We start from the raw sequence: 68,385 nt of genomic DNA, 5'->3' as shown, positions 1-68,385 counted from the left end.
CATGTTAATAGTAGAGTGACAAAGATAACTTATAATGAGTGGATAACTGATGACGCCGACTGGAATCCAGATGTTTTAAAAGGTGTCATGGTGGAAGTGCGGAGCGCTGCAGTGAAGTTTGTTCTCGCAGAACGGACTTAAAAACAGGCCCGCCGCTTTCTTGGAACACAACTTCCTGATGCATCCGCACAGATGTGTGCATTAACACACACACTCACACACACACACACACACACAGCATGTTCAAAACCCTACACAGCGCCCACTGCCCCCACACGAGAGGGGGAAACGTCACCGGTGCACCAGGACAAATGATCCAAATGATTTAGGGAATGTTAACAAATAGTCATTTGACGTCATTTTTTAGTTGGTTGTGAAGAGAAGCACAGAGACGCTCCGTGCTGAGGAGCCGTCAGTGACCTTATACATGGTGGGGAGGGAGGACATAACACTGCATATATAAATAAACCAAATTAAATATGGGTAGAAGGATGAATACTGCAAAATACTCTATAACATTATAAATTATCTAAAATGGACTATGGCATAAAGGGATATTAAGTATGTACAAGTACAGAGATGAACATACGTACAAGTTGGACAACTAACAAAACTACTTTGAAAATCCCCTCTCCTGAAAAGGAAAACAAACAAATAATTTAAAAAGCACTCGAAAGATTTCTCAGTACACATTGTGAGGCACAGTTTTTCAAATGGAATCAAACTACAGTATCGGATGTTCTCAGTGGTTTTCCTGCGGGGCAGCGAAGCAGCTCTGCTGTCGACCAGGATCCCTTTAGAAGCATCTGTTCTCGCGCAGGCGGACGGCGGCGTCCACACCGTGAGCGTTCGTGTCAGTCCTGCACCGTCCCGGAAAAGACAGGTTCCTCTGTCCCCCGTTGTCCCGCCGTCGATACTCCAAAAGCAAGAGCAGAAATCGCCCGAGGAGAATCCGTCCGTCCGTCCAACGTCGTCCTCCACAGTTAAATATATCTCACGTGGGGAGATTCTGCCATTTTACGACTGACACACAATCACAGTAGAGACTCCAGATATCCAGTGAAGTAATTGTATACGATGAATTCACAAGAAGACTACATCTGCATCACAAGCCTGTTAGAAATGCAAAACCACGAGCTATTTTCCTTTTGTCAAATGATGGGTTTAGTTATTTGTGTTTGTAGCAGCATAACAATTCTGTACTCATTTTTTTCTTATATCATGGTCTATTTACACACAGATACACAGTGGGAGGAAACTTCAGTTCAGTCTCAGTGTTCTCTCTCACGACAGTCCGAGGGGAATGCTTTCCACAGAAAAGAAGAGCTTACGGTTCAAAGGTCAAAGTGCTGTGCTGTGAAATATCTCTAATATTCCTTCATCTTGTACATCTGGTGCTGCCACCTCGCTCATCTCCTCGGCTTGTCACATCTAAACACGAGGGAAAGAGCAGTTAGCTTTAAAAAGTCTTTTACTTCAGTGTCAATTCACCCTTGTTACATGCAAACTTACACAATCTAGATGGGCTCAGGCTGCAAAAATAGGAAACTTTCTTAAGTTTAGTTAGAAAAAGATTGTTGTTTCGGTTAAAATAACTCCAGAAGTTACTTAACTACGCAAAATATGTGAAGAACAAATAAACTTCTGGTTCTCACGGGGGGAACTCGGCGGCCCCCCCCGGCCCCCCGGCCCCCCGGCCCCCCCCCTGTGCTCCTATTCTTTCAGAAGCAGAACTCACTTGCAGGTCTTCTCGTTGAGCTCCAGCTGGCGTTCTTTACAGAAGGCGTCCGTGTGCTTGCAGGAGCACCGGCAGCTGGCTGGATCTTGCAGGAACAGGCGCCTCCTCCTCTCCGAGCAGTGATCGCAACACGGCGCGCAGACGCTGGACAGGAGAGGGGGAGGGAGGGAGGGAGGGAGGGAGGGGGGGGAGAGAGAGGGGACGGTTATCACACGGTGCTCCACCAGCGCCCGTAAAGGACGCTCGGCCCTTCGCTCGCTCCGGTTGGCTCTTCCACGGCCGCGGCCCGACAAGGTGGCGGTTGCGTATTATTGCACACGGGCTCCCACAGAGCAGGCAACCCCCCCCCCCCCCCCCCCCCCGCCATCCATCGGACCACTGGAACGAATGCCTCGGGTCCGACATGCAGCGAGCGAAGCTCTGGATTGGTCCGTGCAGCACAGAGCGTAGAACTCTGGGTAAAGAAGACTCAGGGGTCCTGCTCGGTGCTCCGTTAGCAAACATTTCACTTTATTGAATGAGAAGTGCAGACGGTTCTTAGAACATGTGCTGAGGATCCACAGGAGAAGATACACATCTCAAGGTACAAGTTACAAGTGAACACACAGGCGCACATCGTCTCACAGTGAGAGCGCAGAGGAAACATGAGATCGTGTGTAATATTATCCAGGAATAAAATACGGGTGAAAAAAAAAAAGCAGGCAAAGAAACAAAACAGTACAATTTGTTTACATGTCGCCCTGATTTAAAGAGGAAAGAGAAGACGGCGTTGATAGCCATCACTCAGATCCTTACACCACATAAAGAGCACCAGCATTCTTCACATGAGGACGAAAAGGAACAAAGGAGCAGGGGAGACGGGCGCGAGACACAGCAAAGCGCCACAGACTCAACAGCCAACGCGATGCCGATGCCGCCGCCGATAGCAGAGCGGCGTGGACCCGTCTGCTCGCCCGCCGCGGTGGAGCTGTGACCTTGTTTTCGGAGGCTCGAGTTACAGCCGAGCGGACCGCCTGTTTATTCGTCAGCGTATCTTTGAGCGTGCCGGTTATCAATCGGGGGGGAAGCTCGGCATCGGACAGAAGGTGATAGAAGGAACTCCAGTTTGTACAGTTTATTTTCCCGATACGCCGGCGTATCTCATTCCGACCAAGGTCCCAGTCTCACCCGGGCGATGCGCCTCAGACGGGCGCTGGTGGGGGACGGGGTGGAGGCGGGTCACGGGGTCACGGGTCATGGGGGGGTTACGGGCTGATGGGGTTTGGCGGTCGGTGTTGTGCGGAAGCTACGTTTTAACAAGGCGGCGTTAGCAACACGGACGTCCCGGGGAGGTGAAACACGAGCGGCCACACACAGTTAGGACGACACACAGAAGCGACATGCTAGTGGAGCTAAAAGGGGCAAAGGATCTCCTCCCAGATGAGCTTAGTGATGAGAAGCGCGACACTCAGGTGCAGGTAGGTGGAGAAGGCGGAGCTGACATACGCGCCGTGAATAGTTTTGCCGCGGTTTTTCTTTCGTTTTCTCTTTTGGCTTTTAGCTTTGCCTTTCCGGGACTTTCTGCAAGAGAAAAGGGGACAACAACGCAGAGATGCCTGAGAGACTGAAGAGAGACGGGTTGTGTTTTTAGAAGGTGCAACACTGATAAATGTTCATCTTCTTCAACGATCAGACACCCAAGACAGCGTATTCCTCCACACGATTACTTTGCGGTGATTGGCGGGTTCGGGACGATAACTCGTATCGCCGTGTTACGAACGAGGCCGTCAGGCCGTGTTCCCACGAGTGTTCGTGATACGCGGGAATGTTTTTCGCTGAGGGCTGATTTTGAATTGAAAGATTGCAGCACGAAAACAAACAAACAAAAGAAACCTTTTGTTTGAGCTCCTGAAATGAACCAAAATGTCCTTTTGGAATGAATGAGCGCGAGCCGAGCCGCGGGGTTAAAGACACAGCCGGCGTTCAGCCCTTTGAACGGGGTTTACCCGCATTCTGTAGCCACACAATGCGAAGAATATCAAATGTTCCCTGAAGGAAACGGCTTAATTGCCCAACTTGAATAAACTTGTAAAAGAGTCCAACGTCTCTGCAGTGTGTGCAAAAGATTAATAGCTTGGAGCTCGGTTGGCTGTTATGAAATCTCCCAGAGGGCGATGAACTCGGACGTCACCAAAAGTGCATCTGTGAAGCTTTTCTGGGTCAAATCTTTCTGGCGGATTCAACTGGTTTCTGAGCACAACGCGAGCGAGCCCTTCAAGCACCTGGAGGCCGGATTAATCAGGATGCAAGGTCAAAGGCCACCATGGTTCCAACCACACAGAAAGCCTTCGTAGTACTTTTGTAAAAATGTTTCTTACGTCTGTGGTATTGGAGGCAATTGTACATTAGCTCATCATGCTTGACTCTCAGGACGGGGGGGATAGTGGACTAAAAACCCGTTTTATCACCGTGATTAGTTTCCGGCCCAAACTGGGGATCAGTTACGGTGTGTTGAGGATTATGTGCTCAACGCATTGTAGAATCAGGCCTTGTACAGTAAGACCACCACGACTTTTCTCAGATTTCTGTGCGGTTTTCCAGCAGCGGGCTGCGTAGTTTAAAGTCTGCGGGAACATTGGATTTAGACGCCGTATACGATTTGAAACAGGCAAAAAGAAGCCGGCCACCAGACAAAAGGTAGAAGGAAAAGGAGAAATTCTGTACTTTGCCTCAGAGAAGCAGTTACACATTTACAAACGTTACATGATGAAGTTCAGCAGATATTCCTGTTCATCGTCTTAGCGTAGCGTGTTAGCATGATAACATTGGCTTAAAAGCATCAAACACAACGTGCAGCTGAGCGCCGACGCGAAGCGACAACATTTGACCAACCGATGGCGCCGTGTGTGAGGGGACCAGAACGCGTTTAACCAATCCGATGACAATCCGTCCGATGGCGCTCAGACCCAGCAGCAGATAAATACGACAACGTCCAATGAGGACACGGTGAAACTCCCTCTTTCCTGCTGTGTCCCTGTGGACGTGGACAGTTACACAACCACAGCAGGAACGCCCCCCCTCCCCCTCTCCCCTCCTAGCGACCCGGCGCTTCTGAGAGGTCAGAGGTCGGCGTTGAGATGAAACGTGGAAGCGGGAAAGCATCGGAAACGAGAGTTGAACGACCCGAGGGGCCGCACGCCGCTGACGTGGGACTCGTAAACAATGGAGACAAGGTTAAAGAGGAGGCCCCAAGACGAGTGCTTATCTATATGACGGACGACCTGACACGACCCCGAGCACAAGCAGCAGCGCCCCCGCGCAGCGGGGAGGTAGTAACGGCCGCGAGCAGGAGGAGGATTAAAGAGTTTTAGTGCCCCCCCTTGAACCCTGGACCATAAACAGAAAGCTTTAACCGGTCTTCAAAAAACCCTTATCTGTTTCCCAGCAACCCGTCACGGGAGTTAAGTGGGACGTAAAGACGAGGTGGGACGCCTGTGAGGACGGAGGACGGGTAGGAAGTCAGGTGTCGGTCATTGACCCGGTTAGAGTCCGCAGGTATTCCCCGTCTGTCACCTGAGCGCTGCCCGCTAACCTCGTCCATACCTTTTAATGGCGCTTTGTCGCTGCGCCGCGAGGGAGAACGTGGCGAGGTCCAAATGGAGGGCGAGTGAGAAAACAACACAACGAGGGTCGGTTGGGCGGGAAGGAGCGCGGGGAGAAACAGAAAACCCAACGTCCGTGCACAGAGAGCTGTACTCACTTGTCTTTCTGTTCTGCCGCTTCTTTCTTTAACCTGAAAGGCAGAAACCAACAGGACGTTAGATCACAGCGCGGAAACAGACACTCATCAGGGTCACCAGAGGCCCGACGCTCGGACAGAACTTCCCCCTCGGGCGCTCAGTTAGGTTCGGGGGGGGGGGCAGCGTACGAAGCGGGACCGCTGGCAGCTTCGGTTCACTTCTCGTCCACGTGACGGCGGCTTGCGATAACAGAATGTGGAGCAACAAACCCGACAGCGCTCTCTGAGGACGCCCGATTGGCCCGAAAGTGTTGGGAAAGTGTGTTTGTGTCAAAGAGGCCAAGTTTCTATTTGAAATGAGGGCTGCAGCACAAAGTGTGCGCGCGTCCTGATGCTTGTACGTACACAGCTAAACTTTGAGAAACGCGTCGTGCCGAGGAGCTGAACCCGAGACGTGTCTGTGGATTGTGTCTCTTTATTTAATCTTTGAACGAGCCGCAGACCAGAGTCGCTCATCTCGCTGGCGTTTTAAACAAAGGTTATCGGAAGTTTGAATCACAAAGTGTTCTTGCCACCACGCACAACAATGTGGTTGTTTCCGTTTTGTCGTTATGTATCGTACGCTATCTGTGTGTGTTGAACCTCCTCAGTGGACCCGGGGACCCGAGTGTTTGCAGCGCCGGCTCTTGTTTTGTCTCTGCTTGGCTGTTTGTACGAAGCTGACGTGCACTTGACATTTGACTTCGTTGCCTCCTCGGCCGTGACGCCGACGCGCTTCTATCTCAACGGATTTGATCTGTTTAAATAAAGGTCGAATAAAAATAAATGATTTCCGTTGTTAGTGGGAGAGTCTGCCGTTCCCAAGCTGGGACGGCCTCGCTGCGCCCGGGGGACTCCGGGGACATTTTGTGGGGGACTTGGTCTGTTTATGGTGTCCAGTAACTACACGTTTCCGGAAAAATAGAGCAAAGAAAACCATCTTAAACTGAAAAATTCACCGCAGCCTCTAAAACTGTGTGAAGGAGCCCTGGAGGTTTACTGCTGCGTCTGAATTAAATCACTGCACCGCGTCATGGCAGACGGCAGCGAGTTCGCAGTGACTTTCCTTTATGGCCGCGGGCTCCGCAGCGCGACGCACCGATTCACACGTAACAGCTGTGGAAAGAGAAAGTTTGGTGCTCGGCCAACAGGCCTCCAACGCTTGTTTGCTTTGGACATTTCCCTTAAGCGCGGGAGGACGATGATGCACGTCCTGCGCCCGTGCTGCTGTGTCTCAGCTCTCAGAGGCCTCGGGCCCCACGGCGAGGGAACGTGACGCGTCTGCTAATGTTTGACCTGATTAGTGACGCGATCCTGCAGGGAAAATTACACGAAAAAATGAAATAATTACTTTGTTTCTCCACATGTATCACTTGTGGGAAACCAGCTGATTCTGCCGCCACGCCAGCATATTGTACGAGAACAAAACGCCGCTAACTCCACTGAGGGCGTTTGATTAGCTGCCGATCGCGCCTACGCAGATCCGGGAGCGACCTCGACGTGCCAAATAGGAAACGATCACACTAACGTAGCTCCTTTGCTGGAGAAATCCGACGGAATGAGGATAAAGTGAAGCGGCACGGGATGCGCTCCGACACGCTCTTATCGTTTGCGGATCAGGGAAGTCAAAGGAGCAAAGATGTGAATCCGCCCGTTGAACGTGTCAGGGGCCAAAAGACGAGACGGTGTCTCTCCGCTCTGCCACGTGGACGTACGGCGATTAGAACTGCATGCGCTGTGTGCGTGTCTCTGTTTGAGTCGGTGGGTTTCTTACCTACACTCACATGCGCTGTGCTCTGTGAAACTCATGAGAAAATCGTTTTGTTGCCTTTGGGGTTTTATTCTTTTAATCTGTAAAAGGAAAAAGAAGAGAAATTGTTAAAGTTTGGAGTGAAATATGCAGCGATGTACAGTGTTAAACGTCTCGGGGGTCAGATCTGATCAGACGGTTCTACATTCTCCTTCACCTGGTAATTTGGTGGGAAAATGTCTTAATGCACTTGAGTTCACAAGACAGGTGAGAGTTTAAGGGTTGGGGTCAGCAGGGGGTTTCACATAAAGAGAGACTCCGGCGCTCCCCATGTGAAAAGGTAACAAACAACAACAACAACATGGACCCACAAAGCATCGCACTGGTAGCAAACACGGCCTCTGACCTCCATCGTCACGTTGTAGCTGGACGTCGGCACGCACTGCATCATCTCATCGCTGCAGCAGCCGGCGCAGCGCGTCAACACCACGCAGGACGGGATGAAGATGTGCTCCACCTCCTCCGGGTACTCCTGCAGAATCTCCACCAGCAGCTCTCGGGGCTGACACAGGCTCTTGTTGTACACCTCCATCAATGGGATCGCTGGGGAGAGTCACAGAGTTATCAAACGGCAGCTTCGACAGCGCAGCGCCGTCACAATAACACGCGTCTAAAAGCAGCCGTGAATCACAAAACACTCACAGTGGGGGGGTGAAACACACACAGACATGCACACGCACGTTTCACTTTCCATTCTTTCATTGAGGAAACAGCTGCTTAATGGAGATGCATCTGCTTTTACACACAAACTCTATTTCAATCTGCGTTCCCGTCTACTAAACTGCTTTTACAGCTCTGATCCGATTCGCAATACCAGCAGCGGGCTGCTGACCCCCTCCAGCCTCCCAGAAGTCTTTGCAGGAGTTCTGCTCTTGACAAAGATATGAGCACCGCTCCAAAACCTAAAACCACGCCAGCCCCCCCCCCCCCCCCCCCCCCCCCCCTCCTCCCTACGGGACGCCAAACCAAATATACTGCGCCTGAACAATTTCATGAAGTTCAGCTTCTGATTGTCCAAATCCGATTGGGCAACGCTGGGATTGTGCAAAAAGACGCTGTGGGCCAAGAGGGTAAAATTCCGTTCTATAAAGGGTTTGGTCACCGTAACATTTCCCCAGTTTAACCTCAAACAACAAGGAGAACGTCCAACAGTTGGGGTTTAAGGGTGGAACTGAAGTGATTTACTAAAAAGGGGGAGGAGGGGGAGGGGGGGGGGGGGGTCTGGACAGGGTCAGGCTACACAGATGCCCGCTAGGAGGCGATCATTTCCCTTTAATGTAAGATGGATTCTATGTGGCTGCGTGCCAGGCGGGGGGGCCGTTTTCCCACAGTGCCCCGTGGGACACCTACCGTCATGTGGACCTCGTTCTGTTCCCCTCGGTATGTGGGCGCTCTGCAAGCAGGGGACAAGAGAGAAATGCTGTTAGTTGCGCAACGCCTCGTGCCCTTCGCTTATCCACAGTTGCGCAAAAAAACCAATGTATTTGCGTTGTGACAATTCTATCGAGCGTCGTCATCATGTGGAAACCACGTCCCGCGTTGGAACTCACTACACGCGATAGAGGTGACATCAGAATGGTCACGCGGATGAAATCAATATTAACGGAGCAGGACTCTGGTCCTTCGCCACATCTGGATTGAAACTAATAAATAGGTTTGAACATTCTGAAATATTCTGCGTGAGAACCTTTGTTTCATCAAAGACAAAGCTGGTTCTCTCACAACCTGCTGTGCTGCTACATTCGTGCTTCTGCGACGCAAACTTTGAATAACTGGTGGTTTTTGTTACCAAACCTCCGCCGCCTCTTGGCAACTGTCACCATTAAAGCCGGTGAGGATTCAGCCTGCTGCTCCCCGCGGGGGGGCGCGTGGGGGGGGGGGGGGGGGCACTTTCCCCACACCAGCCGACCGCAGAGCAGCATTTTGCGAACTCTCGCTCACTCGTACGTGCGCGCGCACACACACACACACACACACACACACACACACACACACACACACACACACACACACACACACACACACACACACACACACACACACACGGCCGCGCAACGATCGCAATATCGCGCCAATATTGCGTAAGACGCGATCCTGTAGCGCCGACGCGCATTCAGCCAAACTTTCTTTGGCCATTCTATAGGAGAGGCTTTATTTGGGGGCTGAATGGTCGGGCTGTGTGGGTGCCGCAGGCTCCACCTCTTTTTGGTGGCGTGAGCCGGTTCAATGTAGGCTGGGGGACCCCATCCTGAACCCCCCCCCCCCCCCCCCTCCTACATACTGTAGAATTAATGGCGTCAAGCTGCGGACACCGGCCCCTAAACCGATGATAGGCGACTCTCCGAGGGGCCATTCGGCCTCGATTGTGGGTCCAACTTTTAGTAAAATCTCCCAGTCGGATAAATAAACACTTCATTGGACTTTGATGAAATAGATGTTTGAGGGAGGAACTGAAACACCTTCGTTACGTGGTTCTAAAGAAAATCATCTTTTAAACTGAAAAAAACTAAACTAGAATAAAAAACTACGACCTCCTATTGAGGTGGTGTATACTGCCCCACCCCCCCTTCTCCCTCCACACACACACACACACACACACACACACACACACACACACACACACACACACACACACACACACACACACACACACACACACAGGAAACCTTTGCTCAAAGCCTCCGTGGACGCGCTGCGCTTGATCAATGATTACGGGTAACGATTTACAGCCGTTACAATTGTCCCGTGGAGCGGGTGCGTCCGTGAAGCAGCTGCGCGTCCTGTCGCGTCCACCGCCCGGGTCACAAGTAGGGTTCGTGCCGCTTGACGCGCAGGCGATCGGCGCCCCGGTGCCAGGAATGAACCTGCTCACATGTCCTAATTCAGCCCGGAGCCGCTGCGCCTTTAACGCGTAATAATATCTCCAAGGTGGCTTCGGAGGAGGCCCGCGACCCCCCAGCGCCAAACGGCACGAAATCATTTAAAGAATCAACACATATGCCGCATCTACACGGGGGGGGGGGGGGGGGGGGGGGCCACCACCTGGCAGCGTGTGTGTCCGGGTTATATATTATACGTTTATATATATAAATATATATTTGCGCACCGGTTCCGCGAATCCCGTTTCCACATTTCAGTTTGTTCAAACGCGTCCGGTGACCTACCGGGGAGGCAAGGACGAGCTACACGCGAACGACCGGCGGCCGCTACGCGCAAACGAATAGAGGTCAAATAATGTTCTCTCCGGCTCGCTCTCGTGACTCACCTTGACAGCTGACAGCGTCAAAAATAATAGTGTCAAACTGTCAATAAAGTTCATGTTTGAAATCCAATCCACAGGCAGGCGACGTTTTAAAATCCAAGGGGCCGAAGTGGCGATTTGTTCTGTAAGTTTATGACAACAAGTACAAGAGCAACACAAGCGGACCGGCTACAACTTCTCTAAATAAGGGGCAGGGGGTTGTAATGGCAGATCCATGGTGGTCCCGGGGTCGGAGCATACAATCCTTTGCGCATAACGTCTTCCTTCTCAACTGTTGCCGATGATTTTCAAGATATCCAGAAAAAAGAGAATCCAAGACGAAAAGCGTGCCACATTGTTCCGCAGCGGACTTTTATTTTCTTGCAGGGGAAAAACGATCCACATTACAAAAATAATTCCATGCTTGTTGCGCCAGCCTTCTCCGAGCGTCTGTCCATTGGGAGCTGGTGAGCTTCTCCTATGTGCAACTTGAGCATTGGCCGCTGTGACGCTCTGCGCGGGGGGAGAAAAAAAGAGAAAAGAGGAGAACACGGCGTTGATACTCGTCAATCAGCAAAGTTGTCACTTCGCCTCCCCCCCCCCCCCCGCCCCCCACCTCCTCCTTTTAAGCCTCTGTCACTGCGCACTTAGACCCACCGCGTCCACCTCTGTGCCGCGCGCTCTGTGGCGCGATGCCTGCTGGTTGGCTGCTGGACACGGCGGGGGCGTGTCCTTCTCGCTCCGTTCGGCGTGGTTTGACTTGTTATAATAACGCGGGGATCATAGAAAGTCCGCTGTTTTAGTGTGTATTTATTCTTTATTTACGTCTCCACGCGTCGCTTCACAAGCTCAACGGGAAGAGACGCGACCTGGTGTGTTGGTTTATTGTCATAGTTAAACACTCGTATACAAACCTCGTGGTGAGGAGAAGGGACGCGCGCGCTGCCGACTGCGTGACCTTGGACGAGCAAAAAAAATAAAAGAGAAATAAAATAAAAATAAATAAAAATCCCCCCGCGAGGATCGCTGTGAACTTGTAACGCAGGCGCGCGGGACGCGGTGTGGCCGGACACGTAGCCCGAACGTCCCTGTGCGTGCGCCGATCAACGTCTCGCCGGATCACGTGGACGGAAAGTAAGATTCGGATGTGCGCGCGTGTGTTCCTCCCCCCCTCCGTCGCGCGGTGACACGCCGGTGACGCGGAAGGAGCCACCTGCCTTCTGGCCCGGAATGTGCGCGCGGCGACAGCTGGAGACACGGTGACGACCGACGCGGGAGGGTCTCCGCCGCCGCGCGCTGCCCACGCGGCTGATGAAGACGATGATGAAGGCGGTGATGCTGATGGAGACGGTGACGGAGATTGTGGTACCAAGCAGCTCACGGGGAGGGATGGGGGGTGTTTATGCACAAAGTACCGGGACGTGTATGTAGTTACCACGCGGCCCGTCGGGGCTTTATTATTGATTCTTTAACACGTAGCAGCTGGTTGACGCGGGGCTAATTTTAACTGCCAGCTGGTTCAAAACCTTCCTCCCCAATTCCTGCAGGGTCTTCAGGGTTCAGACTCATGCAGACCACCGTGTCCCACATGCATGAGGCTGCAGGATCCATTATACCACAAACACTGAACCAAAATGTGTCCCTATGCAATAAATAGTAATATTCTAAATCTGATTGAACTCAAGATTGATGCCTGACATTGAGTCAATACATTCTATGGTATAACGTTAAAATCAGAAAGGTTGACAGCAACATTCGATAAATACATGTAGTGGAATTAAATATATTGTAGCATTAAGAAGCAAACAATTTGTTTGAGGACATCAAAAGTGGACTTGGAATAATCTCCACTTTCCACCACATCAACATCTTTAGTTGATTTGGCTCCGAAGGGGAAAGTGGTTCTTCCCATCGGCTTGTTGTCGGTTCAAAGCCTGAAGCTGTTTTTGGTTTCAGTTCTCTCCCACGGCCAAAGGTTTACCAAAGTAAAACAACGGCACGTTGGTTCAAGGGCTGATCTAGATTACGCTTCAACCAACAACTGGTTATGTAACATTAACTCCACCAGTGATGTTCAACATCTTTACACCGTGTTCATTGTCGCTCTTTCCCAACCACGCGAATGCGATTCTCTTTGTGTTGTTGTTGTTTCTTTCCCATTTCTAGATAATATAATGTGTACTTCTGACTGGGACCCCACACAGCAGTGACGCCCTCTGCTGGTCCAACGGGCCCCTGCAGGACCGCAGCTACGTTCCTCCGGCTCGCTGACAGATTGATGGACACCGAGGAAATGGAAGGAGCCGAGGAGTAACGTAAGGACGCGGGTCGGCAGCTACGTGGCCACGACTCGCACCCACAGGAGGGAACGACGGAGGAGGAAGAAAAGAGACAATGGGACTTCAGAGGGGAGCGAATGGAGGCATGATGGAGCAGGAAAGCAGAGAGGCGACACACAAGGAGGAAGAGATGGAATCGCCCGCCGTGTAACCGGAGCAGCGCTGAGGGGAGTCCCTCGCCGCCGTACCCGTCCGGCGTTTAATTGAAGAATAACACTTGGGTTCATTACCGGTATCGCCGAGCTCCCGTTTCTGCTGACTCAGACTGTGTGTGTGTGTGTGTGTGTGTGTGTGGTGACAGTGGATACGGTGCACGGCTCAGCGCGTGCATCCCAGTTTGTGCTGACTATGCACACACACACACACACACACCGGCTCTTAATGAAGCGCTCCTTCCTTAAATCTACGACAAACAGCCTCCCTGCGGGATTCCTGCCTGTCCAACAGCAGAGCAGCAGCCGTTTCAGAGGACGCCGTCTCCGCCGTAACCATCTGAGACAAGCGCATTGTTGTCGTCTTCGGACTCCTTCACAATAAAAGCCACAGCGGTTCCACCTGTTGAAGGCTTTTAATGTGAACTTAACACAGTGCAGCGAGGCCTGCAGAGGGACGGCGGACCTCACGCGTTATAACCAGCTATAACAAAGTATTATTATTTAAAGGGGCATTCTAGCTATTTAAAACTTTTACTTCTGAGCTTTTGTTATAACTGCTGTACATTCCGAATAATTCTATTCCGTTCTTTGGCTTTGACAGCGGACCACATGTTTGGATTCCTTACACACAGATAACAACTATTACAAACACTTTTTTGGCGTCCAAAAGGGACCGATAAACTATTCTGTAAATATTCCAAACGTTTATCTAACATATAAACGCCACATATAAAGATTCTTTCTAACTTCTTTTATATAATCACAGCTTTGTTACACTCAAAGAAACACAGAGTACCTCAACTTTTGACTTCTTCATCATGCAGAACCGGCGCTCATGTGAGTGAGAGTTTGCTCGGATGAAAGTCACATTGTTTGAATGTATAAAGTAGCAGAATCATTCCATGAAAGGCCGACTGCCTCACTCCTTTATCACCTGGCACCAAATCACACATTCTTCCCTTTGCTCCTTTCCGCCTACGCCCTCTCTGCAAGAAGTGAGTCTTTGCTTCTTGCCACCTGTTTCTGAGAAGCGTGAGCTGAGCCCGTGTGTGTGTGTGTGTGTGTGTGTGTGTGTGTGTGTGTGTGATGAAGGGAGTGGTTTGCACAGCAAGGTGCTTCTGACCGGCTTATCTGAGTTGGCTTCATCAGCAATCTTACATATATTATCCAGTAATCAACCTTCAACTGAGTGCCCAGATAATGTTATGATAACATTCACTTTTTACCACCGCGTGACCGCGCTGCACACGCGTGTGTGTGCATTTACACATCCTAAGGAGGAGCTCGTGTTTTGGACCCCGTTGCACACGAGCAACACGTGTGCGTCTCTCAGACGAAGCGCTGAAGCAGAAGTCGTTCCATCGGCGTCCGACGCGGCGCAGACGACTTCCCTCGCCCCTGATAGCGGAGGAATGAATCATGAGCCAATCGGCGCTGCGACCGTTGACCCTGCCCAGCTGTGAGGCGCGTGCCGTGCGGAGGCAGCACACGTCCAGCCGACCTTCGTTGCCCTTCCCGCCTCCCTCCTCCTCCGTGTCGCCTCCTCGACGGGCAGATAAGTGCAACGCTTTCACGCGGGGGGCAAGATCACGCTGGACGTTCTTTAACGAGCACGAAAGATGGTTCTTTTCTCAGGAAGGGGGATGTTCCGCCCTTCATCACTTCTCTCCCTCCCTCCTCTTTATCTCCTTTGACCAGTTCCAGTAAGCGAGCTGGTTTTTTGTGCGGTTCAAAGAGTTCATAAGCCTCTTTGGTCAGCGGAGAAGAAAAATGAAAGGGAAATCGCCAGAGTGAGAGAGAAGCATTCATTGTACTTTAACCCGACCAAAGGCTAGTCCCGTCAACATCGATCACTCTAATACGCAGGGACCGTCCACGAGGGACCGCATGTCCACCAAGTATAGATCTCAGAGGCGAGAAGAAGAAGATTAGCAGGTCCGTCTTCACGAGGGATAAAAGGCATCTGTGACTACTTACATACATGTTGATCTCATTTTATTTAACAGTCTGTGGATGATTTCAGACCATTTTACAATTATTTCTGTTCATGCAGCACAAGAAAAGCACTGAGGCGGAATAGAAAACACAGATACTATGTTGTTACCACATAATACGCCCACTTTAAATAAAATACATTGTGTGTCTGACCACCAGAGTTCTTTTGCAAAGCCACATCACTGCAGCCGGTACGAGGGAGCAAAGCTCTGCCTTTACCTGCCCGACTTCTGACCCGAGGCGCCGATAACCTGCGTCTTTACAACGGGATCCGTATTATAAAGTGACTGCTTCATACGTGTAGAGGTTCCTCACAGTGACCTTAAGGAGGGAAGGCGCTTGGGCCGGTAGGAGATAGGACACCAAGTCTCCGCTGAGTTTACAGCCTAATCTCATTGTTTAACATCTTCCATGATGTTTGTCTCACTCTGTCTAAATAGTCCCACGGGATGGAAAATTCCTAATCCGGAATACAAAGTGAGACCTCTTCCAATCCTAAATGTTCGAGCCGCTGAATGAATGGAATTTGACCTGAAGATTTCAGAACTTTCATCTCCTGTGGGAACATCTCCCAGGTGTGTTTGGGAACTCTGTTAATTTAATTTTCCTTGAGCACACAGCGTCCTTATCTGTGAGGGCTTTTCACCGCGAGCCTGTCACAACTCTCCCGTCCCGACCACACAGGAATCCTCACAAACACAAGCACAAACGCAAACACCAGCAAACAAACAAATCGTAAACCACCACCACTGACCCGTGAGCTCAGGTTCTGACCTCAGGTTAATGCATTGTGCAGCTGAGATGGATGCAACCTGAATACACCCGGGCCACAAATCTCTACATTTTGCGGATTACAGACAACAAAGTGTTACCGGATACTTGTCACAATGGTTAAAGGAAGAAGGGGATACTTTTGATTTGTTGTCTTTGTGTCTCTGAGGAGGACAGGTGTGGACAAAAGTCCTCTATCAAATGCCTCGTCCTGAAAGGTCTCAGAGGATGAATTGTTGTAACTTCTGGCTCCATCATTAGTTCAACTTCTCCTTCAAAACTATTGACATTCCCATCAGCCTCAGCTTTGCTTTAGGAAGCGTTAGCATGCTAACGTGCTAAGTTTAAATGGGGAACATTGAACCCGCTTAGCATTGTTGGCACCGTCAGTGAGAACACGTTAGCGCGCCGTCCTTGAGCTGAAAGCACAGAATAGCTGCAGGCGATTTGAATCTCGCTTTCTTCCTTCCTTCTATTTTATTTTTTTACGGCTACGGTTTTGCGACGCATCCATTACCTGCTGTCATTGTTTTTACCAGCAGCCACAGTCCTCAAACACAACCTGGCATCCGATGTGTCCATGACACAACAAAGGTGAGGACCAGCTGCCCGGAGGGAGGAAAACCACCACAACAGCAACAGTGTATTCGTCCTTATTTCAGCCGAACTTTAACTGGCTTTTGTTTGATCCGTTTCATTCAGGACTCGGCTACAAATCCCCGTTGTTGCCCTTCAGCGTGCCTCTTACATAATGATTGACATACAGAAAGAGGGAAGGAGCTGGTGTTTTTCCATGCAGTCACGGTCCTGTGCGCGGTTTGTGTATCACAACCTCAATCAGCTTGTAATGGCACCTTCAGTCGGATTCTGTGACTATAAAAAGTCTCTGTTCTGTGAGCCGTCGCACTCAATGAACCATAAGTGTTTACTCCTCTGGCATCAAAAAGAGCCGTACCCATAAAATGCAACACGGTCCACAATTGCATCATGAACCACGTGACACATGAACCGGCTCTGTAAACGTCGGTGTTGTGATGCTCCACCCAAAGCACTTGGAGACACTTTTGTTGCTTGTTAACCAGTTGTGGGTTTAATGTCGCATTAACGTGAGGGTGAAACGTGTTTACACTAGTGATTTAAACAGGCGTGTGTGTGTGTGTGTGTTTAAGCATGGAAATTACCACGCAAGGGAAAAGAGGCAGGTAGACTACACCCCCCCCCCCGCCCCCCCGCCGGGAGAAAAGCTATTCATTGCATTCCTGAGCACAAGAGTGTGAGATTAAATACACACACATCCAGCATAAGGACACACACACACACAGAAACACACTTACATACAGAAACACACACACACACAATGGGCCCCAATCCAACATCCCAGTTCAAAGGGCACGAACAGCATCGAGCCGCAGTCAGACAGCAGCTCTGCCGCCCAGCAGGAGGTCCGGTCCAATGGGCCCGTGTGTGTCGTTTGATGGGGAGAAACCTGCCCGTCAGTCAGCAACTCCGACGAGGACAACGGGAAACGATATTTCCCGAGAAGGAAAGAGGCCTCAGTGAGACTTCGCTCCCCTTTGGATCTGACTGCGGTGCGATCCGAGGGGGAGGCGCCGACAGGCACGGACTGGTGTGGTGGGTTTCTGGCCGTGGGAGGATTTACACACTCAAACTTGCACGCACACGCACACTTCCTCCTTAGTAAGCATGAACAAGCTTTATTGAGAAGTTAAGCAGAGCGAGATTTCCAGTCATGGTCATGCAGGAATGCTTCCTCGGATAGAAGCATCCGGATGTTATTAAAAAACTGTAAAAGAGATCATGCCTATTGTATGTAACAAATCTACATGGCTTTTATTGAAAGGCATTCAATGACAAAGTGCACGAGAAGATCGCTTTGACGTTTCTAACAACTTCCTGAGAGTCGGTCAAAAAGCAAAACGCTGCCAAAGAATTCCTTCTTTCTGCGTCAATCAAACGGCGGGAAACCCACAATTTAAGTTATTATTCAGAAAAGGAGCCTCGTCCAGCTTCTTTGAAACTGCAATTTTTTCCTGAAACATATGAGACGAACTCGGTTCAAAGGGACACAAACATGAAATGAAATAATTGTGAAATAGTTGTGAGTGTAAGTTTGTCTTCCCCAGAAGCTGGACGTCATGTCTGACGCGGAGGTGTGAGTAACTAACATACCGTAATGTGTGCGTCAGGGGTAACAACAAGTCAGAAAAACTCCAGAAAATATTAAATGACTGTAGTACAACTAAGGAAATCTGATTAGCCAAATATAAAAGCTTCTTTTAGTACAAAGTTTATACCGATTCTGCAAAATCCTTCCTCCAAAACAAATAGTAATTCCCCCCAAAGACACATCAGCAATATTGTGTTAGCTAATCTAATTAAAACTAATTTCATTTACCAACATCTGCAGATTCCCCCTGAGGGGAGTGAGTATGAAAGATGATTTAATGTCTAATTGCTGGAAAGGGACACGAGACACAGATCCTGGGAGAGGACAATAAACAGAACGTGAAACCTTTGGGCTGAAACGTCGAAGAGATCCTTGTCTTCCAGCTCACAAACAAAACAAAACCCTTTTCCATCACTGTGACCTCGCTAATCAACCTTCTGGACGTCTTTGACCTACTTGTGAGGTGCAGAGATGAAAGCTTGCAAACGTGGGCCCGACGTGTTTCAGCCCTCTTCGTGTCAGAGGTCGGGATCCCCTAAAGAAACGTGTTGAATGGGGCAAACGCCCGCTGAGTGGGGCGACTAAAGAAACATCACCCCTCACACCTCCCCGGTGCCCCGAGGGGGAAACGTCTTGTTTCGGGGTTTCAAAGAAGAAAAAACAAGTCAAAGTGAAGATTTATTTTTCTTTTTTCACGTCATAGTTTCATTGATGTACTTTGATGTGTACGTTGTTCTATGTTTAATTTGGCAAAGTTTCACAAATTCTATGCTGACCTCCAATGGAAAGATCAAGCTAAGACAAACACGCACTTAAATGCGTTTGATGAGGCAGATGTTTAAAATGAAGGGCTTCGGTTTAGTCTATCGAGGAGATAAAACGCCCACAATTTGAGGACGTGTGGTTGAGAACGGAGGAACTTTGCGCTGCGAGCGTGTGCGTATCCGCTTCCAGGTGGCTAAATCCTGCTTTGTTTGCGCGGCCTGTTTTGTGTGACTGTCCACGGGCTGGTTGTGAAACCCAACACTCACTGGGGGGGGCGGCGGGGGGCTTTTCCCTAAACTCTGGCTGGATTCCTTAACGAGGTGCAGAGTCCCACTAGGTGGGCTGGGCAGTCGGCAGAACCCGACACTGCCCAGCGCCACTCAGAATTTACTCGCAGGAATTAAGACGCCGTGTTTTTCCAGGGCAGGATGCTCGGGTTTTTTCTTTTAACGCGTAGATGTAAATCAAACGGGGAAAAGGTGGAGCGGATCAGACACAGTCGGCCCCTGTTCTTCAGGGAGCGTTATTTATGTGGACAAGGTGAGGGATCAAGTCGAGGTTATTTGGGGGCTGATTTTTGGTGTTGACAAGAAGCGTTGACACTCGGCGTAAATCTGGACCTCAGAATCACGGCATCTCAGGGTGCGGTTTGCGTGGTTCCCCGGCTGACGACGTGCTGACCGATTGACGAGGTGGAAGGTGTGTTTTCATCGGCGCAACGGTAGCGACGCGCTAACGTCACGCGCTCCTGACTTGTCTCCTAAACATTACATTTTCCCTAATTATAAATCTCCATTTGACATTTCTGCCTCTCCGCATCTCACGTCTCATCCACACTCCATTCACCGCCCCCCCCCCCACCGGCACCGCGTCACCTCTGGCCTTTCACTCCTCTCGCTCACCGTCTCCACAAATGAAATATATCACCGCTGTCTATCAGTCAAGCACACCTATTTTTCTCTCTCCGTGTCCCTGTTAAATCACAGAATGTCCCCCGTTTGTCCATCTGGCTGCCAGACATTAAAACGATATATGAACTCATGTCCCCCCCCCGAGGCTCGCGGCTGTAAATCTGAGCGAGCTGCTAACTGTCTTATCTGCTGTGTACGTTGGCCGTCTCTGGTTTGCCCAGGCGGAGATTTAACGAGGACACAGACACCGTCGCTTGCCCTGTGTGGTCCGCCGGCGGAACTTAACGATATAACACGGCGCTCAATAAACCTCGGGGGGCCACGCGATCAGCTAGCCGCGGCGCCCGGGAGACATGCTAACCGCACGCGCTAACTGGTTTGTGCTAACGCTGTGACGCACGAGTCAGAGAAAACTGGAGCGGAGGAAAATCTATTTACTCATTCTGCATGTGCTTGTGTTACAAGCTGCAACGTGCAATGAGGAAAGATTGGTTGAATATTTCAGGCGTGTTTGCTCATCACCTTTTCTCACCACAGCTATTTGATTAAAGCCAACAGGCTGAAAACACGAGACGAGAAAAAAGAAATGCAGAAATTTACAATCAATACCTCGGTTTTATTGAGAAAAAAGTGGGAAGCTTATTTGTTCATTTTGAGTTTCTGAAAGGAAGCTTCTTCACATTGTTGGGAAGTAACTATTTCCTTACAGGCTCATTTCAGCATTTTGGGGGTACGGGTGTACTGGAGCCTTGACCACGCACACCTCTATATTCCTCTAGCGATACGCGGGCGAAGACACATGATGGCAACCAACGGACCACAAGGCTAATAGACTTTTTTGGAGCGCAATTGCACCAAAGATGTGGGGCACAGTAAATATAAAGAGCAAACAAGGGTCCCGTTTGCTGACTGCGGTGGGTCACCGTCCACACCGGTACTAGTGTCAAAACCTTCACAGCCACGGGAAGCAAGAATTGGAAGTTTGTGCCTTTGGCTTCCGCAGCATGACGTGATCCCTGGTGAAATGGAACAGCTTTACACCATTACAAGAGGGATTTAAATCAAACCCTTTGCTTTTGATTTGAAGGCTAAAAGGAGGCCAGGCCACCAGAGGCAGTTTGGAAAGCAGGCGTCTCACAACCTGTTTCCCAGTTTCAGGCTCAAAGGATCACGGCCACTTAGGAGGCCGGACGGGACCATTTCAGACCATTGGCATGCTTGTGGTTAAGCTGAAACTTAATAATTGAGAATTAACAACCAATCAATCCACGGCACATGTAGCAACTCCCAGTGGCAAACAGCAGGCATCGCACAACCAACACAAGCGACTGCCTCACATCGAGCAGCGGTGTTGTATCAATCACACAAAGCCACACAGTCAAAATAGAAACTTAGTCACAGCAGCTCATCATGAAAGGCAGTCCAGTGACCTTTGTGGGCGACGGCCTTGAGCAATAAATATTCTTTGTAACCAAAACATGTTGGAAAAGTAAGGGAGTGAAAACACGTGCACACGATTCCCCACGCGGTAATACCTCATTTATTACCGCGTGAAATTAAACACACAGACAGGCCTCTATCGTTCTGCTTTAAGAGAAGTGGAGTGGACCGCTGACCCTCTTCGGCCTCGGCGTCCCGCGTTACTCCCCCCATTGAAAGCGGAGTTCAGCCGACCGCGGAAGTCGCCGACGCTTCGTGTCGAAGGCCAATCCTTCGTCTCCTTTGAAGACGACCCACATTCTACACATGGCCGAGGACACAGCGGGAGTAAGAAGTAGTTTCTGACCCCGCGCCACGCTGACCCCTGGACGACCTCTGCTGAAGTGAGGAAGGGATTCAGTGAGCACCGTCGACCAAAACACTGACCATTGTCCGACTTCGCCAATCAGAGAAGGTGTCCGGTGGACAAAGGCCGCGTCAAACACACGATATGTTTCAGTTTTGAGATGTTTTCTAATTAAGAGCCAGGGTCAAACAACATCATCTGACCTTGATTCGCTGATTCGAGCTGATAAACGAGTCTCTCGTAAAGCGTCTGTTGCCAAAACAATTTCCAGCAACTTTGGTAAAAAAAGAAAAGTGCTCCACTTATTTCTATGTTTGGATCGTTCTATTTGGAAACAGAAAACAACTCATGAGCAGGTAAACAACGTAGGCCGTAAACAGCGGCCGCCTCGCCCTCAGACCTCAAGTATTCCAGCAGACTATTAAGGCGGCCGGAGGAAGTGCTCACACGCAACCAATCCGACCGGCGGCGAGGTCGGTTTGATGGATGCGTGTTGTTTCCTCGCCTGAGGGAACTGAGCGGACGTCAACTTCCCCACCTACAGCTCACACACACACACACACACACACACACACACCGTCTCGTACCATCGTGGCAAACGCTCCTCCCCTCTTGACCTCGTTGAGAGCAGTCGGGCGAGCGCGTGTGAAATGCCGGGTTTCTACTGAGGAGGCGGTAACCGCCGCAGGGAGCGCCGACTCTCTCCGGGGTCCAGCTCGCCCAAAGGAGAAGGAACGGCAGATCTACCGGTTAGCCGACTTACGCCGAGCCGTGACGCAACTGTGATAAAAAACTGTGATATTACAAGAAAGCAGCAATTCAGTGATAAATATCTTCAGTTTAGTACACGTTTAGAGTTAAACCGGATCAAAATAAACGCTCAGACACTAAGTGGGTGTCGTTTTCCCTGAGCAGCGCCTGCTAGGTTTCACCAAACAAAGATGTTTCATCACGTTGAATTTGCCACTGCGCAGGTCTTCCGAACCGGCGATTGACGTAATGTGTGACATTATTAATCTTGAATACAGGAAAATGGAAAAAAAAAATCAAAGATGCAAATTGAATAATAATGTTTGGAGAGGAGCGAGCGTGTGCTGGCTCTGCCGCGGTGCTGCTGGCAGCCGTCGGAGCTCCGACACGTCGTTAAGTTACTTTAGTCTCAAGTTCATATAAAAGGGAGAATTGAGCAACTTCCACAGAAACGTCTCCCGGCACAGAGAGAATAATCAAATTAAGAAATAGCGTGAAAGGAGAGGAGGAGGTGCAGGGAGAAAACGTCAGGGGAAAAGCAGCAGGGGAGAGAGTGTGTGTGTGTGTGTGAGAGTGTGTGTGTGTGTGTGTGTGTGTGTGTGTGTGTGTGAGTGTGTGTGTGTGGTTCTGCTTGCCTGCACCTACACGGGCTGCTGGGTCCAGGTAGGAGGCTGAGGAATAGTTGTCGACACACAAAAGGTTGCGCTCTTTGTCACCCTGAGGAAGGCTGCGTGCCAAAACCCGTACGCGATGTAGACAGACGACATGCCTGACAACATCAAACGCACATGGGCCGAACGCGTGCGTGTGTGTGTGTGTGCGTGTCCGTCAGTGTGCGTTTTCATGTGTGTGACGTGTGCATGCACACGGCCCAGTGGGCCTCAGGAGACAGATTTCTCCGTTTGATTAGTTCCTTTCCCGGGCCTCACTCCCCCTGCAGCAGCTTAAAGGAGCCTCGGACGCTTTCTTGCTTTTCTTATCATCTTGTTTCTGCTTTGCTCGTTTTTTCCTTGTTTCTAAATATAAAAATCTTACAGGATCTGAATAAATAAAATAATATGATCGATGCCTCATCCGTCCTCGAGTAACCATGTTTTTCTGTAACGGATGATCAACTGTAGTCGGGGGCAGTTTTCAAATATTTGGAAGTATTTTCTTTTTCCTTATTGAGTCCACAAACAGACGTCAGCTCCTTTTGAAGGGAGGAAAACGTTTAACTGTGTTGACTTTGAGCACCGGCCAGTTTCAATAACGTAAAGACGAAGGGCCCTCGAACAAAAAGCCTGAGAGAACATGTGACATCTCCCTCTCTCCCCCTCTGGCTCTCTCTGTCTCTCCCCCACCCGGCTGCTTTTATAGAAAGTCAATATTGATCTCCCGTCAGAAAGCGGGGCGTCGGATCTGTGGCTGTAATTTACTGCGTACAGTGAGAAGCCTGAGATGTTTAGGAAGGACCCCTGCTGGGGCCGAACACATGCAACAGGCCTGAACCTTGGCTTCGTGTCACCGGGGAGGACGAGGAGAAGGTCGGGAGAGGACGAGAGGCCGGGAGGAGGTGAGCGGAGGGGACGGGACAAAGGAGAGGCGAGAGCTTGAGATAGGAACAGGAGGGCAGCGGAGGGGAAGAAAGAGGGGAGGCAGGAGGGGGGAGAGCCGTTTCAGGGTGGTAGTGAAGGCTACTGAAGCTCTGCAGGAGTTTGGGAACCAGTGAACCTTGGTCCCCCCCCCTCCTCTCCTCACCCCTCTCCATCAATGTGAGCAAAGCCTCCTGGCGTGCCGGCGATATGTTTCCCATGAGCTTTAGCATGCGCTCCGTCGACCCGCCATCACTCCGCTCGCTGTGTGAAACAAAATAACATCACGCAGAATAACATTTTCTTACAGGAAGGTGACTGAGATGCAGCGATGGACGGCCGGGGGGAGGACGGCGACGGCGTTTCACCACATTCCACCACTTTGCTGCGGAGGGAAACGCCTTGACTGTGTTCATGGTCCCCAGAGGATGAATCGTCTCATTAATCTCAAATACTCAACCGCCAGAAACTCCTCCAAATGCAAAAACCCATTTCTTTTGGTTACTTTTTGAAGAGTTTTTTAATCCGTTGCCAATTAAGTACAATAAAACCTTAAGTAGCTAAAGTGAAGATGACAACTGACACTTTCCTTATAATTTATACCATTCCACCAGCTCTTTTTCTAAACTTCTGGAACCAGGAACCTTCCTATAATCATAAACGTTGGCGTTCCCTCCACTATACTTGGATGATGTGAGGAGACATCCGGTATTGTCATAAATCCGGAGGATAACAAGCTGATTGGATCGACTGCCGACTGGATATTTTCCTCCTGACGAGAACAAACTGCAACGATCCCCCTGACACTTCTTTAAAAGTCAAATGTGTCTAATATTATGTTCATATAACAGCATTTTATGTTGCCTGTCTTGGTATTCAGGCCTGGAATGAGGGGAAAACATGCAGCAAAGGGCCTAAAACCAGTGAACTACCACACTGAGCGTGACCATTTCTAAATAGCACCAGTTGGATCACTTCTCTAGTTGGTTTAGTTGGTTTAGTTGGTTTAGTGGCTCTAGCTGAACACCTCGCGTGGCTGTTTGAAGGACTGCGAGCTTTCTTCACGCCGCTGCGTTTCTCAGGTTGCCGCCTGACTGGTTCCCCGTCACGCCGCCCCGACTCGCAGCGACAGCCATCACTAATGTTGTTAGTAACGCCGGCGGGTCAAACCTGTGATCCTGCCAGCGCGAGGGTCGACCTTCTCAGTGACACGTGCTAATCCGCACAACAGTGTTTAGAGAAATAAACGTTTGAAACACAATAATTACAGTTTGCAGAAATCTGCCGCTAAATATCTCAGGAAAACTTCCCACAGAGACGCAGGCGGCGTCACTGAGACGTGTGAACAGAGCGATGGGGAGGAACGACTCCCCCTCACCGAGGTCCACGTAACAGGGAGTGACTAGATCCCATGGAGAAGGCCGTATATCAGAGGAAGCCAGACACGCAGACACACTAATCCAGCAGAATATCAAAGCAGGCCGAGGCTCCTGAGAGAGACGGAGGGAGGGACCGCGGACGGGAGACAGACACACGAGGGACGGAGGTCAGGAAAGAGGCGGTGGAGTTCAAAGAGGGGATGGAGAAAGAAAAGGAGGTTCCAGGGGAGAGTTGGGAGAGTTCAAGTGTAAAATTAGCAGAATCCAACCCTTTGTAATCTGCTACTTGACCAACCACAGGTGAGCCGAAGCTGCTGAAGCTGCTCAACCCTCTCGCATTCACGCAGGCCGTCCCGTCCGTAGAGGTCACTTCACTGTCCGACTCCACCTCCATCCGGTCTGCAGCGTAACCAGGAAAATTGATGATGTTAACGTGTCTCCTGAACGCGTGCAATTATTTTATTCTTGATTCGCTTTGTTCAGTGAGCGAAGTGAGGAGCTAAGTGTGTTTTGTCTGAGCGGGGCTCTGAAGCCCGGAGCCTCATCAGCCTCCTCTTGTCCCCGTTGCCCCGGCGACACGTCCCACCTGGAGCGAGGCCAGCCCCCCATTAAGGAGATCAAAGCCGGTTAAAGTGGCTAAAGCTCTCTCCCTCTCTCCCTCCCTCCCTCCCTCCCTCCCTCCCTCCCTCCCTTCCTCCCTCTCTACATGTGTTTGTACCTGGCAGCCTTTCTTCTTTCTCACGCACTTTGCATTTCGTCTCTCTCGATGTCTCTCTCGATGTCTCTCTCGATGTCTCTCTCGATGTCCGTCCTAACAACTCTCTTACAGGTGGCCCTTGATGAACAGTCAACTGTCAGCTTCAAGTTTACGGAGTTGAAAAAAAAAAAGGAACCATCTATATTTTCCTTTTTGTTTTTAGCAAGGACGGTGAAGCCGCCCGTCCACCTCCGTCCTTCATATTCATCAATGTCCGGTTACATTCGCCGTCAGAGCAATCTACCCAACGATGCTCCCTGACGTCTCCCAGCGCCGTTTGCTTTGGGTCGAGCGTCCTGTGAGTTCGCTCTGTGAAGGAGTGGGAAGCGTTTCCAGAAGTACCTCGGTCGCAGTCACCAGGCGTCAGAGGAGGAAATGAGGCCCGTGTGAATCACGTCACATTTTTCCTTCTAATTCCCTTCTGAAGAAAGCAAATTAACGTCACCGAGCAGAAAATAAATCTCAACGTTTCACTGCGGCCGGCGGGTTGAGTTAAGTGGGCTGTAACGTTATATTCACGTGTTACATTCAGTAACAGCTGGTGCAGCTGTTACCGCGCTCACAGGCTCGTGGTTTGTAACCTCTGGCGAGGACGTTGAGGTGATGTGGGGACGGATCCACTCACAAACATTCACACAATCCTCTGGACGTTTGTCAGTGTACAAAAGGTCGGTTGGTTACTTTCCATCTTTTGGCGACGTTGAGATGTACTCAGATATTAGAGGTCGGCATTGCAGCTCCGATCGTACTGTAAAAACAGACAGAAAGAAGCGCCGACCACCAACAAGCAGCTATTTAAAGCTTTTTCTGCAGGGAAAACGCTCTGTGTGACGACGCTTTAGAAGCTGGAGCTTTAATACACAAAGTCGGGCTTCATGAAAGTACAAGATGGTCCAAGAAGACATGAACACACACCAGACTACAGCGCTGCCGACACCCAACGGCCTTCGGCTGCCGGTCTCCCACAGAGCAGCAGCCGTAAGTCATCGTCCTGGACTCACCTTGGATCCCTTCATGTGAACTGACCTCCTGTTGACCGCGAGCGTCACAGGTGCCGTCCGGTGTGTGTGGGGGAGGAACGTGTGTGTATTCAGCGGGATGCACAGTTTACGCTGTAAATCAGGGTTACTTTGTTACTGTGACTTCTTGGACGTAGAATCCCCGCTGACCCGAGTATTTCCGTTTAAAATCCAACGCGATTTTACTTTCCTCACTGGTGCTCTGTTACGTTTGACTTTTATGCCTTTTTTTAAATTCCCACCGCTGTGCGGAGGGATTTGGGATATAATCGTCTTGCCTGTTGCAGGCTGGCGGAGGATCTGAGGATCTGAGGATCTTGTGAAAGTCAGGAGGGATCACAAAGTAGAGTTCTGAGACCCCCCCCTTGCTGTTACAGTCGATGGGAGTTAATACAGATAATGGTTAGTAAACACCGATGGTGGGTTTATTCTGAGCAGCCGATGTGTGTAAACACAGTACGAGTTGTGGGTCCGTCCGAGGAGGAATCGCCCTCGACCGTCGCAGCTGCCACAGAAAACATTTAGCCGGTTACAGCTGCCGTTGTCATGACGCTTCTCAATTACCCGTCTTAGCACACTGGCTGTGAGCCACCAGCGCTTCTTGGACACAAACAAAAGGGAGTTTTGTACCTTTTATTGTCTGTGTGTGTGTGTGTGACATGGTTCAAACCTGGAGAATATCACGTTTTGTTTGTGTGCATCTCAGAGAAAAGGCCTGGGGCACTGTGACCTTCAGACAATATGAGATCAACATCCCTGATTTGAGTCAGGGCGGCTCATCTGGCTGCCAACGAGAAAATAGCTGAAGCATATTGGATTTAAAATTGTGTCCCACCCAAAGAAACGGCCCAGTTTGCTAAATGAAACCAGCATGCAGCTTCAGCTCCAAAAGTGACTGACGGGCCCGACCCTTCAGTCCCCACGCCAAGCCCTCCCCCAAACCCTCCCCCAAGCCCTCCCCCAAACCCTCCCCACGGACATATGATGCATGTCAACAATGCACATGCTTATTGTTAGTTCTCTGAGCGATGCTCTGTCTCACAGTTTAGTGCCAATCAAAATACAAGACAACACAAAATCCCTGTCCAGGAATCTAAAAGGAACCGCGGCGCAAACTGCTGGTTGAGCCGGAGGGAAAAAAAATCCTCCAAAGTCATTGGTACTATTTCATCGGGGTCTCAAGGCCCCGGCGCTTTAGCCCCAAACGCGCCACATTTCACGCCGGCCCGTTTATGTCGAGGAATTTAAGGCTCTTCTAAAGTGGTCGATCGTTCAGCGTTTCCATCTGTGCTGCTAAACGTCAGCGTATGGGGCAAATTCTCTGGGAATAAAACAAAGCAGCGGATCTTGTGACTCTCCTCCCTTTGCATTTTAGTTCCCAAAGCATCCTGATGATGTCGGTGCCACATGAGTATCTGGTCCAGCGTCACCTGAGTGCAAGAACATCTCTGAGGTTCTGCCCATGTCTCATTCTTTCTCAGGCTTAACTGGGAGTTTCTGTGCCTTCATAAGTCCAGGTATATTCTAGTGTGTGTGTGTGTGTGTGTGTGTGTGTGTGTGTGTGTGTGTGTGTGTGTGTGTGTGTGTGAGAACGAGCCCCTCGGTCAAGGACGACTTAGACGCTGCCTGACCAGCTTTTCCAACCTGGTCTGTGGATTTAAAGTGAATCCTGCAACCTTCAGGGGTTCGATCCTTTGGGTTTTTTGTATCCCGTCGTGGTCAATGAAGGTGATTCACTCGAGTGAACCGTCTTTCTGTCCTCGGCTCGATAATGTCAATCAATGTCCCACCGACGCTGATTTCTAATCTCTGCTCAACAACTTCTGCGTGTTCGGACTCGAGGGACGTGTTTCTGAAGCGCTGGGCGCTCGATGAGTCGTGACCTTGGAGCTCAGAGCCGATGGAGAGTAACCATTCGGTTTTATCGCTCGTCGCCCTCGCCGACCTCTTTGTACTCCGGGGCCGCTGCTCACGTCGTTCCCCCGACAGCGGCTCCGATCCTCTGCGTGCCGCCTGCGAGTGTCCTTGAGCGGGACGCCGAGCCCCAAACTGACGTCCGCCCAACGCTCCCAACATGGCGCCGACGTTCCCACGAGCATCGTGACACTTATGACCGAACAGTACCAGAAACAGACTCTCCTCTTCGGCTCGATTTTCAACGCTCACACTCGAACGCATCGAAATCAGCAAACGAGCGACCTCTGCCCGCCGCCGGGCGAGCGAGGGGGAGGGAGAGGGAGGGAGGGAGGGAGGAGGGAGGGAGGAGGAGAGGAATGCTGGATGGAGTTCAGTAGTCATGCTTACTTAACTTTGTGGGTTAATTACCACACTGACAGATTGATTACTGGGAGTGACAGAGGAGGGGGGTTGTGTGTCTGTGTGTGTGTGTGTGTGGGGGGGTCACGCAGCAGCTCCCAGCTGTACTCCTTAACCTTCAAACACTATGTGTGTGTGTGTGTGTTTGTGTGCCTGTGTTTGTGAGGGAAAGTCACTGCAACTGGTAATTGAGGAGTGTCTGGGATTGTCGTGTGAATAATAAATGGTTAAAGAAGTATTTCCAGACCTCCGTGGATGTACAACACGGCTGGTCCTACATTCGTCTCCCTCTGTGTGTGTGCGTGTGTGTGTGTGTGTGTGCGTGTGTGTGTGTTGGACACCTGGAGCTTGAATGTTTAGGACGTCTGTGTCTGTATACTTTTCAGTTCAAGGGTCGCTGCAAAGGTCCTGCTTGTCACTGCAGTTGGAAAACAAACACATCAACACACACACACACACACACACACACACACACACACACACACACACACACACACACACACACACGCACAATCGTTTTCTTGTCAGTGGGTTCTGGATCTGGTCACATGATCGTGTTAATTATGCGGCACATAAAACATACAAACTTTTAAAGCCATCACGTGGACGAGAACACGCCAGCTGTGCGCTTCAATATGGAAGAAACGAGTCGCTCGACCTCGCTCACTGAACCCGACAGATGTGCTAACATTGGTTTCAACACAGCTGCTTTTTGTTGGGTTTAAAACTTAACTCGGTACACAGGACGCACATGAAGTGTGTGTCTCCGGCGTGCGGCTCCACGCTCCTCGGTGTGTGTGTTCAGCGTGTGCCACTAAATATATATGAAATGAATAAATACGTTTAAATCACCGACGTCCGCACTCTAAAGGAGAGCTTTCACATCTGCCGCGCTGAACCCCGCCGACCCCCCCGACCTTCCCCGTCTCCCAAGCAGCCATGCGAGGGACGGGACAAGAGACGGAGGAGGAAGTAGCTTGAGTGTCTCTTCGGTCCTCGTCTGTCGGGGATCAAAGCCGGCTCCTGCTACCCGAGCTGCCTCCCTCACAAGGAGGATTAGCAGGAAACAAATGCAGCTCCGCAGGAGGATCAGGTGGGGGGGGGGGGGGGGGGGGGGAGGAGGAGGAGTAGGAGGAGGAGGAGGAGGTGGAGGAGGAGGAGGAGGTGGGGGGGCGCATTACAAGCACAACTTATTTGGAAAACATCATAAAAAGGGATTTTGATAAATATACACACACCGCCCTGCAGAGTTCAACAAGTGCACCCTCGTTGGTGTGTGTGTGTGTGTGTGTGTGTGTGTGTGTGTGTGTGTTGGACAGAGAGACTCTGTAATCTGTAATTGCAAATAGTAAATATGAGAAACTCTTGCAGGCAGAAGGGCAGCCCCTGTCTTCATGCCCGTATCAGGCTGTCCTGCTTGATATCAAACTAAAATAGGCTGTGCAGCTGTCCCCCCGTCCCCCCGTCCCCCCCGTCCCCCTCCCCACCGCGCAGGTGACTTTGCCATCAACACCAGATCTCCCACTGTAGGCTGCGATACAGTGCGCCTATCCAGGCAAGCGTGCACAGCGTGTCCCTCCCAAGCATTCGGGGCAGGAGCGGCTCGACGGGTGACACCAGTGTACGTTTCACTGCCGCCGCCGCTCGACGTTTGTGCCAAAGAAGTCCGCGTGGCTGCGAAGTCCTGACCTCATCGCACCGCTTAAAAGATGGGTCATGAGACTGACACTGCGGGGGGGCCTTTAACTCCTTTAACACCTTTAAGAGAAACTTCATGGGTTTCCCCAAAAACTGTGAATCAGCCATTCCACATTGTCTCCCTGAATGTGCCCTTTAAAGCCTAATTAAAATAAGAGATTGGATCGAATGTAATGGCAATCTGCTTGGATTTTACAGTGGAATCGATCGTCTCATGTAAATACAGACGTTTGAAACAAGGCTCAAGAGTCAGTGCATAAAAACCAAGGCTGTAAGATCAGCATAAGAAAGACATTAAAAGGATAAAATGCACAACGTTCCCGTTCATTCACATTCTGCCTGCGTTGCATCCAACTGTGCAGGATGAAAATAAACAAACCCCAGCAAGCGAACGGCAGGCTGAAGACAGCCAATTAACCATGTGTGTGCACACAGGCCCCCGCACCCTGCGGCCGGGGGGTTTGTTTGGGGGTTTCCAGGCTTGTCGCCGTGCCGGGTCACCACACAGAGACAAGCGGCGGGGCCGACATGTTCAGAGCCGCTTCACTTTGTTTCCTCTCCACACACAAACAACCGTCCCGCTGTCGTCACTCCATCCTTCAGATGCCAAAGGGCCCCCCCCCTCGGGAGCGTTGGGCTCTCGTCAGGGGCCCCCGGGATTTCCCTTGAAAGGCTCAATGGAGGCTCACACGTCTTCCTTTTCAGTAAGTGGCCTGAATCTAGAATAACAGCGAGCGTTCCTCACGTCCTCGCGCTGTTATTCTTCTCTGGGGGGCTCCGGGAGGGCGATGCCCCCCCTCACGTCCTCAGACGTTATGATTGCATTACACTAACTGACAGGGCAGAGTGTGTTTTACGGCTGCCAGTCAATCTCTCACCCAATAAAGCTGTTGGCTTGCGTCGGTCTCACAGGTTATCGGCTGATCGCAGCTGTTGTTTCTTCTTCTCTGGCTGTAATTGCAGCTACTCTGCGGTGATAATGGATTTTAACGGGTCGCCAACCAGATGTGCGAAGCAGCCTCCGGGTAGACTTGTAGGTGTCTGCGTCTCGTCTGAGGTGGTCGTTTCGACCAGGTAAGTCTCACCTGGAGGTCCTTCCTTTGTGACACGTAACTCTCACGACTTTCTGCTCCTCGTTCCGTCCTCTCTGAACTCTGAAAACGTACAAACTCAAGATTTCATTTTCCTAGTTTCACTGTTTCTTTTTTTTAAAAGCAAAGACTTTAAGTCCCTCTTACAGCAAGAGGTGTTATGGAATTAACAATAGTACCGTTTGAAGAAATGTACTTTAATGGTGCGGACCGAGAAGATTAATACCACTGTATATATCTATATCTATAGATATAGATCTATATCTACAGATATAGATCTATATCACATTTTGTAACCGTAAGGCTCCATAATGTAACTGGGAAACGAGTCTTTAGCCTTGTAAGAACGATTTGGGGAAACTTTCAAGACTCATATATTTCTATTTTCTATCCTCTTCTATTCCGTGATGCGAATGCTCGGACTGCGCCCTCTTACTCGCACATGACTGTCCTGCACTTGGAAGTGAGGATTCAGAGGTAACATCTTACCAGGCTCACACATCTGATGAGCGCGGAGGACGATGGAATTCTTGCACACTCGTAACCTTTGCCAGATGTGCGAGTCGGCGGAGAGGGTGTGGACGAAGACGAAGAAGGTGCAGCGACGAGATGGGACACCGTCAGAGAGAGAGAGGCTGTCATTGCCTCCGGGGGGGGGGGGGGGGGCAGAGGTGAGAGAGATGGGGGTCCTTGCTGTCTGGGTGGTGGGACCACAGGGAAGGACAGAATCATCAGGACGAGCTTCGGAGAGAAACGGCAGCGAGCCAGACGTTGTTGAGAACTGCAATGAACTGTGAGTCAAGAAGACGTTTCACATCGAGCTGCTCTGGATGATTCACGACCCACAATGCATCACATGTTCCCTCCACACTCATAGGAGATGAGATGTTCCTCATGAACTTACTCTTGTGACGCATTCCAGTTCATCCAAAGCTGTTATTCGGGGATCAGTCGTGTTGCCTTTTGGAGTCTGTCTGGAAAACGTCGCTTGGTTTATCTTGTTCCTGCTCGTGTCAGTTGGGACGTCGCCGCGTGGCGGTTTGCGTCCCGCCGCGTCGTGTCTGTTTTTTTTTTTCTTTTTTAGGGTGAAGTGTTGATTAACAGATGGAGCAGGAAGAGAACTGGATTCCTCGTCCTCTCTGGCGTGTGGGAAACAATGAGAGGCGCGGCGGCGACTTTGAAGAATCCTCCTCGTCTGTGTGTCATTGTGAAAAGACCGCCGCCGCCGCCGCCGCAACACAAACAACCAGCTGAAAACCTTCTTTCTGACCGCCACGAAAGAACATTGTGCTCATTGTGTTGAAGACGTGAAGACGAGGACTCGTTTCAGGCAGCGTCCCCCGTGTGTAACCACCGGTTTGGGGAACGGCATCAGAATCACAGCAAAATGGTCAGTTAGCTTCAAAGCAGTGAAACATCATCCGGCCGTGTTCATAGCTGAAGCGGCTTAAACGTCTGCACTGGAATCTGACATCTGCTGGTGGGCTTGATGCGGTTTCCACTGTGCTAATGCTTCCTGGGAACACGCTCAGGATATCGCTCATTTCATTTGTATTAGTATTTGACCGCTGAACCCGAAGGCAGCGCAGATCTTTGGAGAACGTAAGAGTCTCCTGAGAAAAGGTTGGATTTAACTTAATTGCATTGGATCAAATATTGTCTGCGATGTTTAGTTTTAGGTGCCAGTTTGCTGGAGCCGGTTGGATGTCTCTAAAACGTTGGATCCAAGTGGTTCTCATTGTTGATTCCAGCGGCTGTCTGGTTCCAGACCTCTAAATTGCTGCTCGATTTCATCGGTAATTAAAACGGGTCGGCGCTTGTTCTCTCCGACTGCTGTTTGTTTGGTTGGAGAAACCACAGAAGAGCCAAACACAGCATTGCGAGGACGATTTAAAACAGAGAGCATCATTCTTTTGTGCCGCAGCCGGAAAAGTAGTTACGTAACAATCGACGGAGAAGCGCTGGCACACAAAACTCTCTCATAGACGAAGAAAAACGTGTTTAAAATGCTGAGAAACCCTCTGGTTAGATTTAGGGACCTAAAACTAGAAGATAAACTGCGCATAAACAGAAACAACATTAAACTAGTAGAGAAAGTACTTCACCAACTGTCCAACACGGATCTCCTGGAGGATTTGGTTTGATTCATTTCACCTCCCAATAACAGTCTGTGTCGCTTGTAAATTCCCACGTATGCCTTTACGTTGCACTCGGCACCGACTTCCTGCCATTAGATGAGAAATAAACAAGAATGCTTTGTTATTTCACGCTTAATTACTTACAAATTGTCGCGTCATTCATACGCAAAATCGGTGGGAACGGCCGGGGGGGCAACAGCTGATTACTCAGTAGAGATAATGATGCGAAACAAAAGGGCGCGACAATCAAACGTTTCAGTGCAGGAGCGAAAACATTTCAATGGGCCAGTGTTGCTAAAACATGGAAAAATGATACCGCATCAAACGCGCCGCGGCGGCAAAGCCGGTTGCTCAAAAGACAAAAGACGATTAGGGTAGAAATTCAAAAATATCCTTTTGCATTGAGATCTAGAATGAAAACGCGGCACATGAATGTGCAGTTATTAGACCGCGCATGTGTTTTGAGGCAAGAACAGAGTTCTTTCATTAAAGGGGGTCGAGCATGACGTGAAAATCATCCGTGAAAAGCCTGTTTTCCGTTGTGTTTGCAGTGAGCGAGCATGTGACGCAGACAAGAGTCGCCCGACGCCGCGATCCCCACAGATAGAAGTCATGTAGTATTGTTTTCTCTCTAAATGTGACCACCGTGCTCTTATGGAAGAGAGCTAATTCAACTTCCAGCAGGGCCGCGTTCTCCGCCGGGATGCTCCCATCGCAGAGCCCCACAGGATCCAGAACCGGGCCCGGCTCATGTTCTGGGTACTTGTCTTTAACAATAACACGTTTGAGGCTATAGAATACCCACGGCGGGTGACAAAGATCATTTCCACGTTAAACGTCGGACACGTGACCCCAGGTCCTTCTGAACTTTCATCGCGCCCCGAACCTCTTTTCCTGATTGGTTTCACTCGTCCTTCGGTTCGCTGCTGGGACTCGGCCGTGTCTCCACAATGAGGTAAGAAAAGTACACCGCTGCGTGGGAGGAAAGATAACAGTAGTTGGTGGTGCTTCCAATGGGCCATTGTATGAGCTACACAAACACGTTACCGGGACGTTGGCCGTTGTCATATTTAAAGCTGGTAAATCGAGCTGTTTCAGTGTGTTTGTGTTAAATGTCTTAACACAAAAACACGGGTAAAAACACTTTTTCCTAAGGTCGCTCCCCTGGCGTCTCGGGTTTGATTGGCCGGCAGTGTGATTGCAATCTGGCAGGAGTCCCGGAGAAATGTGCAGAGAGCAGTTCCATGTAGTGCGCTTGGGCAGGTCAGAGGTCGCCTGAGTCTCGTTCAGCAGCATTAATGCCTGTTCAATCCTCTTTATTGACCTGCTAAAAGGAGAATTCCTGCTTGTTCGCGACCAGACTTTATTTTTTCCCATTAATTCAACTACTGAGGCTTAGTCTCGTGTTAACTTAATGGAGGCGGAGAGGCAACGAGGGGAGAGCTTTTGCCGCAAGTAAGACTTGGAAAGTAGACATGTCGACGAATGAGAGTGATCCCAGCTGTGTAACTATAACAAATGAGTTTGCAGCGCTGATCAACATCATCGTCCTGCAGACTTCACTTTCTCAACATCGACTGGGAGGAAAGGCCTCGGGAGGGTTGATGGAGGAAAACATCATTGCCATTTTATTGTGTTTTATTTGTTCGATACTACTCGCACCCTAAATGAATGAACCCGACTACGCGCTTCTGCAGCTTCCCCCCGAATCTCCACAAGTGACAAGTGCAAATTTAACAAGACCCAAACAGCCACAACAGCCAAACTTCACTGGAAACACACAGGGTGAAAATACACAGCAGATGTTTTACATTTAGGTTCATTTTCATTAAAACAAAGAAGGTCAAATCTCTGTTCACTCTAAGTAGTTACAGACTAATGTGACAGTGTCTGTTTCTTGAATTGATAAGAGGAAAAAATGTTCCTGTTTGCCAGCGTTATTCATAGACCTGCAAATTAAAACATGAAACACAAGTTTGAGGAGTGATGGCCCCCAAAGATCCCTTTTCCAATTCATAATAACGGACCTGTCATTCAAAACCAGAAGGAATCAGATTTAACACAGATATTCTGCAATCAGACATGCTGGAATAGCAAAACAACCTTTCCTCCCCAATCTGGTGACGTTGGGAAATGAAACTGCCACAATATTGTAGGTCCAAAACAGTAAATCCCTCCAAAGATAGCGTGGGGCCTTCGCTTACTTATATTACTATTATGTATATTATATTTTGACAGCGCACGAGCTGAGTGATGTTGGACTATCGCATTACTAGTGGCATGCAAACCCTGTACCTCCCGCCGGTGAGCGCTCGCTGCCTCGGGCCAAGCAGATATTACTTCAGGGAGACGGATCCCGTTCAGCAGGGAGGTAAAACCGTCTGCGTCCTCAGAGACGGCTGTCTGCTGGCGGGATTTGAAGCGGCCGTGTTCGCACAGCGCAGTGATTTATCCGGTGGATGTCAAAGGTATGTCCCCCCTGTAAGTGCGGCCTATTGCGTTAAAGACGTGGCGTTTCTGCTTCACATGAGCTCCACCGGGCAACTCGTGTAATCAGAGCCACATCTGTGCTGCAGGGAGGGAGCTTTTGGGACCCGGGAGATGTGAAGTCCAATGGAAGAGGGGGGGGGGGGATTATGCTGGACCAAGCATATGCAATACGTGCAAAGCAGGGTTGATGCACTGCGGTGTAAAGTCTCAGTCTCGAATGGTGGGAAAGTTTGGAAGAAAACTGTCGGATTGATGAAATAATTTGTTTGTTTCACAAGTTAAAAAGCTCCAGCTTGCTGTTTTCTGGGCGATGTGCATGATGTGCATGATGTGCATGATCATTTCTTGGCTGAAACCTACAGCTTCTTTAAACTGATATATTATTTTAATAAAGCTTTGGAGATGCTATAGGTGGAAAGATCGGTCTTCATCTTCACGGCGCCACTATGCACAAGTTTAGTTGCTGTTATTAGTGGAATGACTTTAGTTCAGCGCGGACACAGACAGATCTCACTCTGATCAAATGTCTGCACATTTCCAGAGGATGAGTAGAAGAAGATGAGCTCCAGTGGTGATTGAATCATTCACAACACTTTGCTTAACTTCTAACAGGTGGAGTGGTCCATGTAACAAGAGGAGCTCAATGGGAAGATATTCTGTACCTTTGTGTGCACATGTGTGTGCGAGGCATGTAAACCAATGGCGTGTTCCACAGGAGACGAAGACAAATGGTGCAGGAAAGAGCTTTTATTTACTGCCAAACAGCATGTCAGATAATGTCCCTCCTGAAATAAGCTCTTATTTGAGATGTGTAAATCTGTCAAAATAAAGGTATTTCGGGATAGAATGAGATGAGATGTCTCTGATTAAAACTTGAAAAGGTTCCCGTTGCTCCCGAGGGGAGGAGAGACATGATCCAGATGCAGGCAGAGAGACATTTTTAGGAAAAGCCTTCTGAGACACACAGAACATCGGCCTGAGATTAGATCACGGCTGCATTCGAACACAAATTATATTTTGTGTGTATATATATATTGTGGCAATCCACGGGTGTGGGCAAAAAGAATCTGCTGGGAGTCACGAGTGGTTGCACAAAAAAGGTTTGATTTATTTCTAAACGTCCAAACAAAAAGAAAAAAAAGCCAAAGTAAGTTCTTCCTCTTTGGAGGGTTTGGGTCCTTCGGTCCCGCTCGACGGTCCAGCACTCGATCTCCTCACTGCAGGGAAAACAGAAGAAAAGTCCTTAGGGGTTAACGCATATGTGTTAGCGCAGGCCTCGGCCTGACGTCAGCTCCTACTCACGTCTAGTTCTTTTCTGGCTGTTGGAACGGTTGGTCCTTTATAGTGGGGCTCACCTTCATCAGCCTCATGAGCCGCAGCTGTGCCGCTCGTTGTCTCCCGGGGGGGGGCGGGGCGTATCCCCTTTTAGTCACCTGACCTTGGTGCTGATTGGTGCTCCTAGGGACCTGCACCCGTGGGTTGCCACAACTCCCCCACCCCAGCAGAAAGCCGGGACCCCGCCGTCCCGCCCACATACAAACGTCCCGCCGGGACAGTGCATCCGCGTTAGCATGTTCCTTCCCTGGTCGGTGCTCCACCGTGAATTTATAGTCCTGGAGGGTCAGGAACCAGCGGGTGACCCTGGCGTTGGAGTCCTTTGCCTGCGCCATCCATTTCAGGGGGGCATGGTCGGTCACCAGGGTGAAACTCCGCCCCAGGAGGTAGTAGCGAAGCTTGTCCAGTGCCCATTTTATGGCGAGCGCCTCCTTCTCCACAGTAGAGTAAGCGCGTTCGTTTGGCAGAAACTTTCGGCTGATATACATCACCGGGTGCTCCTCTCCGTCTCGTACCTGAGATAGTACTGCGCCCAGTCCCACTTCCGACGCATCTGTGTGGACTAGGAATGGGAGAGAGAAGGCAGGCGTTACTAGCACCGGTTTGGTGCACAAAGCCTGTCGTAGGCACTCAAAGGCCCCGTTAGCTTCGGTGTTCCATTTGACCTTGTCCGGCCCCCGTTTTCTCGTCAGGTCATGCAAGGGGGCTGCCATAGTTGCGTAGCGGGGAATGAACCTCTGGTAATACCCCACCAAACCTAGGAATGATTTGACCTGGCGCTTGGTCTTGGGTCTTGGCCAGCTGAGAATGGCCTCTACCTTGGCATCCTGGGGTCGCACGTTGCCCCGTCCTATGCGGTAGCCCAGGTAAGAAGCTTCCTCTAGGCCCAGCCGGCACTTCTTTGGGTTTGCCGTGAGGCCTGCCCCGCGAAGGGCCCCCAGAACAGCTCTCAGTCGGCTCAGGTGAGTCTCCCAGTCGTCGCTGTGAATTACAATGTCATCGATATAGGCTGCGGCATACCCTTGGTGCGGCCGGAGAATCTTGTCCATTAACCGCTGGAATGTGGCGGGGGCTCCATGGACACCAAAGGGCAACACGGTGTACTGATATAGGCCTTCGGGGGTGGCGAAGGCCGTCTTCTCTCTGGCCCGAGTTGTCAGCGGCACCTGCCAGTAGCCTTTGGTGAGGTCCAAGGTGGAGATGAAACGGGCCGTTCCCAGCCGGTCTATCAGTTCATCCACCCTGGGCATAGGATAGGCATCGAACTGGGAGGCGTCATTGAGTCTACGAAAGTCATTGCAAAAACGGTAAGAGCCATCTGGCTTGGGCACCAGTACCACTGGGCTGGACCAGGCACTGTGGGACTCCTCAATGACCCCCAGCTGGAGCATTCTACTCACCTCCTGCCTGATGGCCTCTCTCCTCGCCTCGGGGACACGATACGGCTTCACCCGAACCGTTACTCCTGGCTCGGTCCTTATGTCATGGGTGGCCACGGCGGTCCTGCCCGGCAGGTCGGAGAAGACATCCAGGTGCTGCCACACTACCTCACGTAGGTCTTGCAGCTGACTCGGGCTGAGATGGTCTCCCATGGGCACATTCGGTAACGGGATCCGAGCGGTAAGGGCCGGGGTGGGTTGCGCCGGCGGTCCTGGAAGACTCTGCCATTTTTTAAGAAGGTTAACATGGTAGAGTTGTAGGGGCCTGCGCCGGCCAGGCTGACGTACCTGATAGTTGGCTTCATTGACCCGTGTCACCACCTCATAGGGTCCCTGCCACTTAGCCAGGAACTTGCAGTCTGCGCTGGGGACCAACACAAGAACACGTTCTCCTGGTTGGAAGGCACGTACCTGGGCACCCCGATTGTACACTCTGGCTTGGGCCTGCTGTGCCTGTTGCAGGTGTTCCCTCACTACTGGCCAGACTTGGGCCATCCGGGTCCTCATTTGGTCCACGTGCTCGATGATGGTGCGATGGGGTGAAGGCTGACTCTCCCAGGCTTCCTTAGCGACGTCTAAAAGTCCGCGGGGTCTTCTCCCGTACAGCAGCTCGAACGGGGAGAACCCTGTGGACGCCTGAGGCACTTCTCTTACCCCAAACAGAACGTAGGGTAGCAATTGGTCCCAGTTCTTCCCATCGGCCTCCATTACCTTCTTAAGCATCCGTTTTAGCGTCTGGTTGAACCGTTCTACCAGGCCGTCCGTTTGGGGGTGATAAACTGATGTTCGTAGTTGCTTCACCTGTAGCAGTCTTAACATTTCTTTTAAAACCCTTGACATGAAACAAGTGCCCTGGTCAGTGAGGATTTCCTTTGCTATTCCTACCCTACTGAACAATAAGAACAATTCTTTACCCACCGCTTTGGCGGTGGCAGCTCGCAGTGGTAGAGCTTCCGGGTATCTGGTTGCATAGTCTATGATCACTAGGATGTATCGATGACCCCTACTAGTTTTGGGCAGTGGACCTACAATGTCCATGGCAAGTCGCTCGAATGGTTCTTCGATAATTGGCAGGGGGATTAGCGGGTGCCTCACTGAGGGCCGGGGGGCCACTAGTTGGCACTCTGGGCAGCCGGCGCAATAATCCACGACTGCCCTTTTCATGCCGGGCCAGTAAAACCGGGTTTCTATCCTCTCCCGTGTCTTATCCATCCCTAGGTGAGCGCCCATAAGGTGGGAGTGGGCCAGATACAATACCTTACTGGTGTAGGGGCGAGGGACTACTAACTGTTCGACTGTCTGCCCTCCTTTCTGGCACATCCTATACAGCAATGAATTTTTTGTAACAAAGAAGGGGTAAGACAAGGCACTCACCGGGTCGATGGGCTGTCCGTCGTGGGCGAGCACCCGAGCCCAGGCGTGTTTCAGGGTGTCGTCTTCTTTCTGGGCTGTAGCAAACTGGCCCTTTCTGTTCCCCATCCCGTCCGCGACTAAGGGGAATTCTGAGAACTCCGTAAGGCTCCCGCCCTCCCCCCCTCTGGGGATTTGGGATCCCTCCGTAGCGGTGTCCGTATCGGGGGTTCGGCCCCCCGCCCGGTTGGAGCCTCCTGGTGCAGTCGAAGGCGGGGGGGGAAGGGGTCTTGCCTCTTCCGGGGGGCCCTCGTCGGACGAACCGGACGGAGCGTGGGCCGCACAGGCAGCCCTGGGTCTCCCGCGTCGGATGGGTCTTGGCTGGGAGGCCCTATCGTGCCCTCCCCTCGGTCGCAGACCCCAAAATCTCTCAAAAATGGGGCAGTCGCGTCCAATGATCATGGGGACCGGGAGGTCGGGAACCAGCCCAGCCCGTATGGAAAAAGATCCCCGGGGGGTACACACCTGGATCCATCTCGTTGGATATGCCTTGAGGTCCCCATGGACGCAGGTCACCTCGATGCGTGGCCCCTCTTCTCCTTCCGCCCACTCAGGGCGGATCAGGGTAACCACACTACCCGAATCTATCAGGGCGGAGGTGTCCTGGTTCCCGACCCGAACCGGCACAGTTGCGGAGCCGGGTATTGGGGGGGTCCAACAGGTAGTCATGAGGCACCTCCCTGGGCGGTGCTGTTCCTCCGTGCTGGCGGAGGGCATGGGCACATCGCCCGCAGGGCACTGCCGGGCAATATGTCCTAACTGGCCGCACGAAAAACATCTCCACTCAGACCTGTCGGGTGTTGGGCGCGGAGCGGTTCTCGGAGCCGGGCGAAGAAGGGTTGCTGATGGCCGGATCGGAGCCCGTCCCTCAAGGCCTCGGGGAGCAGGGCATGTCCCCGCCGTCATCTGCTGGCTGACCCGATGGTTCTCCAGTAGGTTAATCAGCTCGTCCACCGACGCGGGGTGGTTCTGGGCTGCCCATCGCTTGGCGTCGAGAGGCAGGGCCCGGATGCAGCGGTCCATAACGACGCGGTCGATGGCAGCTGGACCCTCCCCGGTCACCAACCAGCTACGGGTAAGCCTCCCCAGGCGCACCACCTGGCTCCGCACGGGACCCTGGGGGTCGTACACCCAATCGTGGACCCGCTGGGCGCGGCCGGCTAAATTGTGCCCATAGTGGGCCAGGATGGCCCCCTTCAGCGTTGGGTAGTCTGTAGCCTCCCTGGTCCCGAGGTCTTGGTACGCCCTCTGGGCGTCCCCTGTCAGAAAAGGCGCCAGAATGTGTGCCCACCTGTCTTCCGGCCAGCCTTCACGTTCTGCCGTTCGTTCGAAGACCTCAAGGAAGGCCTCCACATCGTCTCCGGGGGTCTGCTTTGTGAGTAGAGCTGTTGGGGACGCGTGAGGGGCCCTTGGGGTTAAGTTCTCAGCCAGCCGGTCGAATGTCCCCTGAAGGGCTGCCATGCTCTGCACCTGCTGCGCCTGGGCTTGGAGAAGCCTGGCCATCGCGGCCTCCATTGCTTCTCCCATAGTCTCCTGCTTTCGGGGTTACGGCGGTGGAACTAAAGAATCGCCCGCATTCTCCACCATATGTGGCAATCCACGGGTGTGGGCAAAAAGAATCTGCTGGGAGTCACGAGTGGTTGCACAAAAAAGGTTTGATTTATTTCTAAACGTCCAAACAAAAAGAAAAAAAAGCCAAAGTAAGTTCTTCCTCTTTGGAGGGTTTGGGTCCTTCGGTCCCGCTCGACGGTCCAGCACTCGATCTCCTCACTGCAGGGAAAACAGAAGAAAAGTCCTTAGGGGTTAACGCATATGTGTTAGCGCAGGCCTCGGCCTGACGTCAGCTCCTACTCACGTCTAGTTCTTTTCTGGCTGTTGGAACGGTTGGTCCTTTATAGTGGGGCTCACCTTCATCAGCCTCATGAGCCGCAGCTGTGCCGCTCGTTGTCTCCCGGGGGGGGGCGGGGCGTATCCCCTTTTAGTCACCTGACCTTGGTGCTGATTGGTGCTCCTAGGGACCTGCACCCGTGGGTTGCCACAATATATATACATATATATGCAGAAAATATTCAATATTCCGAGCGGTTCTTTGGTACGAAGGGAGATTCTTAAAAGCCGTTCTTTGTGCCCTCGTGCCTCTAAATCAACGGCCGACAGGCCGAGAGGGAGGAGCATGCGATGTAAAACCGTAAAGCCGTAAAGCACGGATACAATCGGCCGGAGTAACTCGCTCTCGTTAGGCTGTAAAGGTCGTGAAGAGGGACACGTCGGAGCGGGGACGTTTTGTCGTCTCATTTATACCCACTTGACAGCAACGGGCCTTTTCAAAGACACATAAAAGCTTCAGATTTGACCGGAGGGGCATTTACTGACGTGTTTGACGGCGTCGGAAGGGGCTTGTTAAACACAAACCTTTTATTTGGGCATCTAACCCAAAAAACTCACTTAAAATACACACATTGACTTCCGGCAGCACTCTATGCTTTAGTTTGCAACCGATCATACCTGCGTGCAACATCTCAGCGGCACTAAACACACATTAGCGTTCATTCGTAGCCTCGTGGAGCCTGTGGACTCTTCATCTTGGTCCAGTCTTCATAATAAGCTCTGTTTCTATCGGCATGAATTGCATTACGCACAGTGAAAACATTACCCCTGTCAGTCCCAGGTAGTCTCCCGTCTCTGCAACAGCTGTTGTGTCCAAAGCATGAAAGAGCACACGAGACACTGATCACATGCAGGGACACGAGGGACCCGAGTCTTTGATGCTTTTGTGCTTTTTCTTTTTGCCTGCGAGCGTGAGGGGAGACTGACATCAGGGTGTTTATCAGACATGAAGAGACTTAAATCAGCTGAGGGGACTTTTGTTCGTGCTTTTCCTTTTTAATTCTGTGCTTTGTTTCCAGCCCGTTGAAGCCCATGAAGGTCCCCTGTGAGCTCCCTGTGCTCGGGATCATTAACCTCACCGCAACAAAGAAAAAGAAGATCCCACATGTGTAAGATGCCGCTTGCCAGTTGGACAGATGTTCTTGAACAAGTATTTCGGCGGCGGACATCTAATCAAATCCACACAACGAGCACAAAAACCTTCGAGTCCGCTGGTTCTGTTTGGAGACTTTGAGTGATGAGTGAGATTGTGAAGATTACTTTTATTAGCGCTGCGATTCTCGTGAGCTGTTGGGGATTACTCAATCATAACATTGACTTGCTTCTTCTCCAAGTTCCTCCTCTGCACATCATTTCTTGCTTGTCTTTCCTTCATGGGAAGCCAGATGTTAAACGCTGTTAAGAACATTTCAACGCAACTACAACAGCTAAATGAAACGTTATAATAAAAAGGAAAAAGGCTTCAGTGTCTTGGTTTGTCTTCAAACAGACAGGTGCATTTCTGACGCCTCCATCTTCTCAAAGGTGATTTATTTATTTAAAACACAAACTCATCAAACGACATCTTCTAACAAGCTGCGTTGGTGGATAAACGCTTGTGCTGGCGCATTAGCAGAATGCCAGCGGCTCTGCGTCAGGTTGCCTGATTGTGTAAAGCAGAAGAATCCAGATCAGTTATCGAGCGAGTTTCTTATTGATGCCTCAGTATCTTTAATAGAAGACTTTATGGAGAACCCGACTGGACCTTTAATCCCACTGGGCGTGAGGAGCATTGCGCATGTTTCATTAAATGATGTTCCTCTCGTGTGAGTGGCGGGGATTTGACACGTGAGCGCTTCCACTCGGTCACAATGCTGCTGTGGGAAAAAAGCCGCTCTCCCTCCGTGGAATTTTCCTGGAGAGTTTTCCTTGTGCTTGACTTCCCCGTCCTCATACAAACGAGTGGGGAGATGGAAGGACTTCACATTTGCTTCTTTTCAGCGTCCAGTCTTTTGTTGCATCACGTCTCTTTGTGTTGAGAAAATGTCTCCTAATTAAGGCCGATGCATAAAGACTGTAGAAGCTCTTGACTGATCGCCGTTCACTGTACAGCTTCTTCTCACCGTGGCAGACTGGGCGAACACACACACACACACACAGTGAGGCTCTTAGGGTCTCATTCAGGGAACAAGATGTATTGGACGTGGTGTTAAAATACAACAAAAAAGAGGGTAGTAAAAATAAGATAAAAGACGGTCTCAAGTTGTTTCCATGAATGACCCCCAACTGGGAAAGGAAGGGAACAAGGGACAAAGATCACGTCCCCCATCGGGGAGCCTCAAACATGTCTCGCTGGTGGTTTTGTACATCGGGAAACAAATTGCTCCGACGGGAAAGTCATTAAGTCTCCGCATTCACTCCACTTGCGCATCGGAGACATTTAGTGCTGCATCAATAATGTCCCTTTGGTTCATTTAAAGGTTTATGAACACAACCAGCGCCTCATCTGCCCAATTCTACCCACGATATGAAAACGTGTGTTTAGAGCCTACTGGGCTCCGCCTGTCCCCCACCCGTCCTGTCAACAACCTGGCGTCCCGTCACCCGGTCTCACTGACGGACTAATGAGGGTGAAGAAAGGTGACCGTGTGTGGCACCAGGTTTCTTTAGGGACCAGGTGTGGTTCACATAGAGGAGCAGCCACATCGACATCATCACGTGGTGAAGGTTCCAACTCGTCACAGCCCAGATGTTACTGTCCACCAGCACACTACTCCTTCTACAGCTAATATATTGATTAAATATAAAACCCAGTCAGCTGAAATAGGTTTGTTTTGGGATGTAGATTAGCAAGGAGACATTAAAGTAACAGATTTATCAATGGAAGTTTCTGACCTATATACAGAGGGAGGTGTTAAGGCCACACTGAGATAAGCATTGCTTTGATGAAATGCACGGTGGGGAAATAAAGTAGGAGAGGCGAGACGGAGATGTCAAGAAAAATAATTGAACTGTTTAGTGAAAAGCACCATGAGTTCACGCCTCTCAAACAGGAAACGGTCTAGGAAAGTCATCATTGGTTCGGGTCAAACTGTCATCTCACAGCGGGATTTTCCCACTGAACTCATGGAAAAAATAACAGGTGACACCTTTCTGCAGTTCCCTTCATCTCTACGGCGTTTTTGAGAATTGATTCATTCTCACAGCACCGGTCAATGCAAAATCAAGTCCCAGCAGGCAGCGCCTTCCTGCAGAAAAGCTTTACCGTCCCCGTCCCCGTCCACCAACGTAACTGTTAGCATCTAGTTGGTGAACATAATGAAGCGACGGATGAGAGCTGATGTTGCTCAGGGTCAGCTCAATGTTTGCACTTGCCGGGACCTTAATGCGGCCGTGTTGACTTACTACGGTTATTATGTCAATATTGTGTTTTTAGCTTGTTGCGCTGCCCCCAAGTGGCCAACAAACCCACTGCAGAAGGAGTGAATTTACGATAGCTACTAAAAGGTAGGTGGGTACACATTGTAAGCACCAACAGCCGTTCGTTGCAGCTCAAATAAAGTGGAAGGTCCATAAATATAAATGGTCCCCTCATTAGTCACGTACTTACTTGGAGACGGTCTCTCGGTGAAAGGGACTGCAGCCGACTGGAAATCTGGTCTAAGTGAGAATACCGCTGCAGGCGCCATGGCAACGTGCACAAGGAGGAAGTTAAGAGCAAAGGCGACCGCGGTGGGAAACTAATCTGGGCAGTGCTGCAAAAGTCCACACAGCGTGAGGGGGCCGTGTAGCACCTTTAGAACTTCCTCCAGAGCTTTTTTCTTCCATCTCCTGCAGGTGAAACACGAGGCCTTCATCAAAAACACATGGAGATAAAATGATTCCAGGTTGTGTTTGTAGTACAAGGCATTGATCCTCCTGCTTTAATTGACTTCCTTGTTGCTATCCGCTGGGGGTGACGAACACAACTCCACCAAAGGAAGAGAAGAAAGGGTAAAAAATGTTTTCAAACACTTGGGGAGAGACACTCAGGAGCCGAGGGGCTATTGTGCGCTTTGTATCGCAGGCGGTGCAGACTGCATGAATGTTGTGAGGATTCCGAGCGGAGCTTGTCATATATAAAGCGTGCATATGAGATGGAGGGGAGCATGTGTTTGTGTGCGATCGTGTGTGTCGGACAGAGGACAGAGGCTGGCATCCTTCAAGATGAGGGGGTGGGGGGGGGGGGGGGGGGGCTCTTCAAAGAGCAGTGGTTTGGTTGAAGAAGCCCCGAGCCATTTAGCACGTACACCCAAATAAGTGCCGGAAGGGTGGTGAGTGAGAGGAGCTGAGGAATGGAAGAGGCCGCGGGCCGGGTGGGGGCCGGGGGGATGCTTGGAATGAAGATTTGCGTCACTTGCAAGAATACTTTACCTCGACTTTGTGCTCCGCCGGCCGAAACCTTGGCTCCTTGTTTCCAGTCGACTGCTACGTCGAGCCTCGTCTTACCCGCGGTGGGGCCCTCGAACTAAACTCACTCCCTTGAAGGAAAAAAAAAAAAGAAAAGGCTAATTGTGTTCAGTTGACTTCCTTGGATGCAACAGCTTTTACAAGTTAATCACCCAGGAAAGCCTCTTAGTGACAGCTATGCCTTAATTGCATACCGGACTGTGCCCATCAATTTGGATGGCAGCAAATCCACACATTCCATCTTCCTGGGAATGAGGCGTTCTGTCGGGAGACTTTTGGCTCTCTGTGAGAGAACTCCTCACCTGAGGAAACACTCAGCAGAGGCATATTAGAGCCGAGTCCTTCGGGATTTCAGGCTCTGAGTTCTCAGATCCCACGGAGCTCCTCACACGACCCTCTTGGACTTCTCTTGTGTTCATACCCTTCGGCAGAGACTATCGCCATGGGGTCCTTGAGTCTTCACCAAGACATTAAAGCGCAAACAAACGGAGCGGTGCGGCAGTAAAAGGGGAATGCGCCGTGTGTGTGTGATGGTACCGTGCCCACTGCTCGGTCCACGCTGCGCTTCAGCAGTTTGGCCAAGGAAGTGGGGCTGAAAACTCTAACATTTTCCACACAGCAATAACTTCCCCCCACGACACCGAACCAACATTGCTTCAGCTTCCCCCGGCGCTCGCTGCGAAAATGTCAGACCAGCTCTTTTCATCTGAGGGAACTCCTATCTGATTTACTCCCCCCCCCCCCTCTTCCTCGGCTGAGGCGCCTGTTTGTACAGGGCCATGTTTCATTTGAATATCAAAGCCTGTGAGGAGGTGGCCAGACACTTTAAATGCCATTTTTGGGGTTTCTCTCAAGGAATGTGACTGCTTAAGTGTCCCTGACGGAGGGACCTGATCGCTGAGACAATGCTCCCTTTGTGGCCGCGGGGTGATGGAGACCTCCATCTATCTACTCTGTGCTCCTTGGAGGAGACGGGCACAGACATCCATTTGCATCTTCGTGAGCAGCTCTTTTAGGCTCCACAATTGCGATGGCATTCAAGTCCCTGTTGAACATTTTTCGGGGGGGGGAGGGGGCATGAAACCAAACAACCACGATGGTGAACATACCTGGGAAATTGCAGAAAGAACGACTTTGTCTCCAGCGTGCGTCAGGACAAAGATCTTCTCTGTTCCATTGTTGCTGTAGTTACTGGAATATGTGTAGCCGGCGTGTCACATCCAAGTGGTCTAATAGCAGTAAATAAACAACTACGATGTCCACAGTCCACGATATGAAGCATCCCTTAATAAAAATGCATTTCCAATATGCTAGATTCCAAAAGCCTACGGCCCGATTCCAACATATTTTACATTATTTATATATTTTTGAATGGGGGTCTAACAAGCGCATATCCTTCCTAAAACACATGTATATTTGAATACTTAAAATAGTGCATAACTTTGGTTGAGGCTTGCAGGGTTTCTTGATGCATTACTAAGTGTGAAATCCTTTTGAATGGTACAAACAAAAGGGCCTGTAAACGGATACTAGAGAGAACGCTGCACACACGGTGCTCATAGCAAACTGAATGTTACATATTAACATTTTCATAGGTCGAGTGAAAAGCACCATGGCTCCACGTCTCACAAATATGAATGATTTAAAGGCTAGAAGAGTTATCAATGGTTGGGGTCAAACTGTGATCTCATAGCAGGACTTTCCCTCTCAACATATGCAAAATATAACGGTCTTGGAGCTGTAATGGCTCATGGTGACACCTGTTTCTGCAGTTTATGAACTTGCAGGAGATCCTGCAGAAGGAGATGCCCGTGCTTTAATTCATCTTACAGCTTTTATTTGTGCAGGAACAACTTTCATAACTGTCTTTTACTGTGTCCAAGAAGGGACTTATGTAAGCAGATCTATTGTTGCAGCCTGTCTCGCCTTTCTCTGTGCTTTTTTTTGTTAAAACAGATTAAGCCGTAAGAAAATTCCTGAAAGACAGCAAACAAAAACATGAGTGCACAATGGCATTGCGTTCTCACGATAACACTACCGAACATCAAACTCTTTATCTTCTTTGAGTCTCTGTATCGTGCACAAGAATCTACCTGTATCCTCGAGTTTCTACAACAAAGCACAAGCCTTGGCCTTATCTTTGTTATGAACTCTCAACATTTTAACAAAAGCAGTGCAAGGATGAAAGTATCTCTCGGATCCACGTGCTGCAGTTTATCACAGAGTGAAATTATTTCCCCCTGGACTGGCACGTTATGTTGAAATCCTGCATTCTAGGTTGTGATATGAATGTCACATTAACCGTAACCGGGAGTTCTCCCTTGTTTTGGAAAGGCTACACTTTTCAATATAGAATATCTTCATTTCTCCTCTAGTGTTCAACTTTGCTTGATAATGTGCAGCAATTTGCTTTGTGGTTTGTTGCAGATTAATTATTTGGGCTAGATCTTGGTTTGCGAGATGTCTTCTTGTCCTTGGAGGCAAAGTTTTGATTAACGATTATTGTTATGTATCTGTAATTTAAATGTAATATCCTGTGTACCTTTAAAAAAATCAAATTACGTGTAATACACCTACCTGGGGGCAATTTAGGTCTATCTATTTACTTTATCAAACCTGCTTTCTGTTGGAATCGTCCTCTTTCTATTCTCGCGAGATTTCACCAGACCGGAAGAGACGACGGCGAAGGTCGGGACGTAAACATGGCAGCGCGCAGTGTGCTGAGGTCTGTATGGACCTCATTTTCCAGTTTGAAATTAGTGAACACGAAGGTCCAGCAGGGGATGAATATTCCACAACTATCGGCTGTAACCATCCAGAGTCGAGGCATCCGCCAAGGTACGATTTATATGTAGGAGTGAAGAAGTTAACCCGCCGATGTAAGAACCGCTATTGTTAGCTAGCATGCTAACGTGAAGACACTGACAGCGATTAGAGGCCGCGTGTAAAACTCCCCGTAGCACCAGAACAATACAGAGAAAAAGAAAACCACACCAGCAGAAGCTGGTTTAAGTGTATCAGCATAACCATCACACACATGTAACCACATTCCGACCCGGCAGCACTGTGACATTAGTTGTTTTTGTATTTAAATATATGATCAAACATCTGTCATCATAAAATGTTTGTTTGCAGTGGTGGAGAAGCAGGAGGGCAAAACAACAACGGTAAGTAAATCCAGACTAATCTGCAACTGAAAACGTGTTGTTATTGTTGTCATCTTAGTGAATTCGGATTATGAACGATTCAAACCCCTTTTTGCTTTGTTTTTTATTGTTAAATATTTACCTTAAATCTGCTGCAGCGCTCAGAAAAAAGACACTAGATTTGCTCACTCTCTTTTTGTCTCACACGTACGTTCACAAAATAAAACATGTTTGTGTGCCGGCTCATTTCATCACAGCATGCAGGCATTTAGTCTTCCAAAGGACATTAGCACACATAAGCTAGTGCGAGTCCACGTTAAAAAAAGAAAAGCATCGTTTACTCTCTTGCTGAATTAATATCCAGTTGACCTGAGGAGAAACCTATTTGATCACTATCTGTCAGATTGAGGGACAAATAGCGGACGTTCCAGCAGCACCCGAGCCCCCAAACCCTGCAGCCAAGTGTCCCATCTACAGATGGAATCTGCAGCACAAATACAACTACACGGTAAGTCCGTCTACTGGGTCACAAGGAAAGTAATCGCAGACATCCTACACAAAATGCGTGTCAGCTGTTTATTGTGTCTGGTTTGCTTCCTCGTCTTTTTTGCTTCATAACGCTGCAGGACGTCCTGTTGCTGAGTCAGTTCATCAGGTCAGACGGAGGGATGCTGTCAAAGAGAATCACTGGTCTCTGCCCAGAGGAGCATCGCAAGATCGCCGTCTGCGTTCAGATGGCTCAGCGAGCAGGTCAGTGTCGCCGCCTGGTCCTGTGTGGAGCGGAATCTTTGTCTGATTCAAAAGACTCTTTTATTCATAATCTTTTCGTTTCGTAATCCGCAAGATGTCAGATGCATATTCCAAACACAGTTTAGTATTGCATTGAATCTGATGCTCTTAAGATGGGGAAATGTTGCACCATCTCAGAGGAAACATATTCATTGACCCAAACGACCAAAATAACATTTTGTCTGTCTGTCGTGATGCAGAGTAAAATGTTTTTTTGCAGTTTTGCCTGATAAATTCATTCTTTTGATTGATTAGTCGACAAATAGTTTCAGCAATGTTGATCTCAAAGACATTTAAAACCCAAACTGGGAGAAGTTTCTAGTTCCTGGTTGTATCGTGTGTATTTAATACATCAATGGTCGCCACAAAACTCTCTGTATCTGTTGTACCTTTTCGGACCTCGCTAATAATGGATTTCGATGACCTAAAATGGTGTTTTCTCTCCCTTGAAGGTCTGCTTCCGGACCACAAACCCAAACTTCCAGAGGACCACGTCCCGAGGAGGCCCAAGCCACAGCTCAATAGGTAATGTATACATGTGTGTGTGTGTTTTCTATCCAACGTCAGTGCAACTGAAACCAGCAACGATCTTGTGTTGTACAGATACCTCACTCGCTGGTCCATTGACACGGCCAAACCCATATATAGAAGTGGACTGAAGTGGTGTAAGAAGCGCATGGTGGTTGGCAACCGGCTTCTCCAGGACAATGTGCGTTACGGTGTCAAGCACCTCAACATAAGGCACTGAAGGACCGAAGGCCCGGTGGACCAGCGGCTGGGTCAGAGTGGGTGGGCCCGTGTTCTGCGGAGACGCTTGTGATATCTCCGTGAGAAAGGGCCTAAAAGCTTCACCCGTCTGTATTTATTCTACCTTTTGTTTATCGAGCTGCGTCACCCTTTTAATGAAGCAAACTCTGCGTGACCCTCGGACCGTCTTTTCTGTCTCTGCTGGTTTTCAAAAAGCCCTTGAAGTGAACTTTGTGACAAGCCAATGTGAGCAACAACTGGGTCAGTGTGACAGTTTCAAAGTAGGTGGTATATTGACTGTGTATACTCAAGGCAACGCAGATGTGCAAATAAAAGCGGTTCTGCTTACTCTGCCTCTCAACATGCGCTTACTGTAAAGGAATAGCTTTTCTTTTACATCAGAGCTGGTGGACAAACTGCACTTTGTACTCACTTGAGTTTATTTGTTTTAACACGAGACAAACAAAGTCCTGGAAAATGTGAACGTAGATTTAATTACGAGGCTTCATCTGAACAGAAATGCGTATGCGTAAATGTTTCCTTTTCACAGCATGAAGGGAAGGTTCAGGTTCTTGGTCCCATCGCCGATGTAGATGTATCCGTGCTGCGGCGTCATCGGCAGATGGTAGAAGGTCAGTCCGAGCCACAGCAGGCTGCGCAGCACGCACACGTTACCGGCGCATTCCCGCTGAAGACTCCATGATCCTACACACACACACACACACACACACACATACACAAAGCAGGTCTGCTGTAAACAATCGCTGTTAAAAGGAGGAGGAGGAGGAGGAGGCTGCCACGTCATGTTGGATGAATGGAATTTAAATAAAGGCCAGTAAATCTTTAGAAATCTGCCCAAGATGATTAACCTCTATAGAGGAGATAATAATCCACTAAATCCATCTTTTGTGCTTTGATATTTACAGTCAAACCTGTTGCTTTGTATGTTTGGGTGTGACCATGACCAGGCAACTGAGAACGAGAGTTGCTACTATTTAATAAAGTACATTTAAAAAGCCCTTTGTTGGCACCTGTCTATTAGTTCCGATTCATCGTACCGCACAACGTTGGGCTCCCTCTCGGTGAGCGCATGCGGTCCGGTGGGATCAGACAGCTGCGTAATGTCTGCCGCCGCGACGACACCGCCGGCATCCGCACTGACTCACGGAACACACGCGAGCGTGTTTACACACACGTGAAAGCCCCCCGATACATCACGCAGCTGTTACACGTTAGTGGCCGCGGCCGCTGAGCGCACACTCTTGCATCTGAGTGGAGGACGCTAACTTGTTAGCGGGACATAATTCCACATCATTTTCACCGTTTGCTTGTTGTTTGCCAGCAAACGATGTAGTTTATTACAGTAATATCGCAGCTTCCCCTCAGCATTTAAATAGACAAACCAGAAAGTTTGTTTTCTGCTTTTAACTCCACTCCAAAAGTTACGGAATTCTGGTCTGTTATGAGTCACTCATCTTTTATTTTGGAATTTAATTTTTAGGTTGTAATTTGTCATCTGTAACATTACTTGAGTTGTTTTGTAAGTCCCATTAATCATTGGACTTCAGTTTGCTTTCAGGTGGTCCTCCTCCCAGGTTTTTGGTTTCAGGGTCTGGTTTTAAAATGACACAATGATTATCTGTAATTTTCTGGTGAAGAAATTGACCATAGTTGGCCATGAAACCAGATCCAGAAGCCCAGACATTCCTCACCCAGCACCAGTCACGTGGTCGTCACACCGCTCCACGCACAAGTTCTCCCCACATGTTCCCAGCAGACATATTCCATCACGGCAGGTATATGTCTGCCTATTTAATCTTGTTTAAGTGACTCCCTTTTCACTTCGCAGGAACACTTCAGTCGGTTGAATCAGCAGAGCGATCACGCCTCATCTCGTAGTCATGAGGCGCAGCGGTTTGGAGAACACACAGTGTGCGATGACGGATTCAGATGAGACGATGTTCTCTAGTTCTAGTGTGGTGACGCGACTCGGGGTTTCTCGCGGTTTCACCTTCAGGGATGTCGTCACTCAGCGTATCCAGGAAGTCGATAGCTGGACTCAAATCCCCCATTTCCTCGATGCTTTTCTTATTCGGATTCTTCGCTTTTCTAAAGTGACGGAAGCTGTCGAGCTTCTTTGCTTCTGAGTGAGACAAACCTAGAAAACAACACATGCACGTTGGGGCTAATTGTCCATTAACCCCTCATGAAAGGTTCTTCACGTTCACACAGGCTGATGTGTATTTACCAGCGAAGCTGCGGTTGACGTGGACGAGGCCGCGTGGACTCTTGACGAAGGCGCCGCGCGGCACCACGGACGCGTCCTCGTCGATCTGATGCACCGTGGCCGCGAGCCGGCGCTCCTCGCTGACTGTGGCCTGAAACCAACAACAGTCCATCTCTGCAGAGAGCTTTGACGCCATAAACATTTCCTTCACGTGTCTTTTCTCGTTTCTTGCTCAATTGAGTGATGGATTTATTGTTATTTATCACAATCGACCCACGTGGATCATTTAAGGAGCACTGCATATTGTAAACACTTTTTACGGCACGGTGTCGATCCCACTAACACCTACTTCACCCTCCGCGGCACCACCCTGTCCTTCGCTCATCTCCAGGCGCTCGTACACGAAGGACGGGTCTCCGATGAAGCGTCTCTTCGCAGCTATGGACGCGTCTTCGACCATGGAGTCGGTGGCGCTGGGGAGCAGGAACCAGTCCATGCAGTTGAAGCTGCGTGTGGAGACAAACGGGTCATTTCACGGTGTGCACAGGAACAGGTTCACCGAGGCGGCTGTACCATCACCTGTAGAGATTCTTTTTATCCAGCATCTCATCTTCTCCTCTGCCCTGGGCGATGAAATAGTCCCTATTCAATCCGAATATTTTGCCCCAGAGCAGAACTCGCTGGAACTTGTAGTTCTTCTTCAGCAGCACCATGGAGGTCTGCAGGGCGGCTCTGTGCTCCACGCTCAGCGTGCACCCGTTACCGGCCACCAGGTCCAGAGAGCAGCACGACGAGCTGCAGTCCATCGTGGGCCTTCTGTTGTATTAATATTAGTAGATCCTAACGATGTCCGGTGTGTTTGAGCTAACCGAAGCCTTCAGGTCCGCACGCGGGCGGTGGTTTCTAATGACAACAAACGCCGGTTGCCATGGCAACGCGCGGGCTGTTTGTATTTATTTATTTCCTTAATCTTTTTTTTTTTTTTCTTTCCCCAAGCGTGTAAATATCACATCTAAAACAGCAACGAAACGAAGATGTTTGACGTGTGATTTCCGGTCGTGTTTATACGAAGCAGAGCGCGCGGGAGTCTGGTATGACGTCACGCCCCTTTTCTAGCGCATGCGTGCGAGCGAGTCCGAGTCACGTGTCTATTCAGTCTGTACCGGAAAGAACAAACGCGTAACGGTGACAACGCGCGGCTCCGGTGTAAACAAAGTTCCTTTAGGGGGAAAAACACGTGTCGCTTTTATGATAAATCACAATAACACAATATCTCATCTCTGCAGTCCCCCAAAACTATTAATTAGCTTGATTAATGATTCATTTATATTAGGATCTCCCAGTCTGTTCTCCAATAAATCATAATTACCCTTCATTTGCCCCCCCAGCAGGAGCTAATATACATTCAACGAGTCATCCATTATCAAGTCGTCCTTATTAATAAAAGTAATCACTCCATAAAAGGGGATTAGGATTAAATCATTAACTATCAATTGGCTCCTCATTCATTTCTCATTTGTTGCCTCAATTTCTTATCTCCTATTATAAAGTTATATAGACACCAGTTAAAGTATGAAAACAGGTAAATTACCGTCCTACTGCGATAAGTCAAATGTCTCATGAAACAAGCGCAGACACACAACCTACGGGGCACTACAGAATGCTAAACGTCACTTTAAATGGAACCTTCCCGTTTGATCCTCCTGCACACACAGCTGTGTGTCTGCAGCAATGCAATGCAGCATATGTGGAGCAAACCCTGTTTAAAAGAAAGGCGGTTGTTTGCTTTGGCTCCCATCCAACAGTCCCGACCAGTAGACCCAGTGTGGAGCCGCCTTAAGTTACTGGACCCTCGGGAAACACGACTGGCTTCTGCCCAACAGATGATTCTGTACAGACGGCCGGGTTCGCCCTCATTGTGGCTGGTGATCCTGCTTTCGTCCGTCACCTTGCTCGATGATCTTGGCTTCTTTCGTTTCTGAGTTTGTTACTTGGATGTGACAGAAACAACAATTACAATCAGGGCCGTGTTCTCGTTCAATTCTGATCCTTTTGTCCTCACTAAACAAAGTTAAAACTTTAAAGATGTCGATGAAATCGATCCATGTTGTTGATTACTAAACTATTTGTATTTGGCCTGTTATTCCTGTCACATCACTCATGTATAGAGGAAGCAGTTTTCATCTGAAGCGGCGGGATGTGTCTTTACACACACGAAGGAGTCGCAGGAAATGAGGCGTGTGCGTAATCCAGCGCTGCGTTTGTAATTTAACCTCAGCGATATCCGCCTCATTGCCTGCGGCCCACTCGCCTAATCCTGCATCAGGGCTGCAAATCCTAGATTTCTTACTGTTGTGTGAAACCAGCCAATTCCATGTGAAGCCGGCTTTGTTTGTTGTGAATCAGTTGGCCGTGGGAAGGCGATCTGGATCCAGCACGGGAACAAAGAAAACCGTTGTCTAAAGAGGTCAGAATAAAAAAAAATACACAGAATGGCTTTTGCATGAAAAAATAAATAAAACATCTAAAAGATGAGGTTTGATTTCATGAGGGAATCTTGAGGGTTCAAAGAACCCGTCGCAGGCCGTTTCTCTAAAGAACCCAAGCAGCTTTTTGATAATTCCTAACGCCCATTGATTCCCATCCCACGCTGCACCTCCAGGCCTCCGTGTGTCGCCTGTAGTTGTCCAAACAAAAGGGCCTCGGTCCGGAGTCACGTGCTCCATCAGCCGCCGTGGGTTCAGCTGTCTGGCGCTCTGCCCCTCTGGCCAACGCAGTGCACCGACCAAAAAAAGGAAGGAAGGAAGGAAGGGGGGAAGGAAGGGGGGAGAGTGGGGTGACTTTTTTTCCATCTTTTTTATTTTACCGGGTGCCCCACACAGAAGAGAACGCACAAGGACGGCCCCTCAGCAGCCCGTCCACTCGCCCGCGCAGACAGACACACGTTGAGCTTGTGGCTCAGGACGTCGCCCCGTTAGAGTTGGCAGTGTAGGTGGAGGCCACAGAGTGACACACACACACACACACACACACACACAACTCCGGCCCTGTTTCCCAATTGGACGGGAGGGAGGTAAGACTCCGGTCCTGTTTCTGTCCCGGTCCCGCCGCTCTGGGAAACTCACCTCCCAGGCGACCGGCGTTGCCACGGCACTAATCCTGACGGACAAAAGATGGGAGTGCCGCAGAGCGCGATGCTGCCAGAGGCTCCCATTGGCCGGCGCCGGCCCACGCGATGCCGCCATTGGCCGGTGCCATGTTTATATACGAGTTGGGGCAGTCAGAGGTCACATCCATCGATCTTGGTGGTGACATGAAGGAAACCTGACCTCAAAACCTCCGAACTCCAAATGGGGTTTATTCCTATTTAATACGCACGCACACAGACACACACACACACACACACACACACACACACACTCGGTGGCCTGGGAGTGCAGAATTAAGTGAATGCTGAGAGACTGATTTAATAATGGTGTCTGTGGTTGTACAAAAGAACAGACGACAACAATACCAAGAATGCACTGAGAGGCCACGAAGTTCAGTGAGCCGCACACCTTCATACAAGAGCTTTTAGATTAAGGCGGGATGAATGTTTTCATCCAGTGGTTGTGTTGTGTAAACTTGTGGTACCTTACAGGTCAAATTACTGCTGAGAAACCAATCGGGAGCCAATAATTGTCATCAACAGGTTTTTAGGTGGTTTAAAGTAACTCAGCTACTCAGGTGTGTCATTAATATTCTTCCCTTTTTTTCAAAAGTGAACTTTTCTAATTACGGTGTTTGGTCCCGATTCTGTGAAGGAAAAGTCAGACATTATTATTTGCTGAGAACCTTTTCCTTCTGTTCTCGCGTCGCCACTAAATCCGAAGCTCCACTGACGATTAGCGGAGCACAAACACAATCTGAACAATCCGTTTACAGCTGCAGCTTCACGCTGACAGAGTGACGGGCAGCTGTCAGCGAGAATACGGTTCTCCTTCCTAATCATCTCTCTAAATATCCAACAAACTGTGGGATTTGTTGGGCGGTTTCTTATCAGTGGGTCCGTGTACATGATGGGTTCAGCATCGTGTCTGTGAGAACATCTGGCTGCGGACGCTACAAACCGCTCCCAGTTTGCGTGTCGTCGGATCAAACCGATCAGAACCACGTTCCTCTCCCCGAAAGCAGAGCCAGATGGTTTGTGGCGTGTTTAACTGTGGGTCACAGTTTGGGTTTTCTTTGGGGGGGGGGTCTGAACAGAGCTGCTTCCCAGGCTCCTGCAGCCTTAACGTACACATTGTGTAACAGCAGGTGCATCAGACACACACTTCACACACACAACCCGTAGACGCTGGATCAGGTATCGGGCTTCATGCGCCCGGCTCGTCCTCGGGGGCCACATGAGGATGTCTGTAAGTTATTAGTGGCCCCGCATCCCGACCCCGCGCAGCTTCCTGTCCAAGTCTCACGCGGTGCGCGTTTATTGTGGTTATTTGGTTTTCATCAAAAAAAAAACAGGATAAATTGTGGGGTTTATTTCTTTCGACACGCTGGAGATCATTCGGCACGGAGGGCAATATTTTTGTTGCTTAATCTCACACACGCAGCAACATGAAATAGTTGAGACGTTCTGTTTTGCAATGCTTCATCTTTGTCCGACATCAGAGGGAAACGCGCGGCCAATAAACTCTGTTCATACAGATGTTATAGAAATGTTAATCAATATGGAAAAGGTTGAAATGAGAGACTTTCTATGTGTCCAGCGACTCAACGTCTCATTAGCAGCAGCTCAAGAGGCACATTGGGACTTTTATGTAGAATAACAAAAACTAAAGAGAAAAATGTGACTGTTAAACAATAAAAATGAGTCTTTCAACAGTTCCTGATCTTTATTTTCGAGAACTGTTGTTAAGCTCCATCGGCGTCCTGATCCTCATCCAACGGTTCACACCGCTAATAACCTGCATATGTTAGCTTAGCACTTCATTACCCCTTTTTAACAAGTAGTCACAACAGAACTCTCAAAGGCCGTACAAGTACAATAGAGGTTCTGATCAGCTGGGGCAGTTAGGTGGTGAGAAAGGGGAAAAGGGCAAAGCAAAGAGGAAGCAAACGACAAGCGAGACAATGGTGAAGGATCAGGTGAGGAGGCGGAGGAAACGGCCTCGAACCAAAGTCAGAATGAGTTACAAGTCCTCAATGACACTGTGCATTTGTCCTTTTCCCCCTTCTCTGGTTTTACAACCCGACTGCAGCTCCACGGCGCCTCCAGCTGGCGAGACGCGCTCATGACCGCGAAGTTGTTCCTGTTTGCGTTGGAAAGCTGCACGGTTTAAACATTTAGATGACCGTGTGCAAAGCTTAACATACCACATCTGAAGACATTGTCCAGCACTGTACAGATACAAGTTGATGTTTAAAATCTAGTTCCATTTTAAAAAAAGCTCCAAAAACGTAACATCGAATAGAAATAAACATTGACCTGTTTCAGACATTCATTCATTGTTGAAACATTGTCTCATCTTAAACAATATTATAAAATTGTGGCTCTTAACAAAAGGTTTTGGTTGCATAATTCAAGCAATACTGATCGACTTAGCAGACACAAAACAGGCCTCTCTTGATATAGAAAGTGCATAATGAACATAAGGCAATGTTGATTATTCCCATGGCAGGTTTCGTCCTCTAAAAGCGTCACAAAAAGGCCCGGTGAAGAAATCTAGACTAGAACAGAAAGCTCTGCAGGCCTCTTTGGCGTCAGTGTTGGTTGTTGGTGCAACTTGCATAATAAGCTTCAGCATGTGCAAATAATAGATTCCAAGTGTTGGAATCCAACATTTTGGCTTGTTTGAAATGGCGAGTTTCATGCAAAAAGAACCCTTGGAGAATTGGCGAGAGACATAGACAGAAAATAAAAGATGCATTTCAGATTCAGGATGTGTGTAATATGCTTAACACGTGCAAGAAGTGATCAGAATATTAAATAAATTCCTATTCCTATTTCCCGTCATTCCTGTGAGAGGCGATTGATATTTAACTCGTATCAATCCAGAAGAATTGGGCAAGAACGGCCTTTTGCTTTTTGAAATGTTATTTTTGATATCGTCTGTCGATATCGACAGACAATTAATCAATCAATTATTGCTGATGTCGTTAGGACGAATTTAAGCATCTAGAATCCTATTGGTTTATATTTCAAACAGGATAATAAATGTGAAGTTGCTTCAAATTAGTGGAATGACAAATACTTACAGCAGTTGTTGATGACGGCAGATTAAATGTGTTCATGCCAAAGAGAAAAATTCAATTTGTAAAGACGGCAAGTTCTCCCGGCTCACTGGTACCGGCCCCGTGGGAGCGGACCGGTTCTTGCATGAAGGAGACTTGCGGTCAGAAGTTTTGTGGCGTCGCAACTTCAGAACCTGGACTCGTCGTTAAAAGAAAAAAAAAAAAAAAAAAAAACACTTGCTGACTCAGCCGTCCGGCTCGCTGTCCGTCACCGGGTCGGAGCAGCGGGTCGGGCTCCGGACCGGGCTGTGGGCCGGGCTGACCTCCGTGGAGCCGTAACCCTGCAAAGGTTCAGAACCCTGTTGCGCGCTGGCAGGTGATTTGGGGTTGAGCACTCGGGGCAGGTAGACCTGTAACTGCACCACACGGAAGAGTGATTTACACACCAAACAGTGTAAGAAAATAAGGACGGATCCGAACTACGGTCCACGAGTGCGTTCGTTGTGAACGATCAGGCGTATTGTTCGGAAACATTGACCTCAAATGCTCTGCTGTTTTACTTTGTTAATGAATAACAAACCACAAGGGCGACAAATCGGGTTATGGAATTTACAGCAAAGCTCAGGTGAGTTAACTCGCCCTAAATACTTCCGATCCTCGTGTTCACACTGTGGACTTTGTATTGGAACAAGTACAGTACCATGGCGTTTTCTTCCACTCCCTCCGCCTCGTCCTCGTCCTCCTCCTTCACCTGCCAACAGAGAACACAGTCGAGTTGAACGCTCGGCGGGAGCGGCGGCGGAGAGGTGGCGGCTGCGGCGCAAAACAACCCCCCCAAACGCTCACCGCGTAGTTGTGCGGACTGAGGTACTTGAAGTGGCCAAAGCAGGTGTAGCCGAGGCAGATGAAGACGGTCACACACAGGACCACCAGCGTGAAGAGAGACGTGGCGGTCCAGAACCCTGAAACGCGGCGGCGTGTCATTTACGTTCTGTCTGCAGGGCCAAAGCGTCCTCTTTGTGAAGCTCAGGTCACGTGACCACACACTGGTTTCCTACCTGCGCGGAGGACAGAGAAGAAGTAGAGCCATATGAGGCAGATGATGGGCGCGCCCACAGCCTGATTGACAGCTCCCAGGTGCACCTGGCGGTCGATGCGAGCAGGCAGGTAGGCAAAGTACAGGTTGTGTTTGTCCACCAGGTGCTTCAGCATCATGTACAGGAGACCTGATAAGAGACACACCAGGAGGTCAAAGGCCGAACGGATCCACCCATGAAACGCCAGCTACTTGATGGACCGATTTATTATTCAAAGAAAACGTCTAAAATGAAATAAAATTCATTTGATACTTTATATGTAAGAAGCGCTGAAAGTGGATGGATTGTGCGCGGCCTCAAGAGGACTCACCGAACGGCACAATGACAGGACAGATGATGCTGTAGGCCATGATGACGGAGAAGACGCAGAGGGACCAGCCGTACATGGCGCCGTATTCAAACTCATAGGCCTGATTCTGTGAACACAAGTCAGACGATTAGTCCACATGTAAATCGTTGAGGCTGTAAGAAGAGAAAAGATGCTGCTCATAGCACCAAAGCATAGAGAGACATTTTTAGAAAAAGAAAAACGAAAACACACCTGTTTCACATATTTCCTTTCAGCGGCCGAGCGGGCGAACGCCATCCGGATGGTGTAAAGCAGTAACCCAGGCAACCGTAGCAGCTCCATCCCAGAGCCCACCAGCGCCGCTGTGATCACGTAGTTGACGAAAAACGCTCCCTGGTCAGGTAAGAACACGCACCTGGGTGGAAGGCGGACACAAAAAACACTCAATGAAAATAAGATTAAACAATATTAGAAAGCAAAATAGAATTTGCTCACGTATTTTTATGACCACGTCAGTTTCAGCAGACTATGAAAACTCATATAAGCAATCTAAAGAAGACATCGTAATGTCTTATGATCTAGTTTCATATTTAATGCAACAATAGCACAACTTAATAAATAATGGGGTGAATAAATTAAACACAAACTGCATGAAACAAGTTGAGAGTAAAACTGATTTTTCTTCCCTTTATTATTAATTTATCAACGTGACAACAACAAAAGACATAAAATGCAAAATTCAAATTAATTAGGAATTTTTTGACTTAAAAGAAAAATGGCAAAAAAGGGATTACTTACTCAAACTTCAGTTTCCCACCTGAGAGAAACTCTTTATCAAACAGCCAGCGGAAAAACACTGCAAGACTAACGAGAGGAAGAAAAATGGAGAAAGAGAATCACGGTTCTTCCTGAATCCAATTACAACAAAACGTATCCGTTATTAATAAACAGGTAAAAAAGGGAATCTGCCACCATATCCATCACATATCCATCACATATCCATCACATATCCATCACATATCCATCACTATATCCGACACCTGATCGTCACAGCAAGCGACAACTAGAAGTGTGACTTGTTCACCTGGTGAGTCCCAGCGAGGGGAGGATCAGCACCATGAACAGCAGGAAGAAGTAGAGTTTACGCAGCATGCTGAGCTGCTCACTGGACCTGTGGACACATGGGAACCATCTCACAACAATTCTCCCACCGACGGGACCCGATCACTTGCACCGTGTGTCTGTTCGTGGGCACCACCTGCTCCAGTGGGCCTCTCCAATGGTGGAATAGTAAACTATGGTCGGCAGCAGCGCAGAGAAGGACCACAGCAGCAGGGTGGGGAAGAACTGGCTGACGATGGGGCTCTGGGGGGGAAAAAAACAAATAAATCAGGAAATTTCCTTTTTTTTAAAGTAATTGCCGCGACGTTCGGTGTCCGCGAGCGAAAGTCTCACGTTGAGATAGTTGATCGGCATCGTCACGTTGAACCTGTCCATGGTGCTGATGATGATGGACGGAGTGGTGAGGAAGGTCAGCAGGAAGAAGAGGAAGAAGTTGAGCATCAGGTAGCGCATGAACCAGGTGAAGCCTCCCACTGACAGATTGGCCCTGCAGGGAGAAAAACACCAAACGGCTGCACAACGTGGAGAAAACATGCTGCTAAAAGCTCGTTAATGACGCTAGAAATATCGAGTTGTACCATCTGCATGTTCGGGGGCGGCGTTTCAGGCCTTACCAATACACGTTTTTCGGGTGGGGTGCGAAGCTGACGCTCCACTTGCTCACTTTCAGAGCGTCGCTCTCCTGCGACGGCTGTGGAGGTCTCCCGCAGCAGCAGCTTGAGCCGCCGCACTCGAGTGCGTTGAAGTCTTTCAGAATGCTGAGGTGAGCAAACGGCAGCTGTTAACCGGCGGCCCGCTTCCAGTAAAAAGTAATGTGGCCACATTAAAACCAGCAGTCAGCTGCAGAAAACACCATATCACGTCTCGTCCCTGTTACTAACAAACACAGTCCAGACAGAAAGTGCAAACTGCAGCAACCAAACGACTGTGAACCAACTGGTCAAGGTCAAACGCCTCCTTCGGCCAGTTGGATTTCGGTCTGAAGCCGCCTTAATTAATCAATAAACCAGACGGACGACCTGAGAACATCGCGGCAAACATCCGGAGGCAAAAACCGGTTCGCCTCGCCGCTGGACCGGCATGCGTCTCGTGTCGGGTACTTCCTGCCGTTTACCTCCCCGGCGCAGGTGCAGAGGGAAAAAGACTCACTACTTGGCCATGGCCTCGGTCTGCAGGGTGACGAAGGCCATGCCCAGGGGCCGCTGGGGCACCAGCTCCGTCTGCTCCCTCACCTGCTCCAGCAGCTCCTTCTCTTTAGTGCTGTAGTACTCGATGGCATCAACCTGAGGGGACGCACACCATCAGATGCCTCACCGGGGGGGGGGGGGGATCACTGGAAGAGTCAAAACAGTCTGGAACGCTGTGTTTGCTCTGACTTCACCTCCTCGGGTTTGCAGCAGCAGCAGCAGAGTTGACCACACAAGCGTGGGATGAAGGCTTCCCGTTTGCCGGTCTTCCTCAGGGCCTGCTCGTAGTAGCACAGGTTCTTTCCTGCTCGCATCCTGGGGGGGTGACGGGGGGGGGGGAGTAAACCGATAAGCAAACACGTTCCAGTTGGTTTAACTTGGTAAATATGAAGAAGGAGTAAATATCCGTCAGCGCTTTAAGCACCTTCACCTGCTGCGGATTGCTGTACAATATTGTAGAGTATGTTATTTGTATAAAACTAAAATTCCGAGCGTCAAGATGTTTAAAAGGTGTTTCGGTGGACATAGAAAGACAAAGAAAGACGCGCTCGGCCGCTTGTCGCTCTGACGTCTTACCGTTCCTTATCGAGGTGCATGAGCTTGGCCACGTCGTAGCCCAGCGTCACAGCGCACACTTTGCAGGACGGGTACGCCTCCCTGCACACAAGAGGACGGGGGCAGATGGCCGCCATTCAGGGACACGGCGTACGGGAGGAGCATCGCGCTTTATTTCAATACTACTCACGAGAAATGGGTTTTTACAGCTTCCTCTGTGGCCGCTTTGGGGACCGAACACACAAACAGCGTGTTTCTGGTCTGCAAGCAGAGAGAAACATCGCTCGCTTAATCTGCTTTGCACACTGATCACACTTTGATTACACACGCAGCTCCTCGGGGGGGGCAAATACCGTCTCTCTGCGGATGCCTTTCATCTGTGAGGTGTGACGTCGCAGCAGAACGAGGGTGAGGATCAGGTGCAGAGCCGCAAACACCGTGTGCAGCCACAACAGGTCGTTTCTGACGACAGAAACCAAGAAGCATTTTGTCTCCAGCGACGCACAAGACTGTCGTTGCTCATGTGGCGGCTTTTAACATCCAGTTTTTACCCGTTTTGAAGATTCCCAATGGTTGTCCTTCCGAAACTCTGTGGATTATTATCTGGAAAAGAGAAAGCGAACAGTAAAGGGAAAGAGATCAGAGTAAAAACAACCTTCTTCCTTCTGGACAGAAACAAGTGGCCACAATCTGCGGTGATAAACACGAGCCGCTGATAACCAAGAGGTCAGCGCCGCTCACACTGAGAAGCATTAAAACGCGCACAGCGGAGCCCTTCTGTGCATGAAATTCCCCCTTAACGCAAGTCCGCAAACCACAAACAGACATGGACGCACCCAGCAGGTCTCCAGACAAGTTGACGGGCAGGATGACGGCGAGGGAGGTGACAGTTATGACCGACAGCAGGACGATCAGATGCCGCTGGAAGGACAGGTAGTGAACAGCATCCATGCCACATCTGGCTTTAATCTTCGCCTCACTGAAACACACACGCACACACACACACACACACACACACACTGATAAAAGGGGGGTAGTAACAGCAGCAGGTGCACAAACAATGACCAGCGAAGCTCACTCACTCCATTCGGACGATGAAAGGCAGCCAGGAGCAGAATCCCTGAACAGAGACACGGGCGGATACTTTGATTATCAACATTCAATGAGGTGCACAGTAATACGGGTTATGTGGTTATATAAATATGTGATTTTATATGATTGAATGAATGAAAGAATGGAAAAAGTGCTGTGATATTTGAGAATTGAGTGTAGATATAATGAGATTATATGATGACAAAGATTTTATTTACATACCAATTCGTTCTCCACGTCGTCCACGCTGGACGACATGCGCCCGTAGCGACGGTGTGTTGACTCGGTGAACCTGACGCACAAAGAAGGAATCAGTCTGACGAATACAGAACCGTGCGAACGCCACGCGGGGCGCGTGTGACATCACGAACTGACCCCACGTTGTCTGCCACCAATGCCAGACGCCCGTAGTCCCAAAACTTCCTCCTGATGACGGAGAAGACAACCAGCAGCACCTGCAGGTGGCATCAGGAGGAGAACCAATAAGCTGCCAGCTGAGGCCACGAAACAACACAGACACGCCAGTGGATGTGGGGAAAGAAGTTACTGGTTAACGTACTTCTTGATATTGCATGAAGGAAAACTACGTCCAGGCCGCACGCCCACATGGTGCATTTTGAGACGTACCAAAAAGACACCGAAGTCGAGCATCAGCACCACTGGGATTCCTCCGAAGGGGATTCCCTTGAGGACGGTGCTCCTGGTGGAGCTGAAGCAGCTGCTGTTGTCTGGGAGGTCGGACCCGTTTGTGGCCAGTAAGGGCCACTGGTCCCACCACAGGGACGACATCGCGCAGCGGAACCAGCAGTTCGTCTGCAGAGAGACGGTTGCATTCATTGAAAAAACAAACAAACAAACGAGGTCTTCAAAAATGGCTCGTTTGGTCCGATCAGAACAACGGCAGAAAGAAAATAGCTAATATTTGAGCAGTGATGTTATTTCAGTGATTTCGCTGATTAACACGCACACCTCGTCTATGGGAAGCAGCGTCACAACCTGTCACACCGAACAGCAAAGGGCTGCATTTATGTCCTCAATTGATCCCCAACGGATTAATCAATGGATTAAAGTCAAGTCTCTAAAGTGAGAGAAAAAAAACAAAGTCACAGACGTCTCACCGAAGATAATGACGTCACGTTTTGATGAAAAGCGGACGTGTGAAACAGATCAGATGATGTGACGTACTGAATACCAGGTCGCAATTAAACGGCCTTGCAGCAGCAAAACGAGTGTACTTGGTGCCCGTTAACGTCACATTACGTCACAGCGGTGACGTAATAGCGGTTGGTTTAGACAGCGTGAGATCGTCCGTGACATCATAATTAAAACCGTCCTTCGGGATCGGAAATGTTTCAACTGGGATTTCGGGGATTCTGTCACGCTGAACCGTGACGACGCGAGAAGAGGAGACAGCTGACGCCGACTGAGGGTTTTCGGCTCCGGACCCACATCGAATCCCGGTCGTCACAAGGTATCAAGGACGCTTTTTAAACCTTTTATCTCTTTAAAGCGACGCGCTGGGACGGTTCCGTTAAAGCACCTTGACAGTAAAACGGAAGCGTGACTGAGATAAACAGCGGTCTGCTGTTCGCTTCCTTATTCTGAACACTCGAAAGAGCGTCTGGCCCCAAACACGTCCGCTGGTTTAAGGTGAACGGGGCCTTTTATTCACAGGAAGCTAAAGAGTTCACGCGATGGACGTAAAGTTGTCTAATGACGTTAACTTGTTTTCCACCGGACTATGACAACATGCTTCCTATTTGGTCCATTTCGTTCTCCTCTGCGTGTGTGGCGTAATGTCTCCTACCTGCAGGCGTGTTGTTGTTGTTGTTGTTGTTGTGTGTATCTTTTTGTATTGCTGCGAGAGGGGAAACTTCTTTCTGCAGTAAATAGTAAAATACAAAGCCGCTCCTCTTCCTCTTTGCGTTCCGCGCATGCGCAGACGCCGCAGCGAACAGGACGCACCTCCGCCTCTCTCCTCGGCTCCTCCTCGGCTCCTCTCGCTCCTCCTCGGCTCTTCTCGGCTCCTCCTCGGCTCCTCTCGCTCCTCCTCGGCTCTTCTCGGCTCCTCCTCGGCTCCTCTCGCTCCTCCTCGGCTCTTCTCGGCTCCTCCTCGGCTCTTCTCGGCTCCTCCACGGCTCCTCCTCGTCTCCTCTCGCTCCTCCACGGCTCCTCCTCGGCTCCTCCTCGTCTCCTCTCGCTCCTCCACGGCTCCTCCTCGGCTCCTCCTCGTCTCCTCTCGCTCCTCCTCGGCTCTTCTCGCTCCTCCTCGTCTCCTCTCGCTCCTCCTCGGCTCCTCCTTGGCTCCTCCTCGGCTCCTCTCGCTCCTCCTCGTCTCCTCCTCGGCTCCTCTCGCTCCTTCTCGGCTCTTCTCGCTCCTCCTTGACTCCTCCTCGGCTCCTCTCGCTCCTCCTCGGCTCCTCTCGCTCCTCCTCGGTTCTGACGTGGCACCAGCAGCTGTTGAAGCTCCTCCCGATGGAACAGAAGCGCAAGTAAACAACGAGGAGGTCACAGCTGTTATGAGCCGCGTGTCATTATGAGGCACCACGTTCAGGTTTTGAGATCTTCTTCATCTCTTGCAGCACCTCCCTGTCAATGGCCTTGTATTGATCATTTTCACAATTATAATAAAATATATGATTGTTTCTTAAATAGTGCTGATACATAATTAGGATGGATTACAGATACACTCAAATGAGCTCTTATTTTAAGACGTTGATTGTGTGGACAAATATTAGTGTCACTTTTGCTGCT

At 49.7% G+C, this 68,385-nt stretch overlaps 6 protein-coding genes and 1 long non-coding RNA gene across 12 annotated transcripts in view; 2 read left to right on the top strand and 5 right to left on the bottom strand.

The window, feature by feature from the left end:
* Positions 1-11,644, bottom strand: part of vegfab (vascular endothelial growth factor Ab) — an 11,720-nt gene extending 76 nt beyond the window's left edge. Inside the window, exons 1-8 of one of the 2 annotated variants that reach the window (XM_040160656.2) lie at positions 10,571-11,613; positions 8,656-8,698; positions 7,652-7,848; positions 7,270-7,346; positions 5,478-5,510; positions 3,224-3,298; positions 1,739-1,882; positions 1-1,431 (exon numbers count right to left, since the gene is read on the bottom strand). The exon at positions 1-1,431 is cut by the window's left edge and continues 76 nt beyond it. In XM_040160656.2, coding sequence (XP_040016590.2) covers positions 1,410-1,431; positions 1,739-1,882; positions 3,224-3,298; positions 5,478-5,510; positions 7,270-7,346; positions 7,652-7,848; positions 8,656-8,698; positions 10,571-10,624 — 645 coding nt within the window. In that variant the 5' untranslated portion in view covers positions 10,625-11,613 and the 3' untranslated portion in view covers positions 1-1,409. Of the gene's footprint in view, positions 1,432-1,738; positions 1,883-3,223; positions 3,299-5,477; positions 5,511-7,269; positions 7,347-7,651; positions 7,849-8,655; positions 8,699-10,570 lie in introns of both variants that reach the window. The other variant, XM_040160657.2, reaches the window with a different exon arrangement.
* Positions 11,645-11,693: 49 nt separating this feature from the next.
* Positions 11,694-15,184, top strand: LOC120808064 (uncharacterized). The gene is made up of 2 exons (XR_005709907.2): positions 11,694-11,911; positions 12,713-15,184. It is a non-coding gene; the product is annotated as an uncharacterized LOC120808064 (long non-coding RNA).
* Positions 15,185-37,692: 22,508 nt separating this feature from the next.
* On the bottom strand, positions 37,693-41,439 carry LOC144389404 (uncharacterized). 2 transcript variants are annotated; one of them, XM_078093769.1, is made up of 3 exons: positions 39,731-41,439; positions 38,024-39,664; positions 37,693-37,885 (listed from the first exon to the last, which is right to left on the bottom strand). In XM_078093769.1, exons 1-3 carry the CDS (start codon positions 41,252-41,254, stop codon positions 37,883-37,885), a joined length of 3,168 nt encoding a protein of 1,055 aa, XP_077949895.1. In that variant the 5' UTR covers positions 41,255-41,439; the 3' UTR covers positions 37,693-37,882. The 2 variants fall into 2 exon arrangements, with proteins under 2 accessions (XP_077949895.1, XP_077949894.1); XM_078093768.1 differs by having other exon boundaries at positions 38,024-41,439.
* Positions 41,365-42,898, bottom strand: LOC144389447 (uncharacterized). Its single transcript, XM_078094081.1, has 3 exons — positions 42,761-42,898; positions 41,423-42,622; positions 41,365-41,391 (listed from the first exon to the last, which is right to left on the bottom strand). The coding sequence occupies exons 2-3, from the start codon at positions 42,377-42,379 to the stop codon at positions 41,365-41,367; spliced, it is 984 nt and encodes a 327-aa protein (XP_077950207.1). The 5' UTR covers positions 42,380-42,622; positions 42,761-42,898.
* Positions 42,899-49,797: 6,899 nt separating this feature from the next.
* On the top strand, positions 49,798-52,197 carry mrps18a (mitochondrial ribosomal protein S18A). Its single transcript, XM_040160452.2, has 6 exons — positions 49,798-50,005; positions 50,303-50,334; positions 50,717-50,821; positions 50,940-51,063; positions 51,555-51,627; positions 51,706-52,197. The coding sequence occupies exons 1-6, from the start codon at positions 49,870-49,872 to the stop codon at positions 51,848-51,850; spliced, it is 615 nt and encodes a 204-aa protein (XP_040016386.2). The 5' UTR covers positions 49,798-49,869; the 3' UTR covers positions 51,851-52,197.
* Positions 52,198-52,271: 74 nt separating this feature from the next.
* rsph9 (radial spoke head component 9) lies at positions 52,272-55,203 on the bottom strand. Of its 2 annotated transcripts, none has more exons than XM_040160451.2 (5): positions 54,656-55,203; positions 54,426-54,582; positions 54,098-54,227; positions 53,861-54,007; positions 52,272-52,554 (listed from the first exon to the last, which is right to left on the bottom strand). In XM_040160451.2, exons 1-5 carry the CDS (start codon positions 54,880-54,882, stop codon positions 52,394-52,396), a joined length of 822 nt encoding a protein of 273 aa, XP_040016385.2. In that variant the 5' UTR covers positions 54,883-55,203; the 3' UTR covers positions 52,272-52,393. The 2 variants fall into 2 exon arrangements, with proteins under 2 accessions (XP_040016385.2, XP_077949893.1); XM_078093767.1 differs by having other exon boundaries at positions 54,426-54,549; positions 54,656-55,193.
* Positions 55,204-58,931: 3,728 nt separating this feature from the next.
* Positions 58,932-68,062, bottom strand: tmem63a (transmembrane protein 63A). Of its 3 annotated transcripts, XM_078093765.1 has the most exons (24): positions 67,439-67,571; positions 66,601-66,709; positions 66,259-66,444; positions 66,007-66,086; positions 65,854-65,923; positions 65,622-65,659; positions 65,376-65,518; positions 65,091-65,142; positions 64,893-65,001; positions 64,730-64,800; positions 64,561-64,641; positions 64,179-64,299; positions 63,947-64,080; positions 63,412-63,555; positions 63,131-63,284; positions 62,934-63,040; positions 62,760-62,846; positions 62,474-62,539; positions 61,928-62,090; positions 61,697-61,802; positions 61,348-61,515; positions 61,136-61,251; positions 60,990-61,040; positions 58,932-60,705 (listed from the first exon to the last, which is right to left on the bottom strand). In XM_078093765.1, exons 3-24 carry the CDS (start codon positions 66,418-66,420, stop codon positions 60,535-60,537), a joined length of 2,394 nt encoding a protein of 797 aa, XP_077949891.1. In that variant the 5' UTR covers positions 66,421-66,444; positions 66,601-66,709; positions 67,439-67,571; the 3' UTR covers positions 58,932-60,534. The 3 variants fall into 3 exon arrangements, with proteins under 3 accessions (XP_077949891.1, XP_077949890.1, XP_077949892.1); XM_078093764.1 differs by lacking the exon at positions 66,601-66,709 and having other exon boundaries at positions 67,439-68,062; XM_078093766.1 differs by lacking the exons at positions 66,601-66,709; positions 67,439-67,571 and adding an exon at positions 67,597-67,892.
* Positions 68,063-68,385: the final 323 nt, after the last annotated feature.

The sequence above is a fragment of the Gasterosteus aculeatus genome, chromosome 18, assembly GCF_964276395.1.
Source record: "Gasterosteus aculeatus chromosome 18, fGasAcu3.hap1.1, whole genome shotgun sequence".
NCBI lineage: Eukaryota > Metazoa > Chordata > Actinopteri > Perciformes > Gasterosteidae > Gasterosteus > Gasterosteus aculeatus.
Note: the sequence above shows the minus strand (reverse complement) of the source record. Positions and strands in the feature narration are given on the sequence as shown.

Coding starts and splice junctions, on each gene's coding strand:
- LOC144389404 (XM_078093768.1), bottom strand. CDS start 41,254: ATGATCATTGGACGCGACTGCCCCATTTTTGAGAGATTTTGGGGTCTG.
- LOC144389447 (XM_078094081.1), bottom strand. CDS start 42,379: ATGGGAGAAGCAATGGAGGCCGCGATGGCCAGGCTTCTCCAAGCCCAG. Junction 41,392..41,422: donor TGATAGATTCGGGTAGTGTG/GTTACCCTGATC, acceptor AGTGGGCGGAAG/GAGAAGAGGGGCCACGCATC.
- mrps18a (XM_040160452.2), top strand. CDS start 49,870: ATGGCAGCGCGCAGTGTGCTGAGGTCTGTATGGACCTCATTTTCCAGT. Junction 50,822..50,939: donor AGCACAAATACAACTACACG/GTAAGTCCGTCT, acceptor ATAACGCTGCAG/GACGTCCTGTTGCTGAGTCA. Junction 51,628..51,705: donor CCCAAGCCACAGCTCAATAG/GTAATGTATACA, acceptor TGTGTTGTACAG/ATACCTCACTCGCTGGTCCA.
- rsph9 (XM_040160451.2), bottom strand. CDS start 54,882: ATGGACTGCAGCTCGTCGTGCTGCTCTCTGGACCTGGTGGCCGGTAAC. Junction 54,583..54,655: donor GATAAAAAGAATCTCTACAG/GTGATGGTACAG, acceptor CTCCACACGCAG/CTTCAACTGCATGGACTGGT. Junction 54,008..54,097: donor CGTCAACCGCAGCTTCGCTG/GTAAATACACAT, acceptor GTTGTTTTCTAG/GTTTGTCTCACTCAGAAGCA.
- tmem63a (XM_078093764.1), bottom strand. CDS start 67,567: ATGCGCGGAACGCAAAGAGGAAGAGGAGCGGCTTTGTATTTTACTATT. Junction 65,519..65,621: donor CCTTTCATCGTCCGAATGGA/GTGAGTGAGCTT, acceptor TGTGTGTTTCAG/TGAGGCGAAGATTAAAGCCA. Junction 65,002..65,090: donor ATTGGGAATCTTCAAAACGG/GTAAAAACTGGA, acceptor TTCTGTCGTCAG/AAACGACCTGTTGTGGCTGC.